The sequence below is a fragment of the Diadema antillarum genome, unplaced genomic scaffold, assembly GCF_040938485.1.
Source record: "Diadema antillarum isolate AM-2024a unplaced genomic scaffold, OU_Dant_1.0 seq00000845_RagTag, whole genome shotgun sequence".
NCBI classification, from domain to species: domain Eukaryota; kingdom Metazoa; phylum Echinodermata; class Echinoidea; order Diadematoida; family Diadematidae; genus Diadema; species Diadema antillarum.
This window is the reverse complement of record NW_027271719.1, coordinates 136,181-197,128: the sequence shown is the minus strand read 5'-3', so window position 1 is coordinate 197,128 and position 60,948 is coordinate 136,181. Positions and strand designations below refer to the sequence as shown.

General features: G+C 37.9%; 2 protein-coding genes across 2 annotated transcripts; both read right to left on the bottom strand.

Moving 5' to 3' along the window:
* Positions 1 to 690: 690 nt before the first annotated feature.
* Positions 691 to 32,555, bottom strand: LOC139740257 (protein henna-like). Its single transcript, XM_071650838.1, has 13 exons — positions 32,243 to 32,555; positions 27,249 to 27,362; positions 25,530 to 25,707; positions 15,795 to 15,883; positions 14,838 to 14,905; positions 13,450 to 13,646; positions 12,424 to 12,559; positions 12,117 to 12,186; positions 8,567 to 8,623; positions 7,498 to 7,593; positions 3,403 to 3,536; positions 2,354 to 2,469; positions 691 to 866 (listed from the first exon to the last, which is right to left on the bottom strand). The coding sequence occupies exons 1-13, from the start codon at positions 32,321 to 32,323 to the stop codon at positions 823 to 825; spliced, it is 1,380 nt and encodes a 459-aa protein (XP_071506939.1). The 5' UTR covers positions 32,324 to 32,555; the 3' UTR covers positions 691 to 822.
* A 6,501-nt stretch (positions 32,556 to 39,056) lies between these two features.
* LOC139740254 (solute carrier family 35 member F3-like) lies at positions 39,057 to 50,655 on the bottom strand. The gene is made up of 7 exons (XM_071650836.1): positions 50,540 to 50,655; positions 47,218 to 47,617; positions 46,515 to 46,740; positions 43,191 to 43,316; positions 42,142 to 42,331; positions 40,974 to 41,063; positions 39,057 to 39,699 (listed from the first exon to the last, which is right to left on the bottom strand). The coding sequence occupies exons 1-7, from the start codon at positions 50,640 to 50,642 to the stop codon at positions 39,404 to 39,406; spliced, it is 1,431 nt and encodes a 476-aa protein (XP_071506937.1). The 5' UTR covers positions 50,643 to 50,655; the 3' UTR covers positions 39,057 to 39,403.
* Positions 50,656 to 60,948: the final 10,293 nt, after the last annotated feature.

Here is a 60,948-nt window from a genome sequence, read left to right as displayed (position 1 = left end):
CTGTTGGTAATTCAGCCATGTCATCACTTCTGGCACTCCCTCTCACAATCACATTCATAACTACATCAAACTTTGAGCTGCTTTGGCCTTGGTTCCTGGATCAAATTAATTTTGGTCAATACATGTGGCTCAGAGCAAAATTAATACTCATCGATGTGTACCAAACGAGCCACATACACATTGTTACAAATGTCCTTTCTTTTTTTCTCAGTTGGTTTAGGCTCTTCCCTCATTTTTCAAATCGGGGATAATGCATAAGCTTGCCGGATGTAACAACTTATGGAATGCATTTTCAAACAGAGAGTGAACTTGCGTTTAAACCTGGTGACCAGAATAGTCTGTCAGTTGACATTATAGCAGGCATTAATTTCATTGTTTTGTATTGAATGCAATAACAACCTTTTTCTTTTGATATTGCCAAATACCAGGCTTGCTGTCCAGTGGATGTGCTGTCGAGCACCATTTAGATAAGGATCAGATGAATAATCATCAAATCACAGATGCTTATCTCAGTGAATTAATAAAATGCATGTTGGTACAAATGACCTTTTTCTGCTCATGCGCAAAGTGGAATTATGAACTGGTCTATTTAAAGATGCCAATGCAATGTGGAATTTGACAAACCTTATGCTGTTTCGTTGTGTATCTCTCTGTCTATCTCTCCATCTCCAACATAGACACACACACACACACACACACACACACACACACACACAAACAAACTCTCTCTCTCTCTCTCTCTCTCTCTCTCTCTCACTCTCTACCTCTTTCTTTCACACACACACACACACATACAAACACACACACCTTGTCCGTGACTCCTCACTTGAGCTTGTCCAGGGCTTCAGACAGAATGGTCAGATCAGCTGAAAACAAAAATATCCAAGAAAAGAATTCAGTAAAAGTGATAGTACACTAGCATCACACTTTCCTTGCAAGAACTTCACAAATTTTGTGAAATTTTGCCATATTAATCATTCACAAATCATACTTTGCAACAGCTCTCAAATAAGATTCCCTAACCAAAACCCAACTTACACTAGAATATGATTGAAAGAGATCATACAATATACTTGATTTTCATATCCAAGTTTTGAATTATTGTGAAAACAATGAATCTCATGTTCAATGAATCTCAAGTTCAATTTCAAGTTATCTCGTAGCATGATAAATGGGCAAATTAATGCAGTATAATTAAACTGTTATCCTGATGGTACAACCTCTGCCAAAGCCTTCTACAGGAGGCTCAACGCAGTTACCTTGGTGGCGTGAGTCATATACAGTGTCTAACTTTGTATCTAACATGAACTGTCACTATATTTATATAGTTTCATATTTTCTTGCCAAGATATGTAATGCTTCAAACATCATGAATATTGAGTTACAACAAATGCAAAGTTTGACTGATTCATGCAAGTTCAAGAAATGATTCACACATTGATTTCTTGGTGGATTTGATCAAATTAACCATATTCTTCAACAAGAAATACATTTTGGCATGTAATTAGAACTGCTTTTTCATGATTATCACGGATGTCACGTTAGAAGATTTATTGGCTTCAAACAATTCATGTGTGTGTGACATTTGAATCATTTTGCTCAGACTTTGGCTAATTTCAATTGTTTCGTTTATGTTTCTTTTCTTTTTCTTTTTTCTATCAATATCCATTTCACAGGAGGTGAAATTGTCGAAACTGACTACAATCACCATACTAGTTGCATGACAACTTCTATGAATAGTTCCATAATAATTAGATTTTCCAAAGTTTGACTGCCTGAACAAAACTGCACTTGCAAGACTTATTCAACATATACAACTTGTCGCTATTGGAAGTTACAAGAGTCAGATGAACGTGAATGTGTGAAAGGCGTCCCAATTTTGGATTGTTATAGTCCATGGACTTCGGGCCTTTGTGCCTGCAACAGCCTATTTTGCAAATGTCCTCCCCATAAAGTCAAAAACCAAAGCCTGACCAGCTCGTAACCAAATTAGCAGAAGTGGATCTAGGGGGGGGGGGGGGGGGGGGGGGGGGGGGGTTGCAACCCCCCCCCTCCAAAAAAAATAAAAATAAAAATAAATAAATAAATAAATAAAAAATTGATAAATAAATAAAGAAAAAATAAAAAATCCGGGGACCATTTTTTTTTTTATCTTATTTTTTTTTAAACTTGTAATTTTATTTTTTTCTATTATGTATTGCACATGGCAATGACCTCTATACCAAAAATAGTGGTGTTTTAGATGCAAGAAAATGCCATTTTCACACACAGATTTTCAAAAATTCTCCCTACTGTGGGAGGGGGGACACCCCCCTTTATAAAAAGCTAGAATTTGGTCTTGTTATCTCTCTACCTTTCACGTTGCACACCAGGTTCTTCAATTGTTCCTTCTGATCCAGAACCTCCACAGACTGAGTATACGGATTGTAGCGAACTGAGAACGGCCGTGGGATCTTGGCGGCCCAAGTACTGGAAGAGAAAGGCAACAGCAATGATAAGAATGATGAAACTATTGATACATTTTAATTTGTTTACATTAGAGGAATTAGTCAAGTACCAGATAACAATTGGATAGACATGACCAGGTAAGAGAGAATCATTTGACATGCCCTGACCATTCCTGGAGTGTTCTCTGATGGGCTCACCATTCTGAAAACATTTGCCCATGAGCTCACCATTCTTGGAATGTTTCTTGATGGACTGACCATTCTGGGCATGTTTGCCCATGGGCTTGTTTGCCCATGGGCTGACCATTCTAGGAATGTTCTCCCATGAGCTGACCATTCTGAGAATGTTCTCCCATGAGCTGACCATTCTGAGAATGTTCTCCCATGAGCTGACCATTCTGAGAATGTTCTCCCATGAGCTGACCATTCTAGGAATATTTCCTGATGGACTGACCATTCTGGGAATGTTTTCCCATGGACTTACCATTCTGGGAACACTCTCCCACGTGCTGACCATTAATAAAAATGTTTGCCCATGGAATGACCATTCTGAGGACATTCTTCCATGGGCTGACCATTCTGGGGAATGTTCTGCTATGGGCTTACCATTCTGAGAATATTCTAAATTTTTTTCAAAACAAAGAATATGGGAGGTGCACTAAACTGTGAACACTTCAATGCATATGAATTGCCCAAAAGTCTGAAAAATGGGTTTTAGGCCAGCAAAGGAAAAAAGTCTGAAATCAGGTCAAACTCTGAAATCTCACATCCCTGATAGGTCAACATCAAGATTTGACAAATCATTCCAGCAACTGGTATAAATCATGTAGATGGGGAAACTGTTCACAAGTTCTTAAGTAGTGGGTGATAAAAGTATGATCACTTGTAATGGGTTCTCATTTGTGGACCTCTGGGTAGGGGACAAGGGTATGACTTCAAAATAAATGCTGCCCACCTCAGCTTTTCCTTGGCATCCTGGAAGCTCTCTGCCAAGTAGTAGATGGGTTGGTATTTGGTGACCGGGTAGGGTGTTGTCGAGGTCTTCTCAGGGTCAAAAGGTCGCACCTCTGGCTCATCCGACAGACAGTACTGCATAGACAGGACACACACAGAGTTCCACATCATGCATTGAAGGGACTAAGATGTTGAGCGAAGGAAAGCTGAACAGATGGACAACCCCCCCCCCTTCTTTATGTCAATAACTCACCTTCATAAGCATTAACTTGTTTGCATCAACACCTTCAGAAAGCATAGAACATTCTTAGTGGTGGGATGCATTCAAAAGTATTAGAATTGACAGAAAAATGTCTGTGTATATGTATCAGTATCATCACAAATGTCTAAATTGAACTTAGACTGAACATGGTGTACAATGCCTACAAAATAATCCTGTAAACGCTTGGGGGCAGCAAACATTTTCATTCTATTGAAACAACACCCTGCAAATGATAAAAGGGGAAAAAATTTATGACCATTCGAAAAACTTTTTTGAAGTCAAAACATTGATAGTCTGAAAATTAAAGGTAATGTTCTTGTTAATCAAACCCTAAATGATTTCTCAAGAAATTGCTTCAAGCTGTGGTTACAACAGTCTGTTGAGAGGAAATTACAGATGTATAATGATTTTGTTCATTTATTCCTTTGCAAGGAATTTGAAGTGAGGTGAGTTGGAGTAATAGTGTCATACTTGACACAGACTTCATCAATGAATTATATATATCAGTGATTGTTGTTTTATATCATATGCAGTGCAAAAAAAAAAAAAAAAAAAGCTCTGGAAGTGGTCTATTCACATACTGGACTCCAAAATACAGAATGCATTAGAGCATACATCAATAGCATAATCTAACAGGGTAAGGCTAATGTCTTTGTTTCCAGCCATTTTGCTAAACTATCCTAGCTGCCCATTTTGAATTTAGTAACACCTTTTGCAGCATAATATGAAATGTTATACACAAAGGGTAGGTGAGGAATAAAATGAAACATCTGGTATAATTGTGATGTTGATATTAGAACGACGGATATCAGCAATTTCATGACTGAATTAAAAGTGGTATTACAAGTTACATGGTTAATTTCATAATGTGCATACAATGTTTTATTCCATTTAGCAATTTTCATCTTTTTTAAATGTAGGTAAACCAAACTAATAAAATTATTTTAAAAAAAAATCTGAAGGCCTTATTGAGCTTATTAAAAAAAAAAAATTGATAAATGGTCAGTGACAGGGTAATTAGGGAGTAACAAAAGAGGCCAGAAATATGATGAGGCATACATTTGGCAAATCTGTTTTGATAACTGTATTTTCTGTTATATCATTGATGTCGTACGATTATGCAGATTAGAGAGACATGTCATGACCTCTCCACAAAAAAAAAGTAAAAAGTAAAGTTGAAAAAGAGGCATGACCGATATGACAAGTACAACAGTGGTACAGCATTGTTACAGAAGTCATCTTGACGGTATATAAGGACATTTGTTAATCCTCTCATATTCCACTGTAAGTTATAACACTGTTGCAATTCGTGAATATTTGTTGAAAGCTTGCACACACAAGCTATGCACACCAGAAACGTTGTGTATGGAAGTAGAGTACATATGCGAGGGAGGAAATGATACAACCATTAAACATGTATTATGTTTTCAGGCTTGAAAAATACTTGTTCCATTTTATTCAGGAGTAAATTGAGTTTCCTGGTGTGAAGGTTACAGAAAATACAGAATAGGAGACAGAGCTTTTTATTATGTGACAAACTTTGCCTGAACTCACCTCATAACTTTTACACTTGATAGGGTAGCAAAAGCTGCATTGTACATTTCTGGCATACATACTCTGACTTACCAGAAGATTCTAGCCTATCTGAAGTGGAATCCGTATGTTAAATTATGCTATAAGATTGTTTGTTTTGGGGTTGACAAAAGCAGTGACTTACAAAGAGCTTTACAGATTGAAAGCTGAAAATATGGAAACACTACCCTGCTAGGAAATCAATCACTTACCACTTGCAGGACAAATATGATATGTATAAATGCACATACCATGAGCTACTTCCTATGAAGATGCCAAATATGATTTCATATTTATCTCAAATTGAATTCACTACACCAGACAATTCTGAAAGATTGGGAATGTTTAGCCAAACAGAAAATTACACTGAAAGTTATGTATGTGTTCCTACTACTATGTTTGCTCAATTTGTTTATTAATGTTCATTGAAAAATATTATTTTGAATACATTATCGCTTGGATTAATTCTTGATGTATAAGGGAAGAAAAGGACAAATGACCAAAGCAAATAAGCATATATACACCCTTACAAGTCAAAGCACTGTATATGTGCATATTGAAAAGTGAACTCACCTGCACTCATTTGTGATATATCAGTATGATCATTTGTGGTGTAGTGTATCTGAAAATGTTTTTAAATAAATACAGTCAACCTCGGCTACCTTGAATCCAAAGGGACTGGAGAAAATTCTTTGAATATAAACTGAATTTCTACTTACACAATAAATTCACACATGTTTATATGCATCTGGGTATACATTTTCTTTAATTTTAACAAGTTTTCAACTTGTGCGAGGTCCACTTAAGTTAAGCAAGGTTGACTGTTATCTAAAAGAAAGAGTAATTGTGTTGATTCCGTAAGTGAATCTGATATATAATGAATGAAAATAGACAAAAAATCTTAGCAAACCATACAGTGTAAGACTTGGCAAAGACCTTGTACCGTTTGTAATCTTATGAAGAGATTTCTATGAACCATGACATGCAAAATTGTCTCTCAACTACAGGCAATGCCCATGACCATGGTCTCGCAGGATATACATATAACCTCTGACATTTCATAATGGCATACAAATATCATGAGATAGAATAGGCACTCAATGACTGATTACATTTTTCAAGTACATGCACTTGAGGGAAACAGAGATATATTGTCAGAGATAGCATGACTTTTATGTTTGACTATCTGTCCTTAGCAAGGGGTGATTGCTTTAATTTTTTTTTTTTTTTTTTTTTGGGGGGGGGGGGGGGGTGGGGACATTCTTCATTTGGCCTCCAAAGAGATAAGATCTAAATTTAGTGTTCATACTAAATCATACGACGACTGGACCCTGAAATTAATTTGAAGAGGGAAAGAGGAAGAACAAAATTACCTTACATACTTGTGGAACCATTAAAGCAATTAAAGCAGCAGCATTTTGCTTGCAGACGTTGAAACGGTACAAAGGGGTAGGCCTACTAATCATAGATTCAAGTGAACACATAACTACCGTATGCATCAAAGAGCATTTCAAAACTTGTCATGATTCACTTTTACAAGTGCAGGGGTCAAACAAAGCACATGAGGACAGATGTGCCAAGTACAGATCATGCCCCTGTCTCGCACAGATATGGGTGTTATGGAGGCAAAGTTGTTTTTTGAAGGGATGGTATAGTATTGGTGGAGATGAGGATTACATGCTCTTTCATATTTCACAAAAGGTTTCTCATTATCTCACAAAAAAAAAAATGTTTGAAACCTGAAGTTAGGTCTCAACCAAAACTATACGATCCCTTTAAAGATAAGTTAGCATTGGGATACCACGGAGATTCATAGATTTGCTCTGTACGATGTCCTGTAAACACAGCTTGCTACTGTAATGCCACAGAGATTGTCAAGCACTTGATTGTATTATGCCAATTTGGTGGGCATCTAATGTCTTTGCCAACAATATATTATTGGTATTTCATATAATATGCGACTGTCACAACAGAGTGAAGAATTAAAAAAAAAATGATATATTGATATCTATGTCTGGTAATGTGATTTTAACAGGCTTATGTGGTAACTGTTGATGCATCTAACAACTTGCTATAAAACTCTGTAAAGGCAACTTGCACATTTTATGTGAAAATGACTGCAATGTGGACGGTCCTGGCAGGTAAAAAATACAACATGTGTATCATCCCGCATGGGTCAGAGAAAATATTCTCAGCATACCATCTACTCCCAAACTGAATCAAAAGTCCAATTCTAAATCCCATCACCAGGGCCGGACTCACCTGCAGCTCTCCAAAGGAGGAGAGAAGACCAGCGCCGTAGGCCTTGATCTGACCGTTCTGACGACACATCCCAAACTCGACCGTGAACCAGTAGCACTGTCGGAGAACACACGATAAGAAGGTATGGACAAGGATGGACAAATCTCTTTTTTTTTATACATGACTACATCAGCTGCACACAGAGGCCTCGCTCTCACATGGCATCTATGGGTTACTTCTTGTAATGGATGACCGGCTGATATTCTATCTTTCTCGTAAGCACCATTCTCTATCCTGAGAAAGTATGATAAATACCATATATCTGAGAATTTTGATTTGATTTGCGTGCCTGTGATAAGCGCTTTCTTGTAAACACTTTCATGCTCATGATGATAGCCGTTTCTTCACCACTTTCCACATGAAATGAAAACACGGCAAGCATGGTTACTTTATCAGGTACACTACCATCTTTGGATGCCCTATTTGTGAAAAAAAAAAAAAGGTTTCTGGGAGTTGGATATGAAGACATGAAAATATCAAGCCATCATTGTACAGAAACTAATTTTTTCCCTTCAGCTGTAAGCCTCTGTTGAGTACATTGTATTTCTGTTGCCTACAAGTTAATAATTCAAGTTTTGAATACACATGCTGAGTTATCCAATGCGTTTGCATTAAGTTTGCATATCAGAAAGGATTATGAATGCCTTCCATGCCTTCCATGGCATAATTACTTTAGTACTGCAAAAGATGTAAAAAAAATAATGGATTTCTATCTATGAATAGAAATCTTTGTGAATATGTGATACAAAGACAGAGTTAATTTGGGTAAAACTACAAAACATACCATCATCAGGTACAATACACGCATATAAGGCGGCAGGCGGGTAATAAAGAATTTATCTACCTTAGAGATAACTGAGATAAAGAGAAAGCCTGAACAATCGATGTTTTCAAAATTGTCGGTGAATATCTCATAGATAACAGCAGGAATTCATCTTGCAAAACTACAAACTTCCTATTTTCATTACGTCCTACAATAATACTGTGACGTCACATACGGGAGAAAGTACATCAGGATAAAAAAACTCACTGTGGCAAGTTTTTCGATGAACTCATCTGGCGCCCCCAGGGACAGAAGTCCAATCTCCTGCAATGTAATGAAGAAATAGACAACTACAACTGTTAAATTGAGCAATTCATTTACAAGAAATATTTATACTTCACACAAATACTCTCCTGTGATGTAGGGCCCTACTGCAGATACAATCATAAACAAAACTATAAATACCTTTGTGTAACAAAAGATACATCAACATGTATCTACTCAGGTTCAAGTTATAGCTGTTTTCATAGTTCCATGTTCCTCAAAGAAATTACAGTTGCTTTGACATTGGTACAGGAAATAAAACTACAGTATGTATAAATGTATACAACCATAAGTTTGGATTGCACATTGCAAAATACACTAGGTACCTAAGTATGTTGCACTGTCATGTATCAGACACAAATCACAGAAGACATTCACACCATTGCATCTCCGACTGGGCACAACTTTCAAGATGCTTAACATCTTGGGGACACTTGGGCCTGAATTCACAAAGGTGGTACAATCTTTGTCCACGGTTTAAACCATGGACAAAAGACCATAGTCTTGAATGCCTATTTCATTACGAAATCAGACATTTTGTCGACGAAATGTTCATTTCGTTATGAAATGTTAACATTTCGTAACAAAATGGTCATTTCATCAACGAAATTACTGATTTTGTAACGAAATAGGCCATGTGACACTTGGCGCCCCATACAAAACTACGGTCTTTGTCCATGGTTTAAACCATGGACAAGATTGTACCATCTTCGTGAATTCGGGTCAAAGTTTCTATGGAAGCCACATGACTTGCATTCTCAAAGATGAAAGATTTTTATAAAAGACAAACTAGCTGTCTATGTCACTAACTAGTATCACTGTTGATAATACATTGTATCTACAAATATCTTATGTTTTATAAACACATGTGACAGCTCAGCTTGTGATTTTAAAAACAAACAGGAGCACAGGTGGGGGGGGGGGGGGGAGGCTTGACAGACACACCAAAGCTTCCAAACAAATTCAACATTAATATAACTTCCATCAACTACATGTCATAAACTTCTGTACATTGTAAGTATCTCTTCAGGGGCCTCACATACAACCACAACGTATCGTTCACATCTGGGACCCATACCATATTGACCATTGCTGGCATGTGTCACCCTTCGGACCTCCATGTGGTCAGAGAATTACTGTAAGAACAATTCCAATTATGCTTATCTCTCTCGGCATGAGATTTAGCTTGAAACAAGAGATAAGTACCAGGTACCAGGTAATTGTTTAGACAACAGCTTTAGCTGTCTCTTGACACTGTTGATCAACATTGGCACATATAATGGGGAAGCTGGCTGTCAGAAGATTGCGATGGGCTCAAAAGTGCATACGAGGTGTGAGGTATAGCCCGAGCCATAATCTATGGCTGCTGATGGTCGTGCATTTAATAATAAGATGGGGAGATATCAAAGAGCAATCAAGGAGATACCTTTGTGTCGCATGCATCTCACGTGGCAAAAACAAATCCCAAATGTGGGAGGCTTTTAAATATTTGCTAGTCAGGACATGAAGAGATATTAGCTAGCTTTAAATCTGCATCGCAAAGTCGAAGATGATGTTTATTAGGCAAAAAAAAAATGGTGTTCTGCACATGGGTGAGACAGCCGTTTCCATTGTCCATCCCAGGAGGATGCGTCATCTTAGCATTCGCGTCACAGATCCAAAGCTCGCTATTATTGTTATCAGAAAGCCCCTCCTTGCAGGATTACGGAGACTTGGCAGTTGTGAATATTTTTTGTGTCAAAACCATGAATTTACTGCAAGTATACACAAACTTCGAACTTCTAGGCATGATAGAATACACTGTAAAGCCCTAAAGTATTTCTATATTACAGTTGAACCTCTCTTATCCGGCCTCCCTTTATCCGGATATCTCCATTATACAGACGCAATCTCGCCGTGATTTTTTTTTTTTTTATAATTACGGGAGGAGAGGGGGATTCCCAACTCCTTGAGAACTCCTACACAAACACACATGAATTACATATACTTGATACATTTCTTAATAATTATTTAGGTAAATCATCCCGAGAATTTATAAAAGAAAATTATTTCATTCTTGCAAACACGAACCTCTATTTTGGGGTCTGTTACTGAGTGTAACAATGAAAAGGTTGCAGTATACACATTACTACATGTGGTACTACAATGGGCTACATCAGTACACGTGAAAAGCATTGAGTCTCCCGTATCCGGCCAAATCCCTTATCCGGATGAGCCCCGGTCCCGACTTGTCCGGATACGAGAGGTTCAACTGTAATTGTCTTCATTATTTTTCAGTCTAAGGTGATGGCCCCAAGATGAGAGATGTAGTGACTAACAATGGCATCACTGAGCCACTCTTTTTCATCAGAGCATAGGCATTTAGTAAACACCAGATGTGATTTTTTTTTCTCCATTTGTACTTTGCAGTGATATCAAATCTACATATGTATCAGTTTTCCTGAGGAAAAAAACAACTATAAAACAGAGTTAGTATAATACAATGTGGTGTTTCATTTTGCTCATTTGACCTTGGAACTTTTTCTTCCCTCTTCATCCCCTTCCCCCTTCCTCACAAAAAGGAAAAAAATAGCTGTATATCATGCTGCAGCTGCATATGTTTGAAAATACTTTTATTTTACTGTGGCACACTAACAACTGCACAAAAACCAGAACATATCTTTAGGGCACTTCATATGATGCCTTTCAAGATATAGAGCTCAGTAATGAAACCTACACAATGCATGTTTTATCACTCAGCAATCAGTATGTAATCGCTACATGTTGTCTGTCCAAAGAGCAGCTGAGAGCTCGACAAACACTTGCCTGAAATCAATATAACAGAAGATAAGTTGTGACAGATAAAACATTCTGTTTCAGAAACTGGATGTTGAGATTAATGAGATCACACTGCTTGACCCCTACACATGTCAATGGCACCTGAAAGACTCACATGGTGCAAAGAAGATGCACCACGCCCACAACCAACCCCCATCAACACACACAAGCTTTATTTGCTGTAAGATAAAACACATAAAGCACATAATTTTGAACCAGCATAGTCAATATCAAAGCCCATTAAAAAATACAAAATACACTGTAAAGATCACGTGAGCGATATCTCCCCCACCCCCTCCCAAGTTTATATGCCCTCACATTTGATTGTCCTACATTTTCACAAATGCATTACAAAGGCACTTCATGTGCTGCTATACAAGCTTTACATCTCTTAGAGTGATCAAAAGTTCATTGTAATTACAAATACCTACAATGCAAGTGAATTTTACCCATACAATACTCAATTTTCAAACTCAAAATTCTCACATAAACTTTCAAATAAAATATGACATCATAAAAAACACTCTTTAGATGTTCTTTAAATTGTGTGAGTGATATACATAAGCTGTAACTATGACACTACATGTCATATATTTTGTCAGAGGAGTGCTTTACAACCTGTCATAATTACTTGCGCTGCCCTTTAAGATGTTCCACCTGACAGCATAGAACTTACCTGGGAAAACTGGGCAAAGCTGGGATCAGCGAAGAGTGGAACATGACCAAGGAGCTCATGGCAGACGTCCCTGCAATAAGAGGAGGGACACAAAAAATTACAACACGTACAAGTACATGCATCTTTCTTTCTCCTGGCAAAACATTCAACATCACTTTCTCCAGACTGGTATTACTATGGTACATCACTAAAGTAGCACTTGGTAACACATGTACATTTATATGATTCTTCAACAAAAACTAAAAGTATGTCTCATGAGTGCATACATGTACAGAGGTGTGACAGTGTGTGAATAGTTTGTACTTACGGCTCAGGGGTGTACATGGGCTTGCTGGGGTGTCTGATGTACTGGGTGCTGTGGAACACGCGGAAGGCGAGTCCGGCAAGGAAGTCACGGGATGAAACAAGTCCAGCAACGGGGCGCAGAGTAAAACCAGTGCAGTCTGATGGGCAATGCCAGACAAAATTTAAAGAATGTATAAAAAAGAAAGAGAGAAATAGCATGTCACAAGGAAGCAGCAGAAGGTTGTAAGATGCATACTTTGAAGTCAATGGAATTTTCACCCCCAGTGTCTCATACAGGCATCAGTTCACTGTTTTGCATCCATGTTCATTCGTGAAATTTGTTAAACTTTCACTTTGATAATATAAGCTGCATTATTCCCGCCTTCATACACACACATGAACATATAAAAATGAAATTGGTTCCAGATTTGGGTTTGAACAACAACAAAAAAATAATAATAATAATGATAAACTGGTCTACACAATGTCGTTATGTGTGAATTGGAATAATGTACATTCGATATCAAAGTTAACCAAATTGTCTCTTTCATTTTTCTGTAGCTATTAATTATGATTAAGAAAAATATATATATTTCTCCAAGCCAAAGGATCTAATAATGACTATTCATACAAAAACAACTGAAATGGTTCACAAAGAAGTGTGTACTGGTAATCAATACACATTCAATCTCATGCCTGCATCTCATATTTGTGATTATTTATTCCTTTTTGGATGTTACTGGCCTCAAAGTTAAGTTTTTATGTGATGGGCTTTATACTAAATACAGTCTATTTTCTCTCACATGATTGACTTGATAACTGTCAGGCCACTGTAAGGAGAAAATTAAAACCAGCTACGTGTTACAACAGTTTGTCTGTTGAGAATGAGAAGGGCGTTAAGTTGTCTCGAACACCATGGGTTTAGTGGCAGCTTAACATCCTTTTTAATTCTTACCTGACAAGTTATAGGTTCAATCACCAACAATCTGTCGATTACAAATAAGTGAATCTTAAACATTATTTATCATCACTCATTCCAAGCTCCTACCTTTCAGGAAGTTGGAAACATCCTCCAGCTGGGGGATGTTGTCCGGCTGGTAGCCACAGTTCTCGCGGAGGAGCGGGAAGACGTAGTTGAACTCTTGGCAGGCATGCGTCTTGAAGAGAGTGGTCAGCTTGTTGAAGATGACCCCCCAGGTCTTGACCTCCTCCTCAGAGTAGGTCACTCTTGGGATGGGCTGACCACTGTAAAGAACATAATTATGGTATGAGGATCATGGTCTGAATCTCCAGGAGAGATGGCCCTCTTTAGGGAATTATCGCAGAGGCATCGTTACAGAAATCTGAAGATTAATGACTAAACTTTGTACTCACTTTGCAAACATGCTACAATATTCCGTGTCACGATAATTTGTCGATAGATAACATTAACATGAAAAATCCGATGTTTAATGACATTAAAAGGTACCTTTAACCTGGGGCAATTCAGAAAAATATTGCCATGATTCATTTCTGTGTGTGAAATCAAGAATCAAGGTTAATTGGCATGTATAAATGTAAGCTTGTTGAATTCAAGAGAGCTTATTTTGGGGGCTAGTTTATCCGTCTGCTGAAGAAAACATCCTAAACTCAAGGACTCATCTTTCATGTTTCCTAGAGTGCAAATTTTGGCAAGTCACTCTTCCTCTACAAAAAATGAGGCAAGGCCACAATACACTAATAAATTGCAGAAAAGACAAAAAAACAACAAAACAACAACAACCAAGTTTTACAACTGAATAGATTTAACAGCTCCAGGCCTTGAAATCAGCGAGTCCGACACAGGCCAAATTACACACGGCAGTGTGGCTGGAAATCAATTAGCTATGACTGGTGTATGATAAACTCTTTTTCCACTGCATCCTTCACACCATTTTGGTTTCACTATAAAGCTTTTTTTCATGAGAACTTTCAGGAACTAGAAACACATTATTTGCCAAAAATAAAAAACAAACAAACATTAAGTGCTGTGGTTTTTCCCTCTTTTTGTTGCTGTTGTTGTTGCAATATCACTGATCTCTCCGACAGTTTAATTCTATTTTCCTTCATGTGCAACAAGACAACATGCACTTGGCTTGCTGCTGCTCATCACTAATCTCAACCATAGCATGTAGGAAGCTTGCTCAAATTTCAATTACCAGGTAGAATATGGCACATCATATGCTGGAATCGTACCACCGAGTGTGGATATGTTGTTGTCTATCGTGTTCATGTTTGTTTGTTTGTTTTGATGTGTGTTTGGGTGTGTCTGTCTGTGTGTATTGTGTTCGTGGGTGTGCAAATGCAATGATCTGTATGACTTAAAGAAGTTACATTAGTCACTTTCATTTCACAGCATTAACAAACCTTGACCTGGCAGTGCACCAAACGTTTTGCAACACTTGGCTGCGTACTTACTGGCGGTAGGCGAGAGCAAGGTCAGCAAAGTACTTTCGTCGCTCACGGTACACTGGGTCGGTGAATCCCTGCAGAGAGAAAACAGTTAGGTTTGTAAAGGCTTGACAATACGCTCTAACTATTTGAGTAATTACTACAAATATCATCCATAACACACACAAAGTGTTCATATACGCAACCTTGCAATTATCAAGTTGGCATACATTCAAATTGAGGTTCCTTCACCCAGCACTCAACTTTGCCTGTATACATTTAATGCCATAGTGGTTGAACAATGCTCTCAGGCAACTGTTTTATTATTCATCACCTGGCTTAATAATCAAATATCAACTTTAAAATTCTAGTGAATCTCAAGCATGGAATGAGAGATTTACTTTTGTAACTATATGAAGACATATGAAAATAAAATATACATTATGCAAATACATATGCGGTACACTGTATTACTCTCGGCATCACATTCAAGTAATGATAAGATGTATCCATTACTCTTCTTCCTTGTGGCTAAGTCCAATGTATACTTAGGATTACAACAGGTATAGTAGGAATATTTTTATACCTCGTTCAATTATTTTCATTAACCTGCTGAGGACAGGCTGATTTTATAACAGGCATTTCCCAAAGACACCTGCACGAGTATACTCGGTACTCGTCCTCAACAGGTTAATATCAAACAAAATGAAAAAAAAATTTGTCAATCTACGCACTCATTTCACCACAACTTACCACTCCTGAAAAGAGTCAAAAAAGCATATTGAACTTTTGTGTCCTGTGTGTGGACACCTGGGTGCATGTTTTCTGCATTTTTGTTGTTGTTGTTGTTGTTGCAATGTTGTGTCAAATTTCCTAAATCCCAAACTGACTGATGGCATTGTGCCAAGATTCATATCCATTAAATTCTCAGACATAGGAAAAGAAAGAAAAAAACAAACAACCAAAAGAAAGAGGGTTGCCTACTGGATGGTCAGACTCCAATTCTCCTCCGGCGTTCAGGATATGGTTGGCATACTCGTCAAGATCTTTGATCTTACGGGGGAACCAGGGGACTGGGAGGGGAGAGTAAGAAGAAAAAAGAAGTCAACTATTTCAGCTCATGAGAACGACTTCAAAAAATTAAAAAATGGGAGCAATTTCTTGCATTTCAATAATCAGAGAAAGTAATGTCTACAGTCTATCACTCATCACAGCCATGCTTTATCAAAGGCTCAGAGAGTTGAGTAGCAAATCACTTGCCAGTATTGCTAAACTGATATAGTTTGCATATTTGTACAAACCAAAAAGAGAAAAACAAACAAATCCTGCCATTTATGACTATAGGGAGGAAGCATGGGTGTGCAATCTAAAGCGGGTTGTAGTTCTTTCAGTCATCTACGTGTACTTTGCTCACTAGCTTTATTCTACAAAGCACAACATGCTTTGATATGCTTGCAGGGAAACACTAAATAAACCTACAGGTACTTGCCCAAGACATACAATATATTATCATGCACAACAGCAGTTATACTTGAGCATGTGCAAATTATTCCGAAGTCCTTTCAATATTTCAACAGTAGCTTTCAGGCTGTATGTGAAAATAAACAATCCTATAATCAAGTCAACCTTTCTCTTCCTCAAATAGTTATGCTGACATGATTACAGCAAAGGAAATTCCATGAAGAGTCATTCTTTCCTGTCAATTTGAGCGCAGAAAACACATTTTGACTTGTTATAAGAAATTCAAACAGGCAGCTGTTGGAAGGGTGCCTTGCTTGTGTCTCCCCAAGGAAATTGAGATAAAATGTACAAGTACACAATAACATCTCAGTTTGCAACTTACATTCCACTGCAGGGCATCAACCATTGGTGTGATGGAGTTAGATGCGTGTGACGCCATGCAGGGTGGGGGTGGGGAGGGGGGAGGGCAAAGGGTGGGGAGGGGGCGAGAGGTTGGGGAGGGGGAGGGAGAAGGAAAAGCAAGAATATACTTGCAGGGAGAACATAAATGACAAAGTAAAAGAGGTCACAGAGAATTTGGAAAAAGAAGGGAAAGCAAGAAAGGTATGAGGTGGAAGAATATTGAATGATGAAATGGAGCATGAGGAAAAAGTGTATGCTGGGAAGAGGTATCAAAAGGGGAGAGGTTGAAGGGAAAAGAAAGAAAATGAAAAAGGAAATAGAGGAATATGGTAGAGATATGAAGACCATGAAGAAATTAAAAAAAAAAGATTAAAGAAAAGAGATGTGAGAAAGTGAGAGAAAGAACACAAAGGGATATTGGAGGATGGATGGTTGAGACAGAGGATTAGAAAGAGCATGGGTAGAAAGGGGGAGGGGAAGGGTGATGGGGGGGGGGGGGGGGGGTAAGGATTAGAGGTATTGCCGAGGGGTGAGGGGGTTAGAAGGAGGCACGGAAGCAGGAGGCACATGTATTGAAATAAAAAGGAACAATAGGGCATTAGGGATCAGACAAGAACAGGAATACACACAAAGGGTTAAGACAGACATGACACACAAAAACCAAACAGAACAAACAAATAGACACAAATCGACAAGAAAAAGGGTTTGACATTCGGTAGTTCAAAAATTGTGAACGAGACACAGAGGACCATGGTCAACGATGACACGGTGATTGGATTGTGTGGCCATTTTGGTGAAGATGAAACACGGCATGGACAAACAAAAGACAAAGAATTTCTTAGTTTGATTAAAAGTAAGTACTTTACAAAACTACCAGTCAAAATTAAAATTTTCGAATCTAAAATTGTGCAGGTGCCATCTAAAAAAACTAATCAAACTATATCTTACTTTATAATTGCAGGCCATGCACTCTACATGTAGATTAAAGAAGAATTCTGGTCCAGTTAAAAGTTAGTCTGGAAAGAACGAGGGAAGACTTCTTTAAGATCACAACAAATAAATTTTGATTTAAAAATCACAAAAAACTCAAGGAAGTTATGAAATTGTGAAATTTCATTCCTTTTTTTTGGAAAAGCAGTTCTCCAACAGTTGATATGCATATGGAAATGAGAGAGCTGATGAGATGTCATTACCTTACATTTTTCTATTTAATCGTATATATTAGGTTTTTCTGCCATGAAGTGTAAAATATAATGTTATTCCTTGCTGAATTAAAAAAAGAATAACCAGTCAGACATGTTAGGATTTCAGACTGGAGCATGGTTGCATGTGGAAAAAAAAAACCAATTTAAAAAAAATGGAAATCTCAAGATTTTGTTTACAAACTATGTACACTGTACAATATATGGCAAGTTGTGAGGCGACGACATCGTCAATTCACTCACTTGCATATTGACTGTTCCAGGACTGTTTTGTGAAAATTAGCCAAACTTCGCAACTTAATAATTCACCAATCTTTATCCAATTTGTAATTAAATTTTCATCAGATTTTACTCTTTCTCATCAGACTAACTTTGAAAGACTCTGGAATTCCCCTTTAAGCATGCAATCAAGTACTTGATAAAGCTTGTTCATCATGCAAATCATTTAGCATTGCATATTCCAGGGACAGCAAAGAAACACATGCATTAAGCAGGAGAAACTACAGCATGTACAGCTTACTTTGGGGGGCAGGTTAGGGTAGCACTCGATGAGTGTACAAATCGTTTCAGAGTTACAACCGACAGTAGAATACATTTTACTGAAATTCTTTATCCAAGTTTTCACTAGGACCTACACATCTCAAAAAATGCAGGACCTGTCCATAATTGAACTTGAATGACTCAAAAAACAAACAAACAAACAAACAAACAAAGGGTGCATTCGAGCACTCTAAAGCGAACCAAAGCAAACTGAACCAAAGCGTACCATACCGAACTGTGCCAGTTTTGGAGGGTTCGAGCACTCTGTGGAGAAAGCGTAACTCACAAGTTATTTTAAGAAAAGGTCATGCTTGTTTGTAGCAAGAGTGTCATCCACCTGGCGCTTGAATTACTTACAGCTGTCCCGAACAAAGATAATGATGTCTTTGCATTGTGATATATGCGCAAAGTCATGCGCATGCTTTACGCCGAACTTTGGGTACGCTTTTGGAGCACATCGGGAAGTGGTCCACTTTTGGCTCGGTACAATACGGTATGGTACACTTTAGGAGCGTTCGAGCGCTCTTCTGGCGCAGGTACGGTACGGTACGGTACAGTTCGCTTTACGAGAGCGCTCGAACGCACCCAAACACTGCCATGTGTAAGAGTGACCGACTATTGATTGGCTATTAACAGTTGAGAACATAGAACACAGTATAACAACTACACTGTTGCATCTTTTTCTACTCATGTGGTGACATTTAGCACATGCACCTTTATGCATTAATTCATATGGTCTGCCCCCCTCGTCTATCAATCATTATTGATAAATGACATCCATTTTACTGCTTTAGATTTAAACAAAAAAAAAACGAAAAAATGAAGAATATCTCCTTCAAAATATTTAACAAAACAAGCTGAAAAAGTGATTAGCAAATTTTACAATTTAACAGTTTGAGTCAATTAATATGGTTTATGGTCATATTAAAAAAGATAGATGTTTAAATGCCAGAGAAAAATGCTACATGATAAGAAGAGGCTTAGGCTACAAATGACTAAAGGAATGATAAGAAACCAATCACCTTAAAGGACAAGTTCACCTTCATAAACATAAGGATTGAGAAAATGCAACAATATTAGTAGAACACATCAGTGAAAGTTTGAGGAAAATTGGACAATCGATGCAGAAGTTATGAATTTTTTTAGTTTTCGTGTTGGAACCGCTGGATGAGGAGACTACTACAGCTTGTGAGTCATATGCGTACAACAGTATAAAGAAAATGTAAAAGAAAATTCAACATATTTTCACTTTTTTCGCATAATAAAAGAGCACTTGACTTGCCTCTTTCTAAAGAGAGGGAGAATAATATTACCCATAACATTTGTCGGTAACGAGTCAGGGGAATGTGTACTTTTTTCAAAAGATGGAATTTTGTGAAATTCTCTTTATATTTTCCTTATATTGTTGTACGCATGTGACATCTAAGTTATTCATACACTGCAGTAGTCTTCTCATCCAGCGGGTACTGCACAAAAACATCAAAAATTCATAACTTTTGAACGGATTGTCTGATTTTCCTCAAACTTTCAATGATGTGTTATACTAATATTGCTACATTCTCTCAATCCTTATGTTTATGAAGGTGAACTTGTCCTTTAATACAATATAGCAGGATGCCACAATACATACCTTTTTGAGCACTTGTGTAATCTACGCCACTTAAAAATGTGAAGCACATCTTATCTTAGAGGCATAATTTACCATTTGCACATGAAATAAAAACCCAGCAATAGTGCTTCAAAATAGTTCTAAAATATGAGTTAGGGATAGAAACAACCAATGTCACATTTTAAATTAGTATAATCAATGTTAAGTATTGTTGAATATACAAAATGTGAACAATGGTTATAATAAAATTGTTTCCACACTAAACCGTCTACAGTTACGGTTTATTGAGAAAAATAGTGATATCTCCTTATATTTTAGGTTTTATTGCAAAATTCTTATATGGTAGGATGTTTTGTGATACAACTGACCTACATAATATGCATCAAATGTGATATCTTGAACATTTTTTAAATCACTACTCTCAATGGTAAACAGGACCTTTAAACTATTTGCACTACCATTTGAAACAATGGAGACAGCTCTAAAAAATAAATATCCCACAATACCAGCAATCATACTGTATACTAATGTAGTTCATTTGCACACAAACTGTAAAGATGCATATTGCGTTTATAGCAATCACCAGAATATACTGGTTGTTTCCCATTCATTAATGTCCCTTGCTTTTGAATTCTTGAACAGTGACATCTAGAACTCTTCATTTAAATGATTTTATTGTCAGTAAATGACTGTTTGCTACACTATGCTTTCAAAGACAGTTTGGATGTATGCTTCATCGACTATTCCATACGGCAGTACTTTATTGCCTCATTATGACAACATGAATGCCTAAAGCTGCCTATTAAAAAAAAAAGAAGAAAAAAAGCTGGTTTAACCTAACTTCTGCTGGGCATCAATTACACAAGTACTCGAGTGTGGCAACCCTGAGTATGCACCAATGAGTGTTCAATGGCATGACACAAACACGTACAGTGACAATGCATAAGTTAGTTCAGAGAGTCATTTTATAAAAAGCTGATATAATAGCAAATTTTGCTGGAATGGCAATTGTCATGGTAATGACAAGAATCCAGCTTCCTGATTGGCTGTTGCTATGGGAAGTTGCCAATCCAGCAAGAGTTGCTATCGTAACATCTTTTCTGAAATGGGACCCTGATGTAAACATACACTTAATACAACATGTATACCATGGGCAATTACATAATGTTCAGACATGTATGACCATATACTGGTACAGTGTACAGTTGTATGTTAGGGTGCTGTTCGTTATTCCGAAGGTTCGTTATTCCGAAGATTCGTTAATCCAAAACACACAAATTCCCTATACCAGAGGTTTGTTAATCCAAAAATGAAAAAGGGTTCGTTAATCTGAACATTTGTGGCGTTATTCCGAAGGTTCGTTATTCCGAAGATTTGTACACCCGAAAATGAAATCCGGAAAAACGAACCTTCGGAATAACAAATTTTCGGACTGAAGAGCCTTCGGAATAACAAGCCTTCCGAATAACGAGCTGTAACCGTATGTTAATACAGTTTGTGAGAGGACAACATTCCATCCCATTGTGAGTCAGACAAGGAAGAATGCAAGGTGATGTGCATGTTTACTGCACTGCAGAGATGTGAAATTAGGAAAGTTTATAGGTTATATGTTTCCAAACTACTCTCAACATACAAATTGTGCAACAAAATCCCTTGGGATGATATGCTACATGCAGAACAAAGACAGCTAACCACGAGAATGGTGTCATTTAAACAGTATTGTCTGAAAAGCATACCTGTGCCTGAATTACCTAGAGTACAAAAGATACAGACATGGGGAAATAAAAAACAAGAAATAAATTTTATAAACACCATCAGCACATACAATTATGAATATTCAAGACCTGATTCTAGTTGATGCGTCAAACCTGTTGCTACCACCATTTCATTTTCCCTGAGCAGCGGCTGGTTTTAACTAACAACTATACAGATATACTACCTTTCATCATTCACAGAGAATTTCTTTTTGGGAAAATGAGGGTTGTTAGAGTCACTTCACATACATTATTGTAAGTACTGCCTCTGACTTGAGCAGTCATGTTTCATGCAAATTCTTGTACCGCTATAAATATGCACTTCACAACTACAGATATTGTAGTTCAATGTGCTGGTACAAGTTGTACTTTGGCATCAACTATAAAACTCCATCTGCTATACTCAGAGCTACAGTGTATTTTCAATGGTAAGACTGTAACAGTAATTTGTGATCTTTGAAATGGGTGCTTGTCTTCACAGAATTACTCAAAGGGTTGCTCCTTAGTATCATGATTCAAAGATAAACCATAATATAAAACTTATTACATAAAAAATTCTTGACTTTCAGTGATCTTTTCCAAACCTTAAAACATATACTCTCTCCTGTGTTTATGAAAATGTCAGAAAGAGGCCATCTGTATTTTTGTTGTTATAATACAACATAAAATAGTGACATGTTTACAGTTCATATGATTGCCTTTCCAAACCTTTGATACTTTCTGACGAACACTAAAAAAAAATAACGGAATTTGGACATCCATGTATTACAAAAAAAAAAAATTCATGAGTATCAATCATCATTTCCAAATTTTCAAAGCATTAACTCTCCTGAGTGTTTTATGTCAAAAAGAGGTGAAATATTCATTTTTAATATGATTGCCCATCCAAGACTGTGACACATTCTGATAAATTATGCTAAAAAAATATACATATATTAAAGTTAGGTATCCTTGTATCATGAAAAGTTTAAGTAATCTTTTTTATACCTTGAAAACAGATACCCTCCCATGAATCTTTTATGTCATTATTTTTTCTGTGGCTTATAAAACAGTGAAATGTTTATATTTCATATGATTGCCCATCCAAGACTGTGATATTGCACATTCTGATATAAAATATATTTAATATATATAAAATTGTTGAGCATATAATGCTCAACAAGTTAAGGAAGCCTAATATCCACGTCTTGCAATCTGTATGATAATCATACACTTATTTACATACAGTGAACATTTGAATGAAAACAAAAAACCCAGTTTTGAGTAAAATGCCAAAGCTTTCTCAGTGTTTGTCTAATTTATGTGAAACGTTAGGTCTAAATATTCATCTTGACTGATTGTTAACTCACACAACAGGGTTGAAGGGTCCGACTAATTTTCATCTGTGAAACAAACCTTGTTGCCTGCTGCAGCTACAATGTACGCCATGCATACAGGTTTGTATGATATGCAATGGTAGTCCTATAAAGAGATCTGTTTTTCATGGATGGTCGGTGTTCAATTGGTTCACAGCACAGTATGCAGCCAAACCCATTATCAACAAACCACCTACCAGGGCCCCATCAGATCATTATACATTTGTTTAACAAGAAGTTCCCAGTGAATAGTGAAAAGCAGTCTAGCCAAGGCTAAATCTTTCCACTTTTGATAGTACCAGCTGACTGTATATCTGGTAAGCTCAGTGCAAGACTACAGCTGGACACCTTCTATAGCAAGAGGATCTCCCCCCCCCCCCCCCCCCCCCAACTCCCTATTGTACAAAATACCACAATGGAAATGTGGTGGTACAAGCAACCTAAATGAACCAACAGTGCATGTCGTGATATTGATTCTACAAGTCTGGACTGTAAAAATACCCTGTACTGATAGCAGATTTCTACACACTTAGCAGCCCAATTAAGGCTTACCATTAACATGTTATATGAACATGGTAGCCTACCTGCATATTTATAGCAAAATGGAGTAGACTTTTAACAAAAAGGAAAAGTTGACAAGTCTCCTTATACCAGATTCATTCATATTTTTTTTCTACCAGGAAAGAGGAAAATAGGAGCATGGCAGCTGAACTTATTTTCCCCATGTCATAACCACTTCAGGGGTAAAAGATATTCAAAGCTCTTGATTGCACATCATGACTCTGCAATCACTTGCAAGAACACACACCAAGAGAGCATTATTGTCCTTCACGTTGATGTTTATAACTTCCTCGCTTTTCCTCATTAATCTGTGAATGTAGACACGATGTATATCAGGTTCTGCCTGTTTGCCACAAACTTTGGTGGCGAAATTGCTTTTTAAACAAAGAATGTACATGTACTGTATACTGTACATACAGTGTATTCCACCAGGTATTTGTCCATCCTTATTGCAATTTCTCTGAATTGTCACCTGTATACATGTGTATCACTCTTCTCTTGGTATTTCCCAATTTCAATGAACTTTGTTCATACATGTACCTGAAAAGCATGCTATGCCAGAGAAATAAGCCAAAGTTAAAAAAAACAAAGTCTGAGACAGTCTGTGCTTCAGGTTACTCTGAATAAATAGAAAAGCAGACTCTTCAAATCTCACTTTGTTAGGGATAGGTTATCATTGCCCTATCAATTGATGGGAGATTCATGCCACAAAAGAACCAATGATCATTAACTGGTGCATTAATAATCAACACGACAAAAATAATCAGCGTGTTGAGATGATGAAAAGATTGTGTACGTCCTCAGATGGGTCAATGTTTGTTCTGGATGGCAATTAATACATCTTGGTTAATATTAATCAGACAGTGTTTGAGGCCAATTACCTTCTCATAAGAATTTGTGATACTTGGTGCAATCTCTCCTTGAGTACATATTTTCCCTCACTCTCTGTAACTAGACATATTTGTGTTGATGACCACAAACTGTTGTATGTTAGCCACAAACCATGGATCATGTGACTTACATGCATCACATGATACTAACAATAATACACAATACGGAGGGTGTGGTGAACTTTCTCATGGTTTCTGTGCTTGAGAGGGCTTTACACTGCACAAAGCAATGATTTACAAAGCTTCTGTGGAAATTCACTCTGAACTCACATGATTGATCCAAGCAGAGGGTAGTCTATCATTCAGGCTCAGTGAAGTTTTCCTTGGGAAAAGGCCCCGAGAATAAGTTCTTGCAGTTGTTGATTGCAGATGAGTAGGTCCTTTAAACTTATAGGCCCGAATTCACGAAGGTGGTACAAAGGAAACCATGGTTTAAACCATGGACAAAAGCCATGGAGCGCCAAGTGTCTCACGGAATATTCCGTTACGAAAGTGGTCATTTCGTCAACAAAAGGACCCTTTTGTTAACAAAATTATAATTTTGTGGACGAAATGTTTATTTAGATACAAAATGTCATTTCGTTACAAAATAATCATTTCATTGACGAAATTACTAATTTCATAATGAAATATTCCATGCAACACTTGTCGCACCACGGTTTCATTTGTACCACCTTCGTGAATTCGGGCCATAGAACCTCATCTTCATGCATGCCCATCTTCTAAAGATACTACAAATTTCCCTGTATCCAAAAATACACCAGCTTTAAGATATTGAGGCAAAACAGAATATTTGAAAACCATACAGACACACTTTGCATGTCTATTTTGTTAGTAGCTGGAAGCGCAAATGAACAATAAGCCATAAGGGTACATGTCTCATGTCTACATGTTGTGTAATGTCTAACATCAACTAGTACAGATAATTTCTGTGGAGATACGTACGTGCATCAGAATCCTTGGTGCGGGACAGGACTTGGAGGTAGCTGACCTCATCCTGAAGGGCCGACAAAATTGATTCCAGCTCAGATGGAGGCGTCTCGCTTGACACCAGAAACTCATAGCTGCCTGGCATACGTTTGGATGGCCTGGACTCAATGTGGGTGAGGTTCACACCTTTCTCCTGTTATAAACAAATTAATGGAACTTGTTTTGAAATCAAACAGAAATCAATTGAAACTGCGGTGGCATCAGGCAATGAACAATGCTAAATAAATGTACAACTACTTGATGTTTAATGTTTACTTTTATCCAGAAAATTGTTGATGAGAAAAATGAAAATTCATCATTTTCAAAAGCATACAATAGGGTGCCTATGCACGGAAACTACTTCAAAAAAAAAAGACTATTTCCTTCATGAATGCCTGTATGCATAAATACATAATGAAAGAAAAGAAAAGCTGAATTAATAAATAGTGAAGACACAAAACTCTTGTGGTTGCCTTTAAAGATGAGAAAAGTAGGCAGGAATAAGAGAATACCTCCCCTCCCCTCCCCCCTCCCCTCCCCCCTCCCCCCTCCACCCCCTGTATGTGCCTTCTCTAGATGTGTCCACAAAGTACATTGTAATTACAATCATTTTTTACAGTTAATGAGAAATCAGCAAACTTTTCCTGCAGGAATTCTAATTAAAGGTCATCTTCGCATCATTGTCAGAGCTAATAAAAATGAAAAAGTAAAGAGTCTATATCAAGGGCTGTCCAAAGGTGAAGTGCACTATGGAGGCATATTTTGTGTGTTTTAAAACTTAAGATCTCATACCACATGATATATACAGAGTGAAGAGGATACTTGCATAAAAGTCTTTGTGTGTGCGGTGGTGTACTGTGTGGAAGTGTGTGCCTGTGTACTTGTGTGTACATGTATGTATTTTCATATAAAATTTTCATTGTGGAATACAAATTGCTTTGAAATGAACTAAACACAACCGTTGATGTCAACATACATGTAATTTATATCATGCTTATCTATTCTGAGAAAGTACATATATGACCATAGAGTTTACTAAGCTTCTTTTCCCTTCCCTCTTCAGATGCTCTGTGTTCTGGGGGCTTCTGTTCTTTTTCCTTTGAAACAATTTCTAAAACAGGCAAATCATATTGGTTCAAAGCTGTCCTGAAAAACACCACAAACAAGATTCCAAGCTGCATGCACTCAATGGAAGTTTTAGTAGCAGCAGCAGTAGTAGTGAGTAGACGACAAAAGGGGGTCTAAACTGAAAGACTACCTAAACCAGGTCTGTACCTCTTCCCAGGTTCTTGCTGCAGGCAGGTTCTCAGCTAGGTGGGTCAGAGGTCATGAGGAGATACAGGCAGGAATTGTGCAATAAGATCAAATGCTGAACATACTGCACATGTGCATAATTCATCAATGAAAACTGCTATAGCAATTTAGCCCCTGCTAACTTTCTGCAAAAAGAGAGGTCTATTTAAAGAAAGAGAGGGAGATCGACGAAGGGGAAACAGGAAAGGGAAGCACTATGAACAGTCTGTACAGGTTGTATCATCTACAATAAGATACAATTATGATGAAAATCATTTTGCAGGTGACCATGATATTGATAAAGATTTTCTACTGAGTACACTGTGAGGAAAAGACAGAATGCTATAAAGTTAAATCAAACATAAAATACATGTTTATAATAATTATCTTGAAGTCACTCACCTCAAAGAGCTTGAGAGTTCTTGCCAAGACACCAACCTCTTCCTTCAAGCCAAACATGATAGATGAACACTGCTTGAAAGGAGGGCGTTCCTTCATGTAGTTCTTGCCAGTGTACTGCAATGCACATGAAAAGTTTTAATACAAGAAAGAGAGAGACATAAAAGTGAGCCACTGCTATTATTTCTCAATGGATTCAATTTTCATTTGCTTCAAAATCATATCAATAACATCTGCATACATGGTCGGCAGAGACTCCAACCCTAAGCACCTTCTGATCTGGAGATTCTCCCACCTGAAACCCCTAGCAAACGGGAGACCCCAACTTGGTCAAGAGCACAAAATTCCTTGCCGTCTAGGGTTCTAGATGCTCTCTCGTGCTATCTAAGGCTTATTTTTCAACATACAAGAAAATTAAGTAAGCATCTAGTTATTTTAAGCGAGAGAACGGGAGATTCTGCAAGAAATGGGTTTTCGGCGGGAGATCTCCCATCAAAAGCGGGAGAGTTGGAGTCTCTGGGTCGGTTGAGAATGACAAGGGCGTAAAATTGCCAAGATAAAGGCAGTGTTCATGGCACCTTAATGCTCTTATCACTCTCAGCCAATATTCGTAATGTATCTGACATTTTGGCCAAGAAAGTACCAGTGTATTTTAAAGTAAAACTGCACTTTCATGATGCAACATTAACTGAAGTGAGCTGTGTAACTGCAAGACTTCATACGTACATTTTAAACCAAAATGGTCATTGCTCTGTTAAGTGTTAATTACAAAGAATATTGCCAAAATGACAGAAAAGAAATGTACTCATCGTCTGTTTGTTGTAGTTTTTTGTGACATTTTGTGTGTATAGAACCAGGCTGCTGGCCTTTGGTGTCATATTTATAGAATCTTCCTCCCCATCTTATACATCTTGCTTGCAAAGTGATTTAACCCTATCAAGACAACAATTCAAAAATTTCATTTGCTCTGTACAAAGGAAGGTTGCAATGGTAACAACAAAGGTAACTTTAACTGGAAAACAATTATTTGATTGAATTACCAGTAAAGCAATGCACACTGCAGCATAAAACATCATTTTTAAATACTTTGTCTTTACTTTTCTTTAAAAAAAAATACAGTAATACATCTACGACAGGAAAACTTTGACAAAATCGGAGGGTAAAAGTAGCATCAATGGTGCATGCCAAAGTGACTAGAGTGTAATGCCTTTCTTTGAATGGATAACAACAACAACAACAACAACAACAAAACTTGGCAGCATTCTCTAAACTTTGCATTGCATTTATTTTCTGTTTGTCAAAGTTTAAATCATCTTTGTCTTTTGGTCTTTACCAGGGGAAACTGAAGTTGTGGGTTTGTATGTGTATATGTCTGTTTGTTTGTTTGTTTGTTTGTTGTTTTTTTGCTGACATTGTTCTTTTTTTTTTTTTTTTTTTTTTGCCTTCTTCCTGTCTAGTAAGTATGGGCCAATTGGGGGTTTGCCCTGACATTGTTGCTGCTACTAAGGGGGTTTGGTGGGGTCAAGGGGCAAAGCTTCCTCCCCTTCCCCCCACCCCCCCCCCCCCCCCTTCCTTCATTAGTCTTAAAGGTAGGGGATACCTTTTACAGACCTCCCAAAATGCAGCAAAATATTTAATATGAACCTCAGGGGACTTGTTTAGGCCACTGCTGAGAAATTTGGAAGTCAACAGTTATCTAAAATTTGAATAATGCACAAAACTCAACTACTCAGTAGTTCTGTGTGTCAGCCACACTTAAGCCTTTTTGTTGCAGTCTTCTGTATTTTTTATCTATAAACACAAATCTAAAAGTATAAGAGCTGATGTAATAACATATAGAGTGTGTGGCAAGAATGTATATAGAAATGTTTGTAAGTTTTGATGAACTTTCTTCACAAAATATACATGATGGACACACATGCAGTGCATGGGTCTGCAAAGCTAGCCTAGTAATGTACTGGAATTTACGGTGAGCCCCGAAAAAAATTCAATTCATATCTAACGGTCAATAAAAATGTACTAAATGTTACCTTCCACTTTCAATACTTTATGGGAGTTTCTAGAATGATACTCTCTTCAACATACCACTGTATTTATACAACTCTTCATTTAAGGCATGCAAATGGGATTCCCTACCTTTAAGGCAGAACCCTCAAAAATCAGGTTGTTATTATCCAGAATGTGTTTTCTCTTTGTGGATCTTCCTTTTTTTTTTTTTTGATAAATTGGATTTTATGAGCCTTTAGTGTTATTTCGATTTTCCAGAAGGAAACAAAAGATGAAAGATTTCTCCATTGTGTACATTTTTTTTTTGTTTAATGATTGCAGTTACAGCAGTATATACCATATGTCCCAAAAGAATTATAGCGAGACCCTCCGCAATGATAACTTTTAAAATAGTGAATCAATCCAAATATAATTTCAGGGTATGAATTCAACTCATTGTCCACATCCTACTTTAAATCCCATTCAATTTGCTTGAACAGTAGTCAAAGAGAAATAAGGAATTTTGTAGAGCATGTTAGGAATCTCTTCCCTCCAAGTTCTATCTATTGTGTTCACACACAAGAGCATCAAAGTGCTAAACTTGGAAGAATCAGACTCATGACATGCTTTGCAACCTGCTAAACAGCAATCCACATTTCTCTGTGAGGGTCCTGCTTTTCATCCAAATTGAATGGGGTTTTCTGCAAAGTAGAGCTAAGATGTTACCGGTATATCTTAAGACCCTGAAGTAGCATTTAGACAATTTAATCATATTGGGTGTTATCAATGTAATTTTTGTAATTTTTGGGGGGACATACTGTACAACTGTTCTTGTCAGTAGCATGTGTTGACAAACCTAAAGTGGTCCAATCAACAAGAACTGTATTTAAAGTTGATTTGTCTTGCGGCCTTAATTCATTCAGACAACAAAATCAATGACACAGACAACTACATACATTCATGTTGTGTGTATGAAGCGTGGACAATGAGATCATTCATTGCATCATGACAGATTTATATCTGAAACATTTTTTTTAATGCACACATACTGTACTGTCATATATTATCACATCAGACTGCACAATGTTGGTTATGAAGAAGTGGAATAAAACACAGGAAATTTGAATTTCCCGTGTACATATGTTAAGTTCACATTGCAACCACCATCAATAATGTTGACATGATTATTTGTTTACACGCATTGAAAAGTACACAAATTCTAAATTTTTATCTTTAATGCATACTACATTGTAATAATGAGACTCAAGAGGCTTACTGGGTCATCAAGTCAAGCTACAGTGGTTTCTAATTTTTTTTTTTTTCAGTGCAATATGTCTTCACATTTTTTTTTTCAGGTTTGCTGTCTCAAACACCATACAGAGTAGTACAGATAAATTGAGTTGGTTTGGACATGGATAAATCCATTGTGTTTGTAAGACAATCTATTCCAGTGCAGTATCTTAAAAAAGTGTACAATTATTTGCAAATGACCACAGCCATGATTATGTCAAAATTAGAGAAGTGTTTCATGGCATTTCTTTTCCCCCATGCTAAAGCATAGGACAAACTCTTATTTTCTTTCTCATAAGAGCATGATTTTCAGTAATATAAATCGAAGTTGATACAATGTATTGAAATTGATCATTGGAAGTAATAATCATGAGTCCTATATGTACTCCTAGTCCTATAGCAATTAAATAGGGTTGGGTCAGAATAGCATCATGATCGGAGTTATAGTTTTGTTTTGTTTTTGGATTTTTTTTGATAGTGAAAAATCCAAGTACAATCCTGAGCCTATGCTAGCGGATACAGGAAGGAGTTAGGAATAGGGAGGGATTAGGATTTTTCACGGAAAGGGGGTTACGCAGATGGAACTCTTTTGTGCAGAGCTTTACCCATGCGTAAAACTCCACTGTGGTTAAAGCAAGGAGTCTCAGGATTAAGACTGCACTATGACTATGAGGATCTCAGGCACACAGTGCATGGGATGGGCTAACTGCGACCAGCCCCAATGCGTAGCATTGGGAGTATAACTGTGTAATAGGAGCATCCTGGGGTTAAGTTTGGCTCATGATTCAGCTAAGGGGGATGACAGTTTTAGCAAACTTCTTTTGAGATGTCATATTATAACAAGCACATGCGCAGATGCACAGAGAAAACAACGAAGGCAATGTTACTTAGCAACACCTACGCGCTTTACCAGAGACTCCAACCTCAAGCACCTTCTGATCTGGAGATTCTCCCCCCCGAAACCCCTAGCAAACGGGAGACTCCAAGTTCATGTGTGCGAAGCGCGAAGTTCCTAGGGTTCTAGATGCTCTCTGGTGCTATCTAAGGCTTATTGTTTCAACATACGGTAGCAATAAGTAAGAAATCATTCCCAACGGGAGACACAGAGCCAGGGCGGGAGGAATTAGATCTCAAGCGGGAGAACGGGAGATTTTGCAAAAGTGGGTTTTCGGCGGGAGATCTCCCGTCGAAACCGGGAGAGTTGGAGTCTCTGCTTTACTCTTGACGACAGCTCCACTTTGGCAATCTTCGTATCACTGCTAATGGCGATCGGCAGTATCATCAACAGCGCCCTCTACACTACCAGGACTATGCACCTTTAAAGTTAAACCAAATTTATTTGCCCCTCGAAGGGCCCTCTGTGTCGTCGTCGTACGTGAAATTATACTATTTGGTATAGGCACTGTGCAGATCATGTATTGCACAGACAGGAAAATATCTCTTCTGTGTTATATTTGTCCTTCTCTTGACACCAGAATCTCTCTAAATCAGACTTATAAAGTGTTCACTAAATCATATGGGCTGTCAACTACAATTCATTGATGGCAACTTTACATTCCACTCATATTAACACTCGTCGACTGATATGAATATGCTCATTGAATATTGCTCATACTGAAGTGAATTATGTTACTCTCTGACTCTGTTCACTTTCGCTAGAATTCATCAGTATTTACATGTCCCCAAACAGAAATGCACAAAAGAAAACAAAAAATACTCACCGCCTTCTTCACCCTTGCCTCCAGATCATTACCATCGTCAACTTCATCAGACAGTCTAGCCCTCTTCACTGGTCCATCCATGTTGCTGTGACTATGATAGCTAGATTATCAAGAATGACGTAAGTGAAGACTAGAGTCGAGTATGTTTATAACAGTAGACTTAGCGCAATCTACTGAATTTTCGACTTAAAATAGTCGTCGACAATCTTACAAGAATTATGGACAAATAGGGTCACAACAAACAGGACGAAATCGCGACTGGTATGTGGGAGAATTCTGAGCAGAAACGAACAACATTCGTCTCACAACAACGCTTGAGCGGTACTCAATACTGTTTACGTCACCAGAGTAGAGCAGACCTGAGCTGAGCTGAGGTACGCAACTTCAATAGCTGAGCAGAGGCTGGGTACGGTGCGTGTGAAGAGCTCTGTGCACTTATAAAAAACAGTAAATGCACAAATCGAGCGTCCGATTCCGGGTGCCTGGCTGGTTGGTTTCAATGGTATGGTCGGGGAGCTGGTGAGCTGGCTGTGAGAGTCAAGATTGTGGTCGATCGACGACTGGGACAGACACACACGAGCACATACACGTTACACATTGTATACACACACAGTCGAACGGACACGAACAGGTGTTGGTGGGTTCGGTGGGGGCCAAAAGTGGGCGCTGTCTCTACGTCATCAGCTTGGTGCGGTACCTGTATCGTAAGGTCATGAGTACGGCACTGTTGATTATAAATGTACATGAGCTTGTATGATATCACAGAAGGTATACAGATAGGGCCTACATGCAGTATTATACGATTCTCCACTGAGATATGTTGCGAATAGATAAAATTATGATTTACAACTAGTCGATAAAATAAATGAAAGACCTTATTTCTGTTCAGCTGGTTACGTGTAGGGCCTAAACATTTCTATTTATATATATATTTTTTAGTTCTGAACTGGAATGCTTTTTTTAAATGTCCTAGTATTTTGGTTTATTAGTCCGCAATACAGAATGTTTTTGAAGCCTGGGAAATCCCCAGGAGTGGACAATAAATAATGTGCCAGCTGAGCTTTTGAAGCATGGCGGAAAGAGGTCACAGAGGCCCTAACAACGATGTGCTATGTCAAAAGATCTGGACAGAAAATAAGTGACCAACAGCCTTATACACACACACACACACACACACACACACACACACACACACACACACACACACACACACACACACACACACACACACACACATATATATATATATATATATATATATATATATATATATATATATATATATATGTGTGTGTGTGTATATATATATGTGTATATATAAACCTCTCATGACATAATAATGAAAGAGCATAAAATTTTAAGAGGAATTCATTGTTTATTTAATGGAATTTTGTTTTGAAATAACTATGATATCCAAAATAAAGCGATCTATATAAAAGGTTGGACACACTTTTTCATCAGGATCGCTTTGTTTCACTTTGTTTTGGGATATCTCAGCCATTTCAAAACCGATTTTCATCATCTATATAAAAGGTGGGACACACTTTTTCATCAGGATCGCTTTGTTTCACTTTGTTTTGGGATATCTCAGCCATTTCAAAACCGATTTTCATCAAATAAACTTTGAATACAGTCCTCTTTCAATGCTAATTCATGCCCTTTAACATTACATAGACCGTTTTCTAAGTATCTCACAAAAAGTTAAAAGCTTAATCCTCACCTAAACCAACACTATATACAATACCATCCCTTTAAATGCCATAACTACAGGACGATAAGTCATCCTAGATGCTCCCCATCATCCTCAACCGAATGAAATCCAAGGCTGAGGATATGCTATATTAGAAAAGCAAGTCGAAGCTTCAAGTTAGAAGAGGAGAGAAGCACTGTGGAGCAGACTGTCGAGTCCTCATCTAAAAACATCTGCAACGCTAAAAAGGACCTAGTTCTTTCATAACTTTATTGATATAAGATGGCGTTTGATCGAATGTGGCACAAAGGCTCATGACATGTTCTACTAAGAAACTTCAACATTGACAAACTGAGGGCTATATAGTTCAATTCGTGAACATCCAGCAGCGCAGTGATCTCAAATAACTTACAAAGACAAAAATATATTGTCTCCAACTGTAGTCATCAACATCTTTCTGGAGAGAATCATGCAGGAACTGTAGTAGACCCTTTTTTGTTTATAACACCTCCGTCTGCTTTTGCGGCAGGCCAGTCTGTAACCTCAGCTTCGCAGATTCTGTGAATCTTATACAGGCTCAACGATTGAGACTTTTCCTTTTATTTTTGACCTCAGAAATTGCTACGATATTTTGGATTTGATAATTGATTCTATTTTGTAGACACGTCCATTATACAGTTATGTAAATCGAATTGAAGTTTCGAATTTTACCCGAGGCCTCGATCCATGTCAAGGTGCTGCTTATGATCGCGGTCTCCTGCTTTTCCATTATTATAATTATATATAATAGATAAGAATACTTGTTTTTAAAATCAATTCATTCAAATTCCGCTTTTTTATTTTTCTGAGATTCGTCTATTGTAAAGACATGACATATTCTGAATGAATAATCAGTCATCATTTACATAATTTTTCAACTATTGATTCCACGATTCCCTTCTGACAAATGTCTGAACATTTTTTTGTTTGTTTCTGTGAGTGATATTTTGTTATACGTCTCATACATTGAATATACTGTCATGTTCACAGTGTATGTATATATATGTACTTTGAATCAGTTTGAAAGAAAGTATATGCTGACTTATAATGTTAATGTGTAATGTTAATTTCTAAATATATATATTTTTTTGTTGTGTGTGATTTGGAAAACGGCAGAAATAAAACCAAACCAAACCAAACCAAACCAAACCAAACCAAACCAAACTTGCAATCGCAATCGCACCCTCTAGTGGTGAATACCGGTAATCGAATACATATATTAAATGTTTTGCTATATGACGAGGGACTTTTACAGTGGGTTCAAACGTTCCACACCAGAGATCCTATTCGTAATTCTCCATGGACGCACTTGTTCAAAAATTCAAACATGCTGAAGAATAGCGCAAATAAACGAAAGATTCAGCGTGTTTAATAGTGTTTTATATCTGAGAAAATCAACTTGTCTCACTTCAATACGTATACGTCCTGAAATTTCGCAAGGGGATGGGGAGGGGCAGCTCAAATCCCGCTCAGAGGTCCCTTGTGAAATACACTTTACTGTTCCAATTCTTTCTTTAATCCACGCTATAACATCATGTAGTCATTTGGAAATCTAGTAGAAAGATTATTTAGCTGCCAAATAAGGTGTCTTCTGTTTAAAAGGGATTTTATCCTCATTGACCATGCCTAATAAAAGGCTGGTGTATAGTTGTATATTTCCCATGGTTATATACGACAAGTGACAGGACTCGGGCTGGTCCACTCGATGTTTTTTGTTTTGTTTTGTTTTGTTTCTTTTTTTTTTAACAATACAACCATTTTTTCTCGTCAACATCAACGACAGGGCCTAAACGGAGGCGATAATCTATACAAGCTGACTCTGTACTATTCCATGTGTACGATCCTCTCCATGGTACTAATGAGTCGAAGCGTCTTAATAAAAACCCGTCATGCCATTCCTAATAGTTGCTTGTTGATGTTGGTTTTCGCAGGAGAAGGCAGAACTTGGCAGATCTATGGGGGTTGGGTCGAGGGGGTTGGGGGCTTGGGGGTTTACACTCGCCCCCCCCCCCCCATCTTTTTTTTTTTTTTTTTTTTTTGGTTTTGTTTTGTTTCAGTGACAGACCTCCGCAAAGCAGTCATTGAAATATCGTCATTTTGTCGGCAGTATATATTCAATACAAACATTATGTACAGGGACATCTACAAAATATATACATGTACATGTGGTAAAAATTAATCATCCATTACTGAGTTATTGGGAGATTAAGTGTATTTCGTGCCCTTAATACTCCTATATTAACTTTTTTCCTTTGAGATCATTGCCAAAATATAAGTTTCTTTTGCTCATCATATGAGCACATCCTATAACAAAATTTATGAAAACTCGTTTATGCGTTCTCGGGTTAGTTTGCACACACACACACACAAACAGACAGACAAACAGACAGAGAGACAAACAGACAAACGCGCGAAACCGAAAACATAACGCCGTCGGTATAGATTTCACTTGTTGGCGGAGGTAACAATGGTAGTACCCCCGTGTCGATGATCTGGTTATGGGAACGACTGTTCGGTATCTCCTGCCTCCCCTTACTACTCAATAATGCATTTAATGTTTTGGAAAGCTATTGAAACATTAAGTCCTGCATTTACCAAACAGTAAGCATGCCCTCTAATAAGAGTCAAGAATTGTGTATGTAATGTTCGGCTGTGAAGTTGGAGTTTCATTTTGTTTCACAAAGTATGTCTGTAAAATGTTTGTTTTCCTCTGTACCTGGTCCTATTTACCTGTAAAGAGTATGTTGCCGGAGTGAATACTTAAACTGTTTTAATTGCCCTACCGGCAATTATGGAGACGCACTGCAATTTGTTTGTTTCATTATCAACACTCTGATGGGGCTAGTCTGGGAACAGAATACTGAATAGATAAATAAACAGAAAATAAAACATTATCATACATCAGTTTACACTAAAAGTTTGATAAGTGGCATTTTATTCACATTCGTCAGTCACCAGTTCACGAGCTCGTTGATACATCTAAGAAAATTACCACTCAGGCGGTTTGCTGTTGCTCTTTATTTATTTTTTCCTTGTTCTTAATCACAAATTATTGGGATATCTCTGACCACCATAATGACACTCAGTCGAAATTTGTGTATTGATATAAATGCCTTCTTTCTGGAGGTAATGATTGAACATTGATTTCTGTTTTGCAGTTTTCTGGGTTTTTTCTTATTACAATTGTTCTGCTAACCATGCAGGGGGCACATCCAGGAATCCCGTAAAGAGGGTTCGCACGCACCCCTCCCCATTGTTTTTCTTTTTCTTTTTTCTTTTTTGCTTTAACAAAAATAAGGGGGACACCCAGTGCGCTCCCCCTGGATCCGCCGCACTTTGCTTCAAATAATACCGAGGCAGACATGAAATGAACACACTACATGTAGTCCCATGGACTTCTTGTCACGTAAAGTTTCTTCCTTGATGCATATGATTATTTCATGTACAATTATTCGTCTGTGTAATCTTCACCCATTAATTAAAACGATTCTGACATTGCGTGAAACTAGTCAACGTCAAGGTTGGTCAATACCCCCCTAAACAGGCAGATTATTTACAAAAATGAGCAAACAAACAAGCAAATAACAAACAAACATAAACACACACAACAAACAATTTATCGCAAAGTCTTCTGGAAGGCGCTTGAAAAGGGGGACTGTTCTAACGAGAGCAGTCACTGAATAACTACTACTACAAAATATTTGCTGCACATACTTTCATTTTTATTAAACAATTCAACAACTATACGATATATTGTATGAATCTTTTCTCTACACGGGTTTTCTGGAATGCAATAAATCATAACAGAATATTTCAGACGAACCAAGCTGAGGTCACTGAAAGACGCAACTTTTTTTTTTTTTACCAAAGCCTACGCCTTTATGTTTGTTTGTATGTATGTTATATTCTACACAGTAAAAAAATATATGTTTGATTACTTTTTCATCATATGGGTTTTGTGTTCGAACAATCAACTAAACACAATAAACAAAAGCAGCTATCATAAAGACTACTGAATGTAGGATTATGACTCACTTTAGTCTTATTTTATTTCAAAGGAAATGTTCAGGGCAAAAGTTAATGGCAATTTGGTTCTCATGCATTCATCGTAAGTAATATAAAATATATGATTAAATTCGATTATAAACATGATATATTTGTACAGCCTGAACATATCATGGCAGTAAATGCAAAGTTGTGATATTTCTTTTTCATTTTATACACAGTATCAGTCTTTTCCGTCGTTTTTTTTAACAAATACAAAGAATATAAGAAATGTAGTTCAAATACGTAAGTATGGACATCAAATTTCATTTTGCTACTACTATTCATTCGTAATATATCTAGAAAAAGTACTGACATACCATGCTCCGTTTGAAAATGCAGCAATCCAGTAAACTCAAACACATAGCATGCATTGCATCTTAATACGCTTCAAAAAACTCATAACATGATTTATGAGACTCAACCATCATGCACGCTGTCAGATTTAACAGGAAAAAATGCCCATAAGAAAGCTCGTTTGGGAGAAACAGTGACTGTATCAAGCTCTCAAAAACAGCCTCTGGTAAAGCTGATATAATCTATATTACAGATAAGAAATATTGGCCATTATAAAATGGGTTCAAGAATGTAGCCAACTCGAAGCGCTGAAATGAGTCACGTGTGCGTGCATTAATTTCTCACTAACATGCACGGCCTGACGTCACAATGTTTACACTAGCAGTGCGCACTCAATCAGTTGTTACAAGTGTGTCGCGCGCTACTATACGCGCTGTCAATCCTGTAAACAACTTCTAGTTCGGGCTGCCGGTCGGCCTTTCTTGTACATAACATGTGGCGTACGCATACTCGATACGTACAGTACTTATGGGCGGGAGATTTCCGAGTGCGACGTGCGTTAATGTTTGGGACGAACATCTTCGGACATCTTGACTTTTTGACTGGAGCGAGTGCTACATGTAGCTGACTGGTATTGACCCACAAAGGTACGTGAAAAATGCTGTTAGTTTTCGACCCATTTTATAAAACAAATGATGCACAATTCGCCTAATGCATGTTGCACTACATTGTAAATACCCGAGAGTGAGCTGCATCTCCACTAACGCACTCTATCCTGTGCATCATTTGTAACTATTCCTACGATATTTAATACGAAACGAACAACGTGTGTTTAGGACATATTGCGACTGCTCTACAGAATCCGGACGGTTGAAACAAACTATCAATACACTTAACATCGGAACATATACGAAAGAGAAAAAATAAATACACGTCATGTTTGCTTGTTTTTTACTTTTACGCTTCGTTCTTAAATTTAATGTCTCTGCTTGTAAACACAACTTTCTTTCTCTTTTAATATATATTTAGTACACTCAGCAAATTGGACACAACATTCGCCAGTCAAATGGTAAAAAGTCGCCTGTGATTGTTCACACTGCGTTCCCTACGTCATCATTTCCCGCTTTATTGGGCGGTTCCATGGTGGGATTATAAATGCCACTATCATTGGACGTGTGTCCGTCAGCCTTGCTATCAGGAACCTCCCAGGTCTGGGCGTTGGTGGCGGGTTTGCAGCAGTACTTCGCCAGAGCTTTAGAAGGCTCTGAGTACACTTTCTCCTGCCATCGCTCGGGCATAAGCATGATGATGAACCCGCCGACGATCAGTACCGTGCCGCCGATCTTCCACGGCCCGAAGGCTCGGTCGCGGAATATCAAGTCCACGACTGAAAAACAAAATGGTGGTTGACAGATAAAAGTCAATCTACCTCTTTAGAATATAGCCCTGTCAGTATAATATTCATAAATGATTCTCACAGAGAAAAAAGGACATAATACGACGGATTTTCATTATGAAAGACACGGGTCAAGAACTAATGTTACATGGAGACATAATAATATTATTCTTCCGTATGTCGATATACAAGAAGTTATTGTTCCATACGGATTTTAATGATAGAAAAGGTACCCAACTGCTGAGCATTCTCAATTAGATGAATATTCATGCAACTGGACCATATTTTCATCCGTTGTGTTTGGAATAAGATTGGCCCTTCTTCCTAATAATGTATGTTGAATACGTGTTAACATATACCATCTTTAACTCCAAATTAGTTTCTCCTGCCGAGTTCCATGTCGTAAATACTACACGGATTAAATGAGAATGGGCTGAGAGGGCGGCCTTCCCAGTCGCCCCCATTACACAATGATGATCACAATAACATTATGGTTCCTTTGTCGGTCTGACGGCCCAGTAACAAGCAATTAAATTCACTTTTTTCCCCTACTGCAATGTACACATGAAATCCAGATTTCATCCATTGTTTTGGCTCCAAAAATCGGAACAAAGGGCAACGTCTGTAGGACCTATGCGTAAACTTTGATCATGTTATATTTAAGTGTAGCAAGGTTTTATTGTACGCGTAAACAATCGCTCATCTTTAAAAATATGGTCGAATCTGGTAATATATATAAATATATAAAAATCGCAACATGGTCAAACAGTACGATACGAATTAGGCCTTATCAGTCACATTCCGAGAACAATTTGGCTAAAAATCATTCTATATTTACAAAAACAATGCATCCAAATCCATCTTCTGACGGAAGTGAGAATTATTGCATATACTTTCGGCTAATAGTTATCTTACTGCCAGGTCTTTTAATCGTCACTACAACCACAAATTGTGACCATTAACAGATATAAGTAAATAGATACTCTTTGGCCACGGTCTAAACTCGTCATCCGTCCATTATTATGATTATGGCCACCTACGAAGAGGAGACGATGTTTGCTCTTTTCCATAATTACGTTCATTACGCTCCTGCTTTTCCCAACTAAGACTTCGCTTTGGAGAGAAATTCAAAACGAAAATATGAAATGCAGATCATTATCAATTTCGTTTACTTGTACGGCAAAAGTCCTTTGAATTATGATAGAGTTATGAATAAAAAGGAGAGAAAAAAAAAAACCTCGTGTGCAGTCAAGCAAAATTCTTACCAGCGTTCAGTGGGATTCCAACCACCGTTCCAAGAGCGATGAACAGCGGAAAGGTGACGGCAATGCCAAAATTGATTAAGAAATTAAAAGCTGCAAAGAGATGGGGCATAACAGACACAATATCTTATACTTATGCTAGTGTATGCAGAACGTTTCAAAGAAACACGGCATGAGGAAAACAATATTACAACGCATGTTGTGTGAATTCAATAATGCAATTTCAGTGTCTATATCATGGAAGTGCGTACATATAATTATCCAAAAAATTGTAGCGCGGACACAAGATTAAATGTAAAATGGCCCGAAGTCACAAAGATAATACATGGTTTAATTCAAATCCACGGATTATGACAATCATGAAATAGGTGTACCTTGATGCACATGAGCGTCTCAGCTTGTGTTCATTATTGAATGTTTCTTAGCGTACCTACGCGATGTGTCGCTCGCATTTAGGCAGTCCAAATATGCATCTACGCCAAATTTAATGTATAATTAGTGTTAGTAATCCTTGAACTAGATTAAACCCATCTTTGTGAATTCCGGACAAAGTTAACAATATTACTAGAATGTTGCTTTGTGGGCGTAATTCAGCGAGAATTTGCTGTATCGAAATTTACATTCATTCGATAGTATTCTTTAGGTTGAACACAAACATTTCTGACAATGATGACTAGAATTACTGTTGCGTGGTTATTTCACCGGTACTATTCTCGTTGACAAAAGAATAAAGTGGGCAGTTTCGTATCGTCTTGGCGAATCTTGGTGTCGTTGTTGAAAAGAAATTAGAAATATCACAAACCGAGCAACTGTCGTCATCTTCATTTCAAACTCAGTTTTGTATAAATCAGCTTTACATTGTATTGGGTTTGGTCAACCCTATATTATAAGCGTGTATACAGGTCTATAGGTCTCGGTCAGGATCCCTTCTGCTGGCGTATAATTATGTTCGGGCACACTTAGATTACAAATGATTTAATGTATCCAATTGAGATAATTATATGAAGACAATTATTTCAAAGCATATCCTGTAAATACTGACTTCTTACTTTATTTTTTTTTTGTATATACTTCCATTGCAATTTCGATAATATTTACAGTACGCATCCTCCCAGTCGCCTGTCATATACCCCGAATGTTAAGACATTGAGCTACGATGACCACTCCTTACCCAATGAGAGCGCAGAACTGCCGCAGAGGTAGTTCCACGGCATGTTCGTCCAGTCCCACTGTTCAAAACCGGTGTAGTAGACGGTCAGCAGAATTGGCCAGAGGAATATCAAGTCGAAAATTCCGAGGAGGGACAGGAAAAGGCAAACTTGACCACCCGTCGCATCTCCAATGTACCGCTTGAAAAGGACCTTTAAAGATGAATGTGACGATAAAACAATAATAGCGGCCACGCCCACGAGAGCCCCCTACAGTTTCTGCGATTTTTCTCTCAAGAGGGCGCTTGTCATATTCATTGAAAGAATTATAACAATAATTTACTTTAAAACAAAAATCTAATCTAAATCAGAAATTAAACTTTGTGTGGTACCCATTTCGACATCTAGGTCAGGAGAGACATTTAAAACCGCTTACACATTTTGTCCGAGGATGTGCGCACATGACGGAATATGAACCCATGATGGGGCTCCTGTTTAAGAGTCCATAGCTTAAATAACTATTGATATACCACTGTGTCCTCCCATAAGATGGTTGAATTAAAAAAAAACACGATCGCAAAAAGTTCTCAGCAATAGCGAAAAGTACAACAAAACGATAATAGTGAGAGTGTTGCTTCCCGCCGTGATAAAAAAAAAATGATACATCATAGACGCTTTTCTCATAAAACATGAATAACGCACGACTGCATTCTCTAAAACATTGTCTACGATTAATCTTTGGGGAAACGATAACGCAAAAACGGTCTCCGCATTCTCAGCTGTTTCTGTTATATGATTTCTTCCTGTTTCGTGCAGTTCCAAGTGTAGCTATCCTTTCTCGAATACATAAATCAATTACAAAAGTGGCAATGTCAAATGGCTGATCTATCAAAATGTGAGGGCAGATCTTGCCAGGTGCATTTTGAATAACAAAACAAACCCGCAGATTTTGAACTACTTCTCACAGACGACTGCATTGAAAAGTATAGGACCAAATACCGTATTCGGACAAAAATTTGAATTCACTCTTCACTGCTTCACTTCTGCACCATCCACTATGAATTATACGTACCTTGTACAAGGCTGATCCGATAGCGGACCCGATAGACAGGGAAATACCGATTATTGTCGTCCCCAAGAATCCATCCGCGTAGGAAATGAGAACGATACCTCCTATCGACAGTAGAACCGATACACCCTGTAACAAATGTAACAACAAACAAAAATAAAAACGATAAGAATATGACATTGTGTGAGAGGCTGCTATATATAAGAGCTTCATTATACCACGCCTGCCATGTCGCACGCATTTTACGAATTCATCACGCTCTCACTCTATCTATGCGAACTGTCACGCTTGGTAGGATTTAAAAAAAAATGATACTGATACCTAATCAAATTCTCATCTTTTTGTGTTTACATCCATACAAGAAAATATAATTTGATTTGGCTCTTTGGACAATAGCCTGCAATAGATTCGTAATGAAGATATCAAATCCCATTTTAGACAGGAGTGAGTATTCAAAATGCATGTGCTGAGCATTTTTATGAAAGTTTGCGCAAGATTGCACCAGTTTTACCATGTCATGCACAACTCCCACAATACCCACACACTCCCCAGCCCATCCGTTGTCTTTCTCCATCGCAACGTCTCCCCCTCACTTCCTCCTGATGAATGTTAGCAGCCCTGTGCTCACACGTGCCTCATGTTCTCCAGATATTTACATGCCTTTTACAACCCTAACAGGGCCGGGGGGGGGGGGGGGGGGGCAGAATCCGCCCCCTCGACGTTTCGCGCTATAATTCTGTAACGTGAGAAGGCCTCGTCGCGAGGCTTCTTGACTTTCTTCGTTCAAGTCTCACGCAACTTTTGTAACGTCCGCGCATACTTTTTCGAAGCCACGCCCATTTTTGTAACGGCATGTCGCCCCCAAACGGGCACAATTTTGTGATTTTGTGTACATATCCTATGGAAAACAGTGCTCTGTCATGAAAGTCATAAAAACCTGATTATTTTTACAATTAATCACTTTCATTGATTAATTTTATGCTAATTATGGTAGAAAAGTGGTCAGTGACAATTTCCAATGAAAAAACAAAGAAAAAAAAACAAAAGTTGAAAAACAGAGATATACATAAGAAATTCTGAAAACAATAAAATACAGAAGAATTGAAATAAGTTTTGGAAGGTTTTGTGATGTACAATTGTTGAATATGCTAAAACAGATTTACAGACCAAAATGTAGACTCTCAATGCTTTTAATTAGGCTCAAATATGATCTTGAGCTTAATTTGCATGATTAATTAATCAAAATTAGAAATTGATTGTTTCAAAAAAGTTTATGACACAATCTTGTAAATTATGACGTGGATGTCACGTATGCCAAATTTCGTCACGATCGCACCACCGATGGCCGAGATCTCGGGGGGGGGGGGGGGGGATCCGCCCCCCTCCGGTTTTAGCATAGCCAAAAAAACAAAACCCAGCCTGATTACGGTTAAAGGGACTATGCAGTGCCGATTGTCACTTATGTGACCAAAATAATGTGTATATAATACTATGTGCCATATGTTTAAAAATAATAATAATTTCTACTATTTTTTCTTCAGTTGACAAAACCCTTCCAAACCAAGATTCTGCCAGTTACACCATCTGTCAATTTATTGCTCTGTACAGCATTACAAATATTTTTTTTTTTAATAATGTCACTGGCAGAATGTAGATTTGGAAGGTTTTTGTGGGAGTATCCAAGTAATTTGAAGAAAAAAAAAATAAGCATAAGCAATACTTTCATGATAATCATATGCCACGGATACTTTATGACCAGAGTATCATGAATCAACAAAAGTCAATATGCATTTGCATTACACAGTACCTTTAAATATGACGGTTGGCGAAGAATAGTGTGATGATTGGATGTCTGGCCTACAAAGGAAGGCCATGACCTGATTGAATCATCAAATTGGTGCATTATGCCCCTTCCTCTCCTCTTTTCCTCGCCGCGGCATAAACATCATGGTAAGTTGATCGCTTCTATTACTATGTTCTTTCATACTTTACAATGTATCATGATTCATATCCCCTTCTTGCACTATCCCTCTCCCATCGCTCCCCTTTATCTCTGTCTTTAAAGACAAATTTCTCTCCATGATCACGTTGAACTTAGGAAATCAAACACGGAGTAATGCATGGAAAACGATTGATTTTATTTCTGGGATTTAGAAGTTTTCACGAAACGGAGACATATGCCAAATCTTCACTCCAGTTTCGCAGAAATAAATTCGACAAAAAAAGTTATACCTTTTGTAAATTAAGGAATAATGAGTCTAAAGAGTTGTAGTCATTTTGACGACCTTGTAGAATTTATATCATTAGTAGTTAAAGCAACAACAATTTTAACGTTTTTTTTTGTACAAACCATTATTCACGGAACGCTCATTTTTCTCTGTAATTCGTATTTCATTTAACTTTTTTCCCTGCGCCTTTAGTTTTCAAATGAATTGTAAAATAGCAAAGACTCTTCTTTTCTTTTTCGCGACAACAGTGTATGTGTGAAATTGTCCCGCATTTCATGGTGTGTAATGCAAGCAAAAACTATGTATTACAGGCAACACAGACAGAGAATCTATCACACAGTCGGCCAAAAAAAAAAAAAAACCCGCACAATTCAGCCTACTCTTCTTCTATAAGCTTAAAGACGTCCAGAGCACTTCTTTCCACGAGATGAATAGTGTGCTTTCATGATACCAAAAAATCGGATGCTGCACCGCCGTTTCAGTGCGATCATGAACAGTATGACATCATTATAGGGATTGAAAATGAAGCGCACCATCTGCCCATCGTTGAATTCTTCTTGGAAGGACAATGCAGTAAAATGTCGGCAGTTTCCGAAAGTGAGCTTCCCGTTTGAGTCATGTCAGCCAGATAAATGAAGAGTCAGTTATATACAGTGAAAACATATAACATCACTATGCATCACTGTGAGCAAAATCAGACAATTCATGTCTTCGTTGTTGCAGGGCACTCCATTAATAATGGACACGGTTATAGTGAAATTTTGTACCAACGAAAGAATAAAATTAAGTACCCTGAATTTTCGTTATTCAAGTCTTTGATGATGCACAATTTTCTGTGGTTACAACAAAATTCCCACACAGAGAAAGAAAACTGCGACGACTTCGTTTTAACGGGAGTCGCCTCGTCATTCGGATGAAAAATTATAATCTTTATGAAGACGAAGACTTTCACATTCTACATTTATTTCTTTCAGTTCTTCCATAACTAAAATTGAACGAAGCTTGCCGTGAAGATTGCATTTCTCTTGATCCTTCCAGTATTAACACCTTAAAAAGTTCATCGTAGATAGATAGGCCTTAGTATAATGTCATAACTTACCCGGGCGGGCAACAGCGCCAAACGCTCGTGGAGCCAAATCCAAGAAAACACGTAGATGAACGCGGTGTTGCTGGAGAAGAGAGCGGTGACGTCAGCAGCGGCTATCACCCCGAGCGCGTAGACGTACATGTAATTGGTCACCATCCAGCACAGAGCGAAGGGCATGACCAACCGGAAGTAATTTTTCAAGGTCAGTCCGCGCCTGCCAAAAACAGTCTCCGCTTGCCTGGGGTTTGTGACAGAAATGCGAACATAATAATCTGGATGTTTGATGTGTCCAGAACTGTGTCAAATAAAGCACGATGCACACTGTCAGTTATGTTTCTTTACGTCGTCTCATTGCAAAATAATACTTGTATGTAAGTTCACCTCAGCGTGTCAATATCTTATGACAAAAATAACACGTTCATTTTTATCTCTTTGATTGTAGTCAACAACGTAAAAGCAATCTCATTAAAATAATTTATTAGTCTATTTTATATTTGTATTGGAAAATCACGCGTCATTCTCATGAATTTGGTGCTAATGCGTACACGCATTCATAAATGAATAGATGAACAATTGCATAAACGCTTTTATAACAAATGATAGCAATCATCATTATCACTGTTATTATTGTTTAATCATTACAATACATGCATTACTATTATATCATTATCATTACGATGAGATAACATGATTATTTTCATTTTATGTATGATACCTGTATAGATCTAATGTGCCTTCCTTGCTTCTGCTTTCTTTCTTGAATATCCAGGCACCGATCACGTAGAGCGGATAACACACCATCATCCACAGTGTTCCGAACCAGACGTTGAAGTACGGGGCGCTGAACGTATCCGAGTACGTGCTCTGCGAGAATTGCGTCGATCCGACCCACGACACGGCGATCCCGACCACGATGACGAAGCCGAGAAACGTCTTTCGGAGGGTGTCGAAATTGTTTGTGATCTGACGCGACCTGGCGGCGTCGTCGCCCCGGTTCGATTCATGTTCAACCACGGGTTCATGGCCGTTTGCGTTGATTGTGCTGTAGTTGGGCGGCTCGTCGTCGCTGGCGGCGAGGATGGGCTCGATGTCATCTTTCTTGTCCATGGTTTCCACTGAGATGACAATAAGAAGAGATCAAGACATTTTGAAACCAAAGTCCAAAGAGAAAAAATAACCCGTTCCTGCTCGTGGACTACTTGTGGAGCAAACCAACTGAAAATCATTCTTCGAAAGATTAAGTTATGACAATACAATCATCTATAAATGACAAAGGATTGGATGTGCGAACAAGGTGATGAGTATTTTTCGCTAATTAAAAGCATTAAAACTTGTTGAGCATCAAAAATGTTCCAGGCATGATCGAGCATATTGCATGCACTGGAACATAATAGGCCCCTATAACCCGTGGTAAAGTAGCAGTTTGGCGTTGGGCTTTTGTTTGTTTATTTATTCGGTGGTATGTTGTTGTTGGTTTTTTTTTTTTCGGGGGGCGGGTGTGATCTGAATTTGTTTCTGCATTTAGACATTATTTTGTTTTGCGTTTTATATTCATTCTCGAAACATTATCACCTAGGAACCTATAGGCCCTACCGATGATGGCAGTCGTTATATTTCTCTTTCCCCCTTCTTTTTTTTCATTGTTTATTTCATCCTTCCTGAAAAGCCACTATTGAATGGGACAAAAGTTCAGCTTTTTTCCTTTTTGTATGTAGACCTTTACATTCAGGAACTACCACGACCAGACAAACGCATCTTGCATGTATCATAATTATGTCATAATGCATGTACGCGTACATACACATAATAATTTTTGCTCATTCAGCTTTCTATACTTTAAATCGTCGCAATGAGACTACCTATCCATAGAATTGCACAATGACACACGCAAGCGCGCACCGCGTACATGAAGTGCAAAAACGCAGTATAAACACAGCTCTCTATCCATTATAGAGGGTCATATTGCACGTATACTGATTTTGGAATGACATTGTTTACTCTACCATGTTTTGAACGTACTCACCGTATTGATGGTGTCATCAGTACATCAATCCACTTATATATTGGTAAGACATCGGGGGCATAAAAGTATGGGCGGTCCTTCTATGTTTCCTTTTCGATCCAATTGGGGAAAAGTCCCTTTCTGAAATAGTATGGAACGCTATGTGTGTATGCAACTCAAACTTTCATTGATTGGGCTATGATAACAGCATAGGCATGCTGGGGAAAAAAATAAAAGTATGACATACTTGTTACAAAGTAATCTTATAAAATGGATATTTTCAGTTGTCAGGTGGTCATTGTCACTTGAAAATTTGACCCTATTTCGCATGAGAAGACCTGACAATTATATCAAGATTGCCAAGTCTCAAAAACACCTCACAACCCCCCCCCCCATACATTCTGGATTCTCAACACCAAAAAGTCTATTTTTAATCAGCATATAAAGGAAAATATAACATTTAAAACGCACAAGCACATATGGGAGGGACGTACACATGCCCCCCCCCCGCTCCTCCTCCTCCTCCTGCCCTAACCAGGGGGTGAGAAAGGGGGCGTCCGAAATTATGATTCTACGGGAATTAATTATTTAAAGAGCATTGCTTTCTCAGTGCATAAACCGAAAATACTTAATAGACACATATGCCTACTTGAGCCACGAGTTACGGTTGAAATAATACATTAACACAAAACAGCACCCAGCTAGCTTTCAAACAGAAAAGGCCTTAAGCAAATGGGCTCACTTCTTGTTCGGCCATCGACCAACTCTTATCTTCAAGATATGCCACTGCAAAACACATTATTCGCAAGTTCATAGGAAATGCTTGTTTCTTTATCCGTTTCTTCAGACACTCATTTTGCGTCTAATTGTCCCTAAAGTGCCATGCCGCCATGTGCTTAGCAAACTTCCTGTCTTCCTGCCAGTAAAATCAGGAAAGTGAGGGTATAGAGGATAGTGCCTGGGCGATAGCAAAACTATATTGCCTGCGGTTTGCGGGTGCCCCACACTCTGCTGGCGTACCTCAACACGATACCGGCCTCTTTTTGAATGTCACCTGAAAGTCAGAGTTGTTCGATCGTCTGCTGCCAGATAGACAGGATTACGTTATTGAATGAGATCTTCTTTTTTTTTTTCATTACTAAAGTTAATAGCAACATTTGTAATGGAGAGACGCTGCTCCCTGACATAACTTTGTCTGCACGATTTCACAAGCTGAGCTGCCTAGAGGACTATGGAAATACATCGAAATTCTTTATCATAATTTTGGGTACTAGATTATGGGTTACATGCTGATTGTTTACTTAGCTCCTTAATTGTGTATCTCCGCCAAATCTTACACAGTAACTATTGATCAGCCACATATGTCGCTTTAACTTGTGTTCGAAACGTAAACTGGCCAACGATGTTTTTCATCCTTGAAAAGCAAAAGGGCATAATCTATGTCGTGGTGGGTAGTGTGATACAGATTTACGTGGTAATATAGAAATGATGGAGCCGATATTGAAGAAGCGATAGGTGATACCATTTGCAATGATAAAGATGTTTTAACGCATAATAACATATCTTTATGTTTCACATCAATATTAACCGAGTCACCTGATATCATTTTCTTTGTTTTGGTATCATAGTTATTAGAGTACGAAGGGTGGCCGCAAGTGCAGTGTCATTAAATCATTAGAACGTTAACGAAAAAATGGAAATTTGCTCAATATCTGTGGTAACACGATGTCGATGGATAAACCTGGCTCTGCTGCACTGGCATATGAGATATATTACGCAACATTGTACAAACACAGGTCGCCCATCTTTTTTTTTATGTTTTTCATGACGTTTTCTTTTACAGTATTGTCTCTTACAGCTCTTCTTTTCCTTCTAATCCCTCGTTTCCAGTCTTTTTCATCTTCTTAAAGGTCATACCCTCACATTTCTTCGTACTTTCTCTCTTTCCTATTCATGTAGGCCCTATCATTGTTTTTTCTTAACCCAAACTTTCTTTATCTCTGTATATACTTCTCTTTCACAGCGCAACCCTTACCTTCTTTTAACTCAATCGGTTCCTCCTTAACGTCTGATTTTTCGGTTTCGGTGTCCTCTCCATTTTGAAAGATGTCGTCTTGTTCACCGTCGGCTTTTCCCATGATATTCTTTATGAACACGATCTCTCACGCTAGCTCCGACGTTGAGTTCCGATCAGTTTTTCGCGCTTGAGCTTTCTCCGCTGATAATCATGTGATTTTCGCCGTGATATTCTTCGAGCCTTTAAGTCAATAACTTATAGAACTGAGCAGAATGGGTTGATTTAACTGAGGCAGAAGCGCTTTGACATTTCGGCCTATCGGAGAAATGACTGTAACTCGCTCAAAGGAAGTTCCCAATCACAGTGACGCTAGGATTGTAAGACACGTCCGTCAGAAAATGTAGTGGGCATGTGCGCGAAAGAAGTTAGACATTAAAATAACCACGTGTTTCTAGCATGTGTGCCACTTACTATATACTAGCTGTCTTCACAAACCGGGTGCGCATGACATCTTTGCTGGCACGGCACAGTCCAACTACAACCATGTGCACTTAACTTTGCTGGCACTTGTATCCACAGTTTTAGACGAAGTACACATAAAGAGGGGTGGGGGACTCGCAGGTGTGGCCTACTGTTGTGCGACGCCAAAAATTCACTACGTCTGCTCCTTCACCACTACCACATGGGCGGATAGTGTTTATATATTAATATTACTCCCACGTGTCATGTGCAAAGTAGCTGACCACACCATTCTGCAGCAGAAACATTCTGTGACTTCGTCTTTACTATCACGTTATACAACTGATTACACGTGACCACAAGTTAAATATGGAGCCTGGGAGTTGGGTCATCGGGTCCGTCGATTGAACCGTTCAGCGCGGTCGCGTTTACACTCTTGGCTAAAATACATGTACATGTTCTCTATAGGCCTACCTACTAATTGGAAGTAATCAAGTATCTCATATACGGGGGGGGGGGGGAGGGGAGAAGGACTTTGTCAAACGTTTCTTGCAACTAACAAGACAATGCGGTTAAAAAATGATATTAATAAAACTGAAATAACGTTAATTGATTTGCTTTGCTATCGAGGATGAGAATAGGGGAAAAGACGCAAAACAAAAAGTCAGGAGGAAATCTGAAAGAAAGAAATGACAAACCAACGAAAGAGAGAATAATAGAAATTAAGAATGTGAAGGAGAAACAAAATGAGGAAAAAGATGGGAAAGCAGAAAGCTCAGAAGGTGAAAGAAAGACAGAGAAAAGAGAAAAAATAGCTGAAGGAAAGGAGGAAAAAAACAATAACAGAGAGAATGATGCGAAAGTGATGGCGAGACGAATTGATGGAGACGGAAATGAAAGAAGAAAGAAAAATGTCGTTCAAATAAAATTCAGTACAGATAGATGGTGTCATGATTGTGAGATATTGCCAATAAGAAGGTGTCTATTGTGCAGTGAAGAGAAAGAAGACTCCATGATGGTTGACGGTAAATTCCCATCAGTAGAAAGCCAGGTTGTCGAAGATCAAAAATGACACATTTGCAACTTTAGATTAGTAGTATTTAGTCATCTCATGTGTAGAAAGTTCATCTCCTTTGACATGAGTAGCATCGGTAAGATATTGAGAAAAGAAAAATATCGGGACGCTCTTCTTCGTGCATGAACAGCTGCTGATGAATGACTGTTATAAGATATACATAAAGCTGGACGGCCTATATTACCACTTCCTAGAAGTTACTTCTGAAATCCAGCTGTCTCGCTAAAGCTGCATAACTGTACGCTCGGAAGAAGCCAGAAAACGATCTTGAAATAAGACGATTTTTGAATGAAAATGATGAAATCGGGTGAGGCTCAAAACATCATGATCATTACAGCTATGTGTGAACAGGTAATTCTATGTCAGTGCTACTCACTGTATCAAGGGAAAGAAACAAGAAAAGAACTTGAGCTCCTGTTTGCCAATGCGAACTTCGCCCTATGCGAACTTTGGCCGTAAAGAGAAACCCCGACATGCCCGAGGGTCACAGCACATCACACGGGCGGGCCATATTATCTACTGTATTATATACGAAAAGTTTTTACTGAAAAATACGTTTTCTGCGAATAATAAATAAATAAATAAATTAATTAATTAATCAATCAATCAATCAATCAATCAATCAATCAATCAATCAATCAATCAATCAATCAATCAATCAATCAATCAATCAATCAAGCAAGCAAGCAAGCAAGCAAGCAAGCAAACAAGCAAGCAATCAATCAATCAATCATATCAATCAATCAATCATCTATCTATATCTATCTATCTATCCATCTATCTATCTACTTATCTATCTATATATCAATCTACCTACCTATCTGCTTATCTATATTAATCGATATCTATCTATCTATCGATCGATCTATCTGTCTGTCTGTCTGTCTATCCTTCTTTAGGAGGCATTTATTCGTCTGTTCGCCTGCTTTACTGGGGATTTACCGCTGATTATTATCATCTTATAAAAAAGGGGGAAATAATACAGGTTTTGTGAATGTCGATGGGGGGTCTTATGAGGTAATAACATTATAGTTTCATCTACTTTACATGAGAAGAGTTGTGATGTATATTATATTCAAGCGCTCGATGTAAAAGAAAGAATGATGATGAATAGATAAATCAATGATGATATCCAAACTTTATTGCCTTTCAGTGATACAAAATAATTGCATGCAAGATGAAACAGGAGTTTCGTCCAGACCAGTGGATATTCGTCCATGAACTTTGTGAGTTGAATCGTATTCAGTTAGTCAGAAATAATGCATACCAAAACGTCTGCATAGATTAACGGATGTATTAAAATGTTTGCTGTTATCATTATCTTTGTCACCTTCATTATTCTCTGCCACTAAAGAATGATTCTTACGTATTCCGTGGTATTCTTGTCGTATAACTCTAAAGCGCGATCACGTTCTGTCGGAATTTTCTCGTTCTACTTCATTTTGGGTTTTTTTTCTCGCCCAAATATTGCTGATCAAAGCTCCTTCCATTATCAAAGTATGACGGACATTCATCGTAAGATTTTTCATACAGGACACGCAGGAATCATAAAAGCGTCTTCTGACCGAGTGTGACTGTTTGCGGACTTGGGTTCGTCGAGCGGTCAGGTTGTACCAAGTTCAGGACTCGGTATAAGCTATTAAAGTGTAATTCTGTACTATGATTATATTGGCTTATAATAAGTAGACTAAGGTACTACAAAAAGAGTGGTACAGTAATGGTTATACGAAATATCAAGGTTTCATAATGTTCTTAAAATGGGTGAAGATGAAGTGGTCATGTTGTATCAGCACAAGCCGAAATTATCTTCTCTGACATAAATGTACAGGGCAAAACAACTTACGTCCTTCGCACCAATATGTGATGTGTATTGCAATTAACAAGCAATTGTGACACTTAGGAGAAACGCAGAAAAGGCTGTAGTTATTCAATTGTCAACCTAAATCGTAGTGTTTGAGATGATGTTTTGATTATTTTTATGACCCATCGATCGCTTCTGTTAATTTGTATAAGGGTGGTTGCCGTCTTTGTCACTGTATCAAAACAATTGAAATTTCCGTAACTCCGATTTTATGTCTGATGTTGATGATATTGCTACTACATTTAATCGTTCGTTTGATGTCACGCTTCTTTTACAAAACAACTTGAGCATGGTAAGTAATTCTACTTTAATGTTGGAAACTCTTAATGCAAGTGGACGATCCGACTTCAATGTCACCTAGGGGGTGTTTCAGGATTTAGGTGTCGCTAGAAATGTTGATAACTCTTAAATCACCCGCTGAGGGGTGAAAAGGTGGAAAGTACATCTGTTTCCAAAACTTCGTAGCGGTTATGGACATGTTGATGCATGGTTTCAATATAGGAAGAGTTCAAATATTGTAGGAAAATTGAAACACTTTGACATTAGGTGAATTACTTGAAAGTTGGGAATTTAATTGGATTTGGTTAGAGGGGCCGAGAGATTCTACCCACTGCAGAGTTGATAATTGTTTCTCACTTTTACCTGCAGTATCACTTTTGATGTGTGTCGTAGGATATATTTAAGTTAATAATTCTGTATTGTTTCGCCTTGCACACCGATACTGGGACAAGGGGTGGTATGACAGTTAAAACGCTATTTATGGACCAATAAAATAATGTTCGTTCCCATTTCACTATACTGTTTGTGAAGTTAGAAATGCGTGGTGACGATAACATCTGGTGTATACAACTATACCGGAGTATGACATTGTTTTGTCATATACAGATGTACATGTATATAATGATACATCTTATGTAATTATTACAAGAATAGTTATAGCTTGATTGCTTGATATCATTTAAAACCTAACAAAATGATGAAGATGTTATTGTCATCAAATAAATGCACTTGTGTGGCATTCCGCTAACAAAGTTTGTGCATTTTGTAAACATGCGAGGTTTGATCATACGATCAGTGAGAAATAGCGGCAGTTTTCCAAACTTTTGTCACCCAAGGTCAAAGCTCAAGAGCGATCGAACTCGACGCCGAACGGTTGTCGCAGACAATAGATTGAACTATATTCCCCAATCTCTGTCTCTCTCATCCCCTCTCTCTCATCCCCTCCCCCGTGTCTTTCTGTCGCCAACACTCGAACATTTTCCCATAATTCACATGATATTCGATATCTGTGCAATAAGGACCAAAACAATAGCTAGGAGAATTCGTCGAAAGATATTATTAAATTTCCAAGTTTTCTACAGGACTTTCGGATCATCTTTCATTCCCACTATGCTTGCATCTGAATATTCGGCAAGAAATTAGAAGAAAAGAAAATCTATAGTCAACACATATCCGTTTCCAGATCATGATTATCCTCATAACGTTGAAATGGAATAGCCATCGAACAACTGACAGAAGTCCCCTACCGTTCTATCTTTCTTTATTTCAACAAAAGTACGACTGGATATAAAGGGATTTGTGGTTATCTGTAATAATGGGTCTGTGTGATCAGTGATAACATTGTGCATGTTCTGTGTACTCTAACGTTCGTGTCCAACATAATAAGTATGCAAATTATGCAAATTATCCAGCAAATCAGATATAAAAGACTGCTTTCATAACGACATTGTGAAGATAAAATTTTAAAGGACCGTGAGGGGAGTAGGCCAATCATAATTAAGCTGCGACTATTCAATGGATATAACCATAATCATTATGAGGTTGAAATTAAAAGTTTTACGATTGTGTGTGAACCGATCATTCGTTTTCCAGTGCATGGTGAACTGCCCGGGCTGGTACATCACGTCTTGAGTGTAATATTCCTCTTATCGGTTATATTGAATTCGAGTGCTATCTTCACAGCTAATATTTGCCCTCTGATTTTACGATCAGTTGTCCTTAGTCAACAGTCACTCCATCGCCAATAGTGCCAACTCATGGTGATCAGTGGCGTATCTGGGGGGGGGGGGGCAAGGGGGGCACGTGCCCCGGGCGCCACTCTTTGGGGGCGCAAAAAAAAAACGAAGAAGAAGAAGAAAAAAAAAAAGAAAAAAACGAAGAAAAAAAGAAAAAAGAAAAGGAGAAGAAGAAGAAGAAGAAGAAGAAGAAACTCACCGGAAAGGGGGGGGGGGGGAGAGAATGGTGGGGGGGCAGAAAAGCAAATAAAAAAAGATAAAAACAAAACATAACAATGACTCGGACAAAATGACAATGTTTAGTGTGTTCACACAAGAATTCCATGTTATGTAAGCTGAAATACAACAATTTTCGGCTCGCTCGCTGCGCTCGCTCTCTAAATTTTATATAGAAGAAGAAGGTAAGAACAAAATGTGATGATGACGCGGACAAAATGACAATGTCTATTGTGTTCACACATGTCATTTTATATTTAGCAGGCAAAATGTTTCACGGAACAGCGGCTGCAATTTCTTTCGTTCTGAAGCGATCGCCAATTGGATCAAAAGAAGGCGCCAACGGTTTCGAACATACGGGGAGGGGGGCGCCAAAAAAATCAAACAAGATAAGAACAAAACGTAATGATGACGTGGAAATATACAAATTTCGGCTCACTCGCTCGTACTAATTAAGAGTATTTCTTCAAGAACTCAGTTTCTTGGTAAAAATCGTTATCTATAAGGCCGTCACTATATCTTGATTAGAATTGTAAGATTTGATAAGCAAAAAATGACAAGAGTTCCATGTTTTGTAAGCTGATATACAAAAATTTTCGACTCGCTCGCTGCGCTCGCTCGCCAAAATTTATCAAAACAAAAAGGAGATAAGAACAAAACGTAATGATAACGCGGAAATGTACAAATTTTGGCTCACTCGCGCGTACAAATTTAGAGTATTTCTTCAAGAACTCAGTTTGTTGGTAAAAATCGTTATCTATAAGGCCGTCACTATATCTTGATTAGAATTGTAAGATTTGATAAGCACAAAATGACAAGAGTTCCATGTTTTGTAAGCTGAAATACAAAATTTTTCGGCTCGCTCGCTGCGCGCGCTCTTCAAAATTTATCAAAACAAAAAGGAGATAAGAACAAAACGTGATGATGACGCAGAAATATACAAATTTCGGCTCGCTCGCTGCGCTCGCTTGCCAAAATTTATCATAACAAAAAGGAGATAAGAACAAAACGTGATGATGACGCGGAAATATACAAATTTCGGCTCACTCGCTCGTACTAATTTAGAGTATTTTTTCAAGTCTTCAGTTTGTTGGTAAAAATCGTTATCTATAAGTCCGTCACAATACATTGTATCTTGATTAGAATTGTAAAATATGATGAGTAAAAAATGACAAGAGTTCCATGTTTTGTAAGCTGAAATACAAAAACTTTCGGCTCGCTCGCCAAAATTTTTCAAAACAAAAAGGAGATAAGAACAAAACGTGATGATAACGCGGAAATATACAAATTTCGGCTCACTCGCGCGTACATGGGGGGCATTTCATGAAGCAATTTGTCAGGTATTTGGTCTGACAAACTGTTAAAAGCTACTGAAATCCTTGCTTCTGATTGGCTGAAAGCAAATTTTGTCCGACAAGTTGTCGGACAAAATGCTTCATGAATGCCCACCTGATTTAGAATATTTTTTAAAGTACTCAGTTTGTTGGTTTATAAAGATAAATCGTTATCTATAAGACCGTCATTATCTTGATTAGAATTGTAAGATTTGATAAGCAAAAAATGACAAGAATTCCATGTTTTGTCAGCTGAAATACACAAATTTTCGGCTCGCTCGCTGCGCTCGCTCGCCAAAATTTATCAAAATTCATTTCATTTAAATCACCCTCAAAAGACCCCCTTTAAGGGCTTGAAAAGCATATCATGTGGACTTTGCTTAAAGTCTCTACCGGGATGGGGTTGGGGTTGAAGACTAGTCTTTTTCAGAAATTAGGGGCGCAATTTTCGCGCTTGCCCCGGGCGCCGTTTTCCCTAGATACGCCACTGATGGTGATATCATGTACATGAAAAAACCGTTCTCAGTTACCGGCCGGTAAAACACCGCTAACTTTTGACCGCTTGGTTGCACGTGCTCTTTGGTCAATAATTATAAAAAGCGAAAATCTATTATGATTCAGCGAATACGAAACTAAAGGCCACCGCACACTACACGATTCGACTGGTCTTAAAGTCTTCAGCCAAGCTGGGTCTTAAGACCAGTCGTACGACCGGACACCGCACACTATACGACCCGACTGTAAAGCGCGCGCAGTGCGCACTGCGTGCGTTTGCATTTTGCTGCATTGTGAATGGCTGAAAGCTCACGACTGGTCGTAGAGATTCAACATGTCAAATCTCTACGACTGGCGCTAAGACCCAGTCGTACGACTAGAAAATGGCAAGACTGTGACGTCACACTTCTAGTCTTAAGGTCTTAAGACCGGTGAATCGGGGCAAAATCGTGTAGTGTGCGGCGGGCTTAAGTCGCAAGGCTTGTTATTGTCCATCCACATTAAGAACCGTATATCTCATACGTCATACAATTGTGATTTACATTGGTTACCTGTTAAACACAAGTGATCATAAATGTAATTCTTATACAGCGTAATGCATACAAAAGTAAACATTGATTATTTTAGCTCCTGAGTCAATATTTGCAGTAACTTAATCAAGGATATCACCCACGTATAGACAGGTCTGCCCCACATGGGCAGAAAACTTCCAGGTCTAATACAAATGCAGTTATAAATAATTGTCTGGAATCAACTCCCTAATACATTAAAGAAATGCTCCTCTCTTGTCAATTACAATCTCATGTGAAATCTTGCCCGTGTGTCAGGGAGTTTTCATGTATTTTCTTCCTACACTCAATGCTTAAATCTACATACTTCTTGTACTCTATAGCGTTCGTTCTTTACAGCACAATACCTCGGATACTATAGCGCCAGATTTTACTGCCATTTGTTCTTAACATCTTATATAGAAAATATCACTTTGTACCGTTACGAAAGGGGAAACTAATACAGAATAAGAGATATCATAGACTGAGAGGGACATACTAAACGTGGGTGATATTTAGATTGAGAGACATAGGAAAAATGAAAGTAAGAGAGTGAAAATAAGGGACATGGAAAAGAGGGTCACAGGAGGAGACTCGCTGGAGAGATGACAGAAACGGAACCGCGGTTACATGCAAAGAGGGAGAAAAGGCACATAATTACAGAATATGACGAATTACTATTGACGTACATGAATGTGTGTTCAATTATCGCGGAACGATTAACTACTTAGTACGAAATTCCTTCGCTGTGTGATTGCCTGCATCCCACATAGAAGGAAACGCGATTCCATGTTGGAGTTGAACTCTCAACTTTCTATGTGAACTATAAAGAAGGTGGAGTTTCTCTGTGAGTAGATACTTCGCCTACAATGAGAAATTCATGGAAGGACCCCGGATGTGTGTGCGTTTGTGTTTAGGTGAAAATGGGTTGCTTGCATTTTCCTTTCTTATTGGAGATACACATTACTTGAAATGTAGTCTCTGACTAAAGTTGGGAAAGAGACAGAAATAGATACAATGTAGATAGATAGATAGATAGATAGATAGACAGACAGACAGACAGACAGATAGATAGATAGATAGATAGATGGATAGATAGATAGATAGATAGATAGACAGACAGATAGATAGACAGACAGACAGACAGATATATATATATATATAGATATATATATATATATATATATATATATAGATGGATGGATAGATAGATAGATAGATGGATAGATAGATAGATAGATAGATAGACAGACAGACAGACAGATAGATAGATAGATAGACAGACAGACAGACAGATAGATAGATAGACAGACAGACAGACAGACAGACAGATAGATAGAAAGATAGATAGATAGATAAATAAATAGATAGATAGATAGATAGATAGATAGATACACTGTAGATAGATAGATAGATACATACATACATAGAGAGAGGGGAAAAGAAAGTTAGTTAAATAGATGGATAGACAGAAAGATAGATAGATAAGCTGAATTGCACAACACATTAATACTTATCACTCTTGCAGATACATTATTATGACATCCCCATGATGAATGGTTTATTAACATGCAGTGAATCCCGAGTACTTATACACTCGAAGAATATTCTGTTTTCTAGTTGCTTTTCTGTGCATTTAATTCTCTGTAAAGAATGTTTGTGGTTTTTTTTCTTGCACCGAGTCATAGAAGTAAGCTAAAGTTTGTACTTTGTTCTTTGTAGTATAATGTGATTATATCATTCAGTGAAGGTGAATAACCCATTCTCAGTATGTTCTCATGTAGATAAGTCACGCTCACAATTGTATACAGCTATGACACTTGTAGAGTTCAAAGTACTCAGTCTGCTTTATTTCATCAGCTCTGTATGATGTGAGGTGAAAGAGAATTGTGTCATTTATATGTTTATCATGTCATTTTTCATATGTTATCTAAATGTAAACCTTCCGGCGGAAACCTACGTTCTTCAGGAACGTTATCTCAAAGTGCATCAATTCCTACATGTAAAAATCAAGAACATCAAGCAAAATGTCATTTCATTGTGCAAAGACTGGATTACACAGTGTAAAACAAACCACAGATTGGTATTAGTTTCATGCTTAAAAAAAAAAAAAAATACGGATTCTATATTTTCAGATGTCACGAACTGGCAACATTGGTCAGAATCACCAGGGAGGTGAGACACCTCCCTGGAATCACACATAGTGCAAATTGGATGACATGATGAAGCAACAACCTCACAATATTCATATCAACTCATAATTAAAGCTGTTATCAAAAAAAAATGAAGTTATTGGTTCATTATTTAGCATCTACAGCTCAACTCTGAACAGTGGTCATACTAAGTCTTTCCAAATCTACAGTCACCTCATGCAATCGGCAGTGCTTTGTTCTCTTGCTTTTATTTAAAGGATAATGAAACCCA

What these genes read in the sequence shown, in the direction of transcription:
- LOC139740257 (XM_071650838.1), bottom strand. Translation starts at nt 32,323, where the DNA reads ATGGATGGACCAGTGAAGAGGGCTAGACTGTCTGATGAAGTTGACGAT. An exon ending in TGTTTCCAACTTCCTGAAAG is followed by an intron (nt 12,560 to 13,449) that starts GTAGGAGCTTGG and finishes ATTGCCCATCAG; the next exon opens with ACTGCACTGGTTTTACTCTG. An exon ending in CCCATGTACACCCCTGAGCC is followed by an intron (nt 12,187 to 12,423) that starts GTAAGTACAAAC and finishes CTCTTATTGCAG; the next exon opens with GGACGTCTGCCATGAGCTCC.
- LOC139740254 (XM_071650836.1), bottom strand. Translation starts at nt 50,642, where the DNA reads ATGGGAAAAGCCGACGGTGAACAAGACGACATCTTTCAAAATGGAGAG. An exon ending in TGGCGCTGTTGCCCGCCCGG is followed by an intron (nt 43,317 to 46,514) that starts GTAAGTTATGAC and finishes CATTTGTTACAG; the next exon opens with GGTGTATCGGTTCTACTGTC. An exon ending in CAGTTCTGCGCTCTCATTGG is followed by an intron (nt 41,064 to 42,141) that starts GTAAGGAGTGGT and finishes ATCTCTTTGCAG; the next exon opens with CTTTTAATTTCTTAATCAAT.